Here is a 72,089-nt window from a genome sequence, read left to right on the forward strand (position 1 = left end):
AATCATGCCATCTCCTCCTTCTCTACACAATGGCTCCTTTTTATAGTAATACTTTGTAACCAACTGATTTCCTGTTCTTTCGAGCCCTTTTGCTTCCTGTAGTTATGTGGACAGGGCAGCAGAGAAAACGAAAAAGAAAAAAAAATGGATGTGCGTTTAAAAGTTCACTTTCAGAATAGGCCTAATTCTGCAGTGGAGACACATTTTTATTAGTGGATTATGTTAACTTCAGTTTCATTAGTCAGGTTAGTTATGAGTAATGTTAGTTATTAATTTTCAAATGTGTCTCTTGCACCATAGGCATTTTAGGTGAAAAATAGTGTGCATTTTTGAATGTGCACGTGTGCTTTTAACTGTAAAAATAGATTTGCATCTTATATGTTAAAATCGTTTTTGACTGAATAGCCTGTCTTTCCTTGTTAATCTGGTAACACATTTAGCAATGCACCATAGGCATTTGGTGCTGCATCAAAAAAAAACATTTGCTACCTGTGCAGTAGTGCTGTACTCTGTGCTGTAACACGCCAAATATCCTTACATACCCTCCTTTTGTTTTTAGAATTTGGCTACGATCCAAGCCAATTCCTAAAAACAATTTGTTCTTTTTCTTCTTTTCACAATATAGCAATCCAACAAAATGAATATTCATGTGCATCAATGAAAAAGTTGCAATCAATACAGTATTCATCTGAGTTCATTAGTTTACAAAATGTTCTACATTTGCCTTCTCAGTGGAAGTGGCATTACTCTAAGTTTAGATTTTACAAGTCAATTAAAAACAATGAAATAAAACAACTAACCAAAACAAATAATTAATATAACAAATTAAAATAAATAATTAAAATAATAAATACATGGAACTCCATATGTCAGGACTCTTGTCTGCCTCTGATATGTCCCGACCAGCGATGTTATTTGGTTCATTCGAGTACACTTTCATCTTGGCAATCTTAGATCCATAGGAGTCATCTTTTTTAGCATTCTGGTTATCTTGTCTTCACCTCCACCTGGAGGCAGGCATCCTTTGATCTTCATCCAGGGGACTCCAGGACTCCATCGTCTCCCGTGGCCTCTGATCCCGGAACCTCCGACCAAATAATGTTAATTTTCTAAATAATGAATTTTAAATATTCCTTTGGGCTGAGAGTCCAGGTGTTCTGGCAACTCGCCCTTGGCATCTACATATTTTTCAGGAATATTCCCAATCACCATGTTATTTAAATCTGCCGTATAATGTGATTTTTGTATGGCCATTCCTAATGGGGAGTTTTCCTCTAAATGAATATCCTGACAACCTTTATTATTTACCATGATTTTTACAGATCCTTCACCAATGTCTACCAATGGAATGTATTCATAATACAGGCCTTGCTGTTTTATGGATTCATTCAGGCATACAAATGCATCAGAGCCTTTCATCTGCTGTCCATTTTTGCATTTCAGTGTTATTGCAAACTGTTTTGTAAATGCAGGAATAATAGTATCTTTCCTCATTTGTAATTCGATTGCATAAGGAACCAGTTGTGCACAATGATAAGCCCTTCTTTTGTCTTCAAATTCAGGTGCCGGACCACCTAGGCGTGACCATATTTTTTGATTAAGGAAATCTAACACCATACACATTCTGTGCATGATGTCATTTCCCATGTAAAATTCATTTTGTGCTCCACTCACTATCCATACATTATGGTAAATTGTTTTCTGCCCAATGCTAATTTTAAGCATGCATCTGCCTGCAATTCGGTTTTCAAAGTCTGGACTGTCCAACCCAGAAACATATTGGTTTTTAATCCTAAATCTCGGGATTTCTTCCCTTTCCATTATTTTTTGCAACAATTTCTCATTAATGAAACTCCTTTCATGTTCAAGCGCTAAAGTGGCTTTTATTGTTTTAAAATAGTCATTTATACCAACATGAACCCATGGTTGCTTATCTTCCATGTGTATTTCTGCCAGAGTGGTAATGTGTTTTTCTGAGTCTGTTTTAGGAGTAATATTCTTTTTGCATGTTTTCTCTTTTAAATAAAAACGTAATGTGTGCTCATCTATGGCAGTCTGCCAATTTTTCCTTGGGTCCAAGTATATTTGTACAGGTAGTTTTTCATTGTCGCTCTGCATTTTGTCTTGACACATTAATATGACAGTGACACTAGGTATGCAGCTATTCTGGAGATATACCTCCACAGCATCATTTGTTTTGGCAACGGTGTGACATTCATTTATATTGCTGTTTTGTGATTTTAGTTTCTTAGGCCTCAATGGTTTTTTGGTTAAGGACCACAGCACTCCATTCACCCCATCTATGAGAGGAGACAATCTTTTCAGGCAATCTGTCCCCATCAGAAATGGAATTTCACAAATAGATGTGATCAATACCTCTTGTTTCATTCTGTGCTTTCCTATTTTTATGTAAACCTCAGTTACACCTATGATGGGCACCTCCTCCCCATTAAAGTTATGCACTGGGCCTTGATTTTCCTTCACTGTGATCTGACTCTGTGGAGGTCTCCCTTCATTGATACTCTTTACCAGCTCCTTGGACATAATTGTGGCCTGTGCGCCAGTGTCAATCATAGCAAAGGTGTGGCATTTTTCTTCTACAGTGATGGGTGCATAATATCTGTCCTCAACTTCCTCTAATACACATAAAAAGTGTGAATTCTTACTGAGTTCAGGGCTCACCTTTCTCAGATCTTTTTCACTTTTGGCTAAGCACATTGGTAAATGAAAAGACATTTTTCCCTCCTTTTTACCCATTTCTGTGCGAGAGATTTTATTCATTTCTCCATGATCAGAGGTTTTTTGGAGTGTGGCCACTGTTCGCCTATCCATCTGGGTAACATCAGAGACCACATTACAATCCTCCAACTGAACATGTGTAACAACATCATTCAGCAATTTGTCATTTTTTAATTCTGTGCATTTGTGATCATTTAGTGTGATACCAGCCCTTTCAGCCTCTTCAAAAATATGTGGCTCAAAGAATTCTTCAGGTGATTGACTTGTACCCTCCTTGTGAGTATTTCCTTTTTCTGTCTGTGTTTGGTCATTGTTTTGCTTGCCCAGGGAAGGAGCTATAGCATCCCCACTTACTCCCTGTTCACTGGTATTCCCCATGCAAGAGTCATTTTTCTTAAATCTGTCCCTTTGTTCTTTTGGAATTCCTAATGTTTCTTTTTCATTTGTGCGAATCTTTACTGTTTTATTTAGCTCTAAGTTAAACCGTACCTCTTTTTTAGAAGTATTTGCACTTTCTGTCACAATTTCATTTACTGGTACTTTCATTTTTAATCCATTAGGCATCTCAGAGTCGTTATGCAAAATTATATAAGAGCAATCTGTCATTTTGGCACTGCAGTTATCATGAGTACTTAGTCACTTTTCGGAAGCCCCCCGGTCATTGCTATGGCCATCAGCCCCCTCTTTGGAAGGTTGTTTTTGCGCTGTATAGAGCTTTCCTATTTGCTCAGCTAACATTTTCACTTGGGCCTCAAGGCACTGGAACCTTTCCATCTCTCTAGGATCCTATTTCTGTGGCCTAGGTCGATATTGGTTGTTTTCCCCCTGATTGGATCTATTCTGATACCTCTCAGGTGATTGATGTCGGTTGGGATGGTTTCTGAACTCTTGATTCATTTGTGGAGGAGAGCGGGTTGCACCCATCCTTTGATTATAGTCCCCTGGTGGGGAATCATTGTACTGGCGTGGATTGTAGTTCACGTTTTGCCTCATGTCCTGTCTCTCAGATTGTGGGTACTGGCCCCTATGTTGATTTCCATTATCAGTAAATCGATCCACATATCGGGGCCTATCCTGATTACCATATATCATGGTGTTGGGATCAAATCTACTCTGTGTCCCCAATGACTGGTAGGGACCATCATTTCTTTGATCTTGATTTTGTCTCTGGTTATTGTTCATACCTGCCATATCAGGCCGGTATCCTACCCGGGGTCTGTCCCCTAAATACCTAGGGCTGATGTAGCTCTCTCTATTACTAGGATCATTTGATTGGAACATTGGTACAGGAAATGGCGATCTTTGTTGATTACCCCTTTGTTCAGGTGTCACATTATTTTTACCTTGGCTTTGAGCAGACTCAAGGGACATTTTGGCTGACCTGATTTCCATTACTGTGGCTGAGGGTTCTTTAGATTTAGGTCTAGTATCTTTCATTTTATCACTTTCTCTACCCTGACAATAGAGTACCTCATATAGTTTTGTGCTTTGATGTACAATCCATTCAAGGGACTTGTCACGGTCAAATTCACGGACCAATTGGGATATGATGTCTTTCTGTAGCCCATAGAAGTATGCAGTTTTAAACTCATTGGAATTTGAGTCAAAAGATATATCAAAGCGAGAAAATGCTCTTTTTAAGTCTTGTAAAAATTGGCGAGGAGATGTATTAGGTCCAGCAGTAATTGTGTACGCGACTTTCTTTGCCTTCTGCAATGACTGAAAAGGAGAAAAATGACGCCTAATTTCTTTTTCAAACTCCAGCCATGTCATATTCTGCTGTTCATTTAATCCCCTTATGATGCTGGCCGTCGGGGCATCTAAAGTTAAATGAAAATATTGTCTGTACTGTTCCTTAGGTATCTGGAGTGCTTTAAAAATGTCATGCACCGCTTCTAAGTGATCCTCAATGCAGCATTCACCTCCCTTTTTAAATGGTTTGATCAGGGCTTTAATGGATTTCATTATTTTTATGGGGCTACTTGTTGCAATGCATGGAATTGCACTATTTTGTGATTCAATCCTGTTTTCAGGTGTATGAGATTGGTGGCTGCCCCCAATGGGAGTATCAAATCCCCCAAGGGCGCTGCAACCAAGTTCAGTCACCGGCCCAGTCACTGGAGCACTAGCTCTTTGGGCAGAGCTAGAATTCACCTCTCCTGGGACCTGGGAATGCACATTTGCTGTTCTAAGTCCTTACACTTTTTAAGGAGTCTGTTGGCTTCATCTTGCAAATAGTTGTTTTCACCATTCATCTTATTAATCACCTCCTGCATGTCGCACATTTGCATTTGGCATTCATTGAACTCTTTATTTCTCTTGTCTCTTTCTTGAATCATTTTAATCATTTCTTGTTCTGCACTCTGGAGATCACCTTCTTTTTCACAATGTTCTTTTTGTAAAATCTGCATCTCTGAAACAACCTCATCTTTATCCCGTCTAATGTGATCCACTAAGGCTTTTAAGTGTGCCAATTCTTGCTCACTATCTTCAAATTGTTTCTTGCTTTCGGATAACTGAGTATCAAAGTCTCTGCATTTTAATTGCATGTCTTTTTGGCATACATCCAATTCTGCTCTCAACATTTCCTGATGTTTACTTGCCCCATCTAATTCAGTCTTTAACCTGTTAATTAGCTGAGTATCATTCTCTTGCATTCGCAGGGACTTGTTTAAAATAAACCATATTTTGCCGCATAGCCGTATTAAACAGTCTTTCTCTGCACTTTTATCGGCTGCATTCAATAATCTTGTAAGGCAGACCTGAATTATGCTGCCTTCTGCAAAAATATTGTCTAGTTTTTCTTTCTGCACCTCACCCTGAATGCGGTTACTCCATTCTAACGTGCTATTCGACGACCAATTCCCATGTGCAAACAACTTTGCCTCTAAATATTGCACTATATCTGAGAATGTGGTTTCCCTTTGTGACATTCTGAAATTCGTTTTTAGTGGCACACTGCTATTATAAAATGGGTTCCTTTTAATGTGCAAATGGCAGTGTGAGACACGCTTGCCACGCCCAGTAGGTACTCTATGATCACTTTCCCGGCCTGCAACGCACCATAAATATGTAGGGTATTTTGTGGAGATTTGGGGCCTGAAGGTATTTTATTACCGCCGAAAAATAACTTAGCAATAATCACTCCTTGTATTCAGATTGGGTCATGTGCAACAATAATACAGTGGACATGCATTATTTCAGCACCCAGACATGCATATTTGGTATGCGTGGTTGGTATGCGTGGTTGGTGGTATTTTGGTGAGCATAATTCCCTTGTTTTATTTGTGGCCCCAATGTCCAGAATCCCTTATCTTTGCTTAGATTTTTCGTGTAATCACTAGAGAGACCTCAGACCTACATTTCAGGAATACCACATTTCCAGTGTTAGTGTTAGTGTGCCACCATGGGCGATCTCACTGACTTATTTACGACAGAGAGCTATATGTGGTAATTTTGTGGTAATTTCCACTACCTTATATACGGTAGGGAACTATGTTCAGAGAGTCCCTCTTCCCGTTGGATCATGTACCTCCAACGAGCTATGCTACAAACAATCACTCTCAACTGTCCATACTGAATATGATCATGCACACATCTGTCTGAAAATGACAATTGCATTGTTTAGAAATCTCCCCTCATCATCAGCACTGTATTGGTAAATATAAGACACACCACCCGTCTGCTTTCAAATATTTTTCTGTATTATAAAAGTTGCATTTAAACACGATCTCACTCTTTACAGAAATAAATAAAATAGCACAGTAACAGCATTGTCTGTGATACACTGAAAAAAGAGTGGCGGAGAACAGAACCCAATTTGCAACATTAACATGTGATTAAGGCACCGGAATCTCCTTTCCTACTCTGACTGAATATTCTCGTACACACTCAGCTCCCACACTTATGTAATTACCTTATCTGTTCAGCCGAGTTTTCTTCAGCTGTTCTCTTTCTGAATGTGGCTCCCTTGATGATTAACCCCAGTGAAAACGAGCGCCTTTCATTCTCAAACCGGGGTCATTGCCTGGAACTCTCAGCTTTTTCAGCAGAAATGCTCCAACCAGAAAAAAAGGTCCTTCTCCTAGCTCTCCAAATCTCCACCCCCTTTCTCTCACCTCAAACTCCCCCCAGCAAAACTCTGATCACTCCCTCTAGCATGATACTTGCTATGACGCTGCTCCAATCAGAATCAATCATGCCATCTCTTCCTTCTCTACACAATGGCTCATTTTTATAGTAATACTTTGTAACCAACTGATTTCCTGTTCTTTCGAGCCCTTTTGCTTCCTGTAGTTATGTGGACAGGGCAGCAGAGAAAACGAAAAAAAAAAAAAAAAAAAAAATGGATGTGCGTTTAAAAGTTCACTTTCAGAATAGGCCTAATTCTGCAGTGGAGACACATTTTTATTAGTGGATTATGTTAACTTCAGTTTCATTAGTCAGGTTAGTTATGAGTAATGTTAGTTATTAATTTTCAAATGTGTCTCTTGCACCATAGGCATTTCAGGTGAAAAATAGTGTGCATTTCTGAATGTGCACATGTGCTTTTAACTGTAAAAATAGATTTGCATCTTATATGTTAAAATCGTTTTTGACTGAATAGCCTGTCCTTGTTAATCTGGTAACACATATAGCAATGCACCATAGGCATTTGGTGCTGCATCAAAAAAAAACATTTTCTACCTGTGCAGTAGTGCTGTACTCTGTGCTGTAACACGCCAAATATCCTTACACTCCCTTGCTGAAAATTGTTACATCCGTCATGCTGGGCAGTGCAAATATTACAAACCTAAGTGGGTTTACTCTAAAGGTTAGTGCCAGGTCACACACAGCGTGGAATCACCAGACTCAGGTATCAGATCATAGCTCTATCCAGGATAACGGCTTGTGCAGCTTGTCCACCTGCAAGGCCACACATGTAGTTATCGTCACAATAGCCATTAGCCGTTGGAGGAAGAGTCTACTCGTCTTCACCAGGTCACCGCCATATCTCTAAGACTCCCACTGGCGATGATACACTGGCACTGCTCCGCCATGGAGATAGTGCCACAAGGCTCATGGTCCCACAGATATTCCAAAAGTCACTTGCCCACCAATCAAACATGAAAATTCCCTCTGATGCCCACCAGATCACCTGCCACTCTGACACATAATATTGAGTGCCAATCTCCAGTCCAGGGACAGTCCAGTCTTTTGCACTCCCAGTAATGTACCAGGCCTGTGCTGCACAGTCCTCACACTGCTTCCCCTTCCACCATAAAGAAGCACTCACTGGAGATCTGGGAAAGTCACACAATGCCAACACGTCAGTAGCACTACCTGCATATCTAGCAGGGCGCTCAAATCAATGTCTTTAAGTGTCTATGGAGCCTTTCCTCGGGGAGCCAGTGGGTTTACATCTCGTCTGTGGTTTTCAATTACTGCCTCTAGTTTTACAGTCATGAGATCTCTTAACCGCCAGAGCCTGTCTGCTGTAACTCTTCCTTGCTCTCTCCCGATGGGCCCCAAATTGAAGCTACGCCACCCCTATCCACGGGTTCCTTCACAGCGGTGCACCCGTTGCCATCTTCCACGCTGCAGGGCAGCAACACAAAAGCGGCTGCAGAGGTCAGGTTCTGTTTTGATCCTAGTGTGAGCCTGTGCTCCTCCATGCAGGCTAAACGTTATCCATGTGGCCCAACAGAGGTGGAACTATTCGCCGGTCAGTGGGGCCCAGTGTCCTAGACAGTGGAGGTGCAGCTTCCCAGTGAGCACATTCACCACAGCACCCTGAAGCCCAGTGCTCTGGGGTTATACACCCTGGTCTCACCCCCTGCCCAATTTGCTTCCTCGCTGCAGGTCGTGCATAGACGTCACCTTGGAGATCTCAGCCACAAAGTGAGCTGGAGTCCTCGGAGTCCTCACGCAGCAGATGCTGTTATAACCGACATGAAGGCAAGTCGTAAAGCATCAGGATTTATTCTGGATCTGTTTGGGTGCACAGGAGCTCACAAATTCGCAGTCATCTGATATGGGCTCACTAGCGCCCTCCCCCCCAAACTTTTAAAGATGCTAAAAATCACAAAATTCATTGAGAAGGAACATAATATCAATGAGAGTGGCAAGTGATTGTTTCCATGAGGTGACAAAATATCACTGAGAGTGTCAAATTATTGTTTCTGAAAAACTGATTTTTTCATGAGGAGGGAGAAAATGACAGAGTGCCATGAGATTTTTCTTTTTGTGAAAATGTAAACAATCTCTGAATGTGACGTGGTTATTTCTGTAAGTAGGCAGAACATCGCATAGTGTGACGAGTGATTCTTGGAGAAACTTCCTTAGAAGAACACTTGATTTTTTTTGTCAGGGTGCAGAAATCTTACCTGCATATTGCATTAGGGGGCATACAATCAGGGAGATTGCAAAGGACACTTTACATCATTTACATTAGCAGATAAACAATATTGCAGGGAACAATACATGATTATTTAGATATGTAGTGGAAGAACAACAATCAAGTCCATGTTGAAAGACATAAAGGGGGTCATTACGACCTAGGCGGTAAGTACGCCAACTTTACCACCATGGTGTAAACTACGTTTACACCATGGTGGATGGCGGATTTACTGCCCCATTCCAAGGTGAGTGGGGCGGTAAATCCCCATTTCCCATTTTACCCTTCCCCATTCCCATTTTTGCCCCATAGGGCATAATGGGAGTGGGGAAGGCGCTAATTACGCCACCTTAAATTACGGTGGCGTAATTAGCACCAAGGCGGTTTAGCGCCATGGATTTTAACGGCTGCTAAAAGCAGCCATTAAAATCGGAATCAGGCGTTAAGGGTTAACGACGGCGTTAACCCTTAACGCCTGAGTTGTAATGAGGCCCAAAATCACAGACAGCGACAGGATATTTATTGAGACGTAGAAATAACAGCACTGAGAGTCAGGATTCTTTTCTTGAGAGTAAAGAAAATGAAAGAAAGTGATGCCTCATTTTCACTGCGGAGGCAGAAAATTAGACAGTGAGAAGTGATTTTTTTTGTCACAAGGTATACATCACAGCAAGTGGCAAGTGATTTCTTTCTGCAGGGTGACGTAACATGACTGAGAGTGGGAAGTGATTTTTTAATCGGAGAGCAGAAAGTCACAGAGGCTGATTTGTCATTAATGAGGCAGAAAATAAGGGAACACGTAGGATATAGAGTAGTCAATATGGTAGCACTACGTCAGGTGGACTCCTTGATTTCGTACCCCCGAATTATACACTCCCTCCCCAAAATTCCTGGGTGAAGAAACAGATGCTTTTTTCAAAACTCTAATATATAGAAATACAGACATTAAAGATGAAATAAAAGCAAAGGTGGTTCACAGCGTTATGTAGGGGAAGCTACCACAATGTTACACAATCACAGACATTTGATCTACAAAAAGAAAATGACCTGCCTGCATGAATCTCACTATATCTCACACACATACATATACCTTTCACACACATACATATACCTTAAAGTCTGAATAACACTAGGTGTGGAAGGTGTGCAAAGGTGGTCTGCTGTTGCTGAGGAGAGTCTTTCCACTGTTTTTTTTTCTTCGGAGTGTATCTTTGGCTGGAGATGTTTCGCCACAGCCTTCAAAAGACACACACTCTACGGAACGTGTAGCGGAAGGTGTGTGAAGGTGGTCTGCTGTGGTCTGCTGGTGGAGGGGGTGAAGGGGGACCAAAGATCCACGCCCCTCATGCTACCAAAGTATCAGAAAAATTGACCTTGATGCCCCCCCTGCACAAGATGTAAACGCCACCTCTTAGCAGACCCTATGCTTTCAAAGACATTTGGAGGGAAAAATTTGAAAATTGAGAAAAAACTCCCAGAGGTAAGGGACGAGATCTTGCATAAGGCAACATTACCTCCATCTTCAATTCTGCCCTTAACACTTAAGTTCAGCGCCATGCCGCAGGGCCTTCAGACGGTAACTGAGGCGGGGCGTGAGAGAGAAATTTTAGGGGGGCATCCACCGGGACATTTCTGCCCTTCTATTCACCCCAGGAGAGATTATTTATTTATTTATCTGTATTTATTTATTTATTTAGATAGCGGTGCGGCCTGCAGGCATCAGGGCGCATCACAAAGAGACTAAGACAACAGAGTGAGGACAGGACATTCTGAATAGTACAGAGGTCACGGAAGGTCTAACCATTCCTAGCTCATTTGAACATCACCGTTTTCAGGATCGTTCTAAACTTTAGGTAGTTTGGTTCTAGTCTGAGGTGAGCTGCAAGTTCATTCCATTTGACAGTTGCTCTGGTGGGAAAAGCCCAATCAAGTCCATTGTCTTTTTTTGTGTACAAGGCTTTGACTAGCCCTTGATTTTTGGACCTTAACGCCTGGCCAGGTACATATGGGCAGATTTGTTTTTTTAGATAGTCAGGAGCTATTCCGTGTAAGCAGTGGTGGACAAGGGACATTGACTTGAAGGTGATTCAGTCTTCTATCCACAGCCAGTGAAGGGATTTTCTTTCCTTTGTGATATGCTCCTTTTTAGATTTGCCAGTGATTGTCCTTACAGCATTATTTTGTATGATTTGGCACTGCTTAATGCATTTGCTGCTGGCCCCCAGCATCAGTGAATTCCCATAATCCAACCTAGATAGGATTATGGCTCTAGCAATGATGGAGCTATTATGCTGATTTAGGTGTAGCCTAATTTGTCTAAGCAGTTTTTGATGGTATTGGCAGGTTTGCTTAAGGTGTGTAACATGGGCGTCTGCTCCCAGGGAAGCCTGTAAGTAGACGGCAAAGGTCTTCACCTTGTCTGATACCTTGACCATGGAGTTTTTAATGTTAAATGTCGAGTAAGCCGGATTGAGTTTGGCTCTGGTCTGTAGGGATCCAAAGACCATAAGCTTGGTCTTGTTTCCATTGAGGCACATCCGGTTGGTCTTTATCCATGCCTCAATGGAGCTGTAAATGTGAGCAAGCTTATCGTTGTCTGATTGATAATTGATCATGAAGTATGGTCCATTCATTTATGTGAGGAAGCACTTGGAACTCTACCCCATAAGCCTGCATCGAGTCCGGAGTTTTGTGTAGTCCCTGCACCCATTGTCTTGGAGGGGATGGTGGTGCCTCCAATCTTAAGTTTTGTCACCATGGTACAGCAGTCTATACCATTGAAACCTGGCCGAGCCAAGGTGACTTGGAAAGGTGGTCTACGGAGATAAGAGGGGGCAAGGTTGAACCTGACAAAGGCAACAGGCGTCAGAGTTTATGTTATGTGGAGAAGAGGGGGTCGCTTTGTCAGACCACTCAGTTGAAAAAAAAAATCCCAGCCCTCTCACAGGGGGACAGTGACTGGATGAAGAGGAAACATTTGTTTTTCAGTAAACCTTTGGGGAGCAGTTTGAAGTCCGTGGACAATGCGATAGCTGACCGGCTACTCTTGGAGGCAGCAGCAACAGTTGAGCAGGACTTGTATCAAGTACTGGAGAAGAGGATCTGAGAGACGGCTAGCACTAAGGAAACGTACAGGATTCAAACAAGGTTTACTAATTGCCACCTAACTGCGACTTAAGCCATATCTGTAGAATACGTGACGATCAATGACCAGGAGTCTCTAAATGGCCTGAGCACAGGAATAACCACAGACATGTGATGGTGGAGCAGGTGCATGCTAATTAGGATCCCTTCCCCTCTGACATCAGACGTGAGTGGCCTCAAGATGATGGAGATGCATTGAGGTACTGTTCTAAATTGACTTTGATGTGTAAAGTTCAAGAGAACCAATATCTCCTAGTGAGTAAGTCCTCAGGCCCTCTGTGTACTACCATCACTGTCAAGGATGCAGGGAAGCTGCCTCCCACAGGGAATGATCTCTGTGAGAAAATTAGTAGTTCTTTGGCAAGCATCACAGAAGTAGGCTGACTTGGTGGTGAGCCAGTAACTGCTCAATACCCAGACGAAAGAAGCCTTCTGGGGAATGAGTTGGCAGATCAGTTGATCGGCAGATGTTCTCCGGGAAGTCTGACAGATGTGACGACTCAAAGTCCAGCACCACTACAACAACTGTCCTCTTTGTCTACCTCCTCAGAAAGTTCTGGACCCGAAGAAGGTTACATCATCTCAGGTGTAGCTGACTGTAGAAGGAAAAAAAGGAGGTTTACTTTCAATCATGCCAAGTTCAATCAAAAAGACGAAACAGGGGGTCAGCTGGATCTGATAATGATGTCCACATTGAACATTTCATTGGCCCTGTTTTTAAAATATATGTAGCACTGAATGACAGTCTAAAGGATCATTCTACAATGTTGCCAATGATGCACAACAAGCTCATTTTTATGGAAGGTTTTGTGACGTCAGCCCAGTTAGTTTACGAAAAAAGCTTGGAGGCTAATGCCACCTCTAAAATTGACCTTGGAATTCCTGAATGAGGAATGTAACAGGTGGAAACCACCAAGAAAGAACCATGGAGAAACTGACACCTTCACCCAAGCGCGGGTGGTAAGTGGTGAGAGTACGGAGTCTGTCCGCACCAAACCCTTGGTGAAGGATGAAGTGTCCCACGCTACGTGATTGAGTGTAGGGGAAGGATTTGCCTCCAGTACCACTCCTGGAGATGAGGTGATGCCAATTGACATCGGGAGGGACGGGCTGGACCCTGCACTTAAAGAATATCCTATTTTTGGTAGGAAAAAGCTAAGGAAGCAACCCCTGAGACATCCTTTATCCCTCATGCAAAAGAAGTTTAAATATGAGCCCCTATGAAAGATCAAATGGAGCGAGAACATTTCTAAGGAACCTCTCTCTACAAAGCTCCCCAGAGCAAAGTCGAAAGAGCACACAATCTGAGAGGGTTTTGTGCACCAAAGAAGGCTTGTCAGAAAGATCTCTGAAGGACGTCCAACAGGGAGGCCAAATTTCGGATGCCGAGGTGTCTCCATCGGCCTCTGTCAAACTCCTCCTGAGTCAACAATCTCATACTTCATGGAATGATCAAGCACGGGAAGCTGAATCGCCGGAACAAATTGGACAAACACAACCTACGCAGAATGAACAAGCCCCACAAACCTCAAAGGTTACCTTGGAGAGGAGGTGTTGAGTGGCATGTGTGGACACCTCCACAGCACTAACTGAGAGGGGTAGAGCTGCCACACAAATGGAACCAATATCCTGGAATGGAATTACTGGGCTGAATGACCCTTCAAATACGTCGCTGAGTCTCATGGATCCCTTCCTGATGCTGGAACAAAAGCGTGATGCCTCATTGAGAGACAAAGATTCATGTAAATCACCAAAAAGGAGAGGGGGCATTAGTGGTATGGAATTTGTTTGGAACACCTGTTCACCCTGCCGGACAGCCTGATTCTGAATAGATACAATATACTTTGACTCTTTCATTGCATCCGGAAATGGAGGCCCATCAAAACAGGGGACATTGACTTGGTAGCCTTTCGATTTGAAAACTGTGTAGATAAAGCATATATATATGATATGATATGATGTGGCATTTATAACGTGCCTATACACAAGTGTTTCAAGGCGTGACAAGGCAAGGGAGGATGAACAGAGGGAAGACAGACAACGATCCTACTAGGCCAAGTGTCATTCAGATCGCACAAGTGCATGGGAAGGGGGAAGGGGGAAAGTGCAGTATATGGGATAACAGAATAAATAGCAATAGGTAAAAGTACAGCCAGCAGGTGGCAAGTGCAAGGATAAGTGTAGACATCAGGTGTCAAGTGCTGGTAGTGGCACTGTAGGGATACATAAAACAGTCTCCAAGTGTGGGGGTTGCCAGGAAGGCAGTGCAGGTGTGTGTGACTGGTGGGGGAGGGACCTGGGCCTGCAGTTATCATGAGTACTTAGTCACTTTTCGGAAGCCCCCCGGTCATTGCTATGGCCATCAGCCCCCTCTTTGGAAGGTTGTTTTTGCGCTGTATAGAGCTTTCCTATTTGCTCAGCTAACATTTTCACTTGGGCCTCAAGGCATTGGAACCTTTCCATCTCTCTAGGATCCTCTTTCTGTGGCCTAGGTCGATATTGGTTGTTTTCCCCCTGATTGGATCTATTCTGATACCTCTCAGGTGATTGATGTCGGTTGGGATGGTTTCTGAACTCTTGATTCATTTGTGGAGGAGAGCGGGTTGCACCCATCCTTTGATTATAGTCCCCTGGTGGGGAATCATTGTACTGGCGTGGATTGTAGTTCACGTTTTGCCTCATGTCCTGTCTCTCAGATTGTGGGTACTGGCCCCTATGTTGATTTCCATTATCAGTAAATCGATCCACATATCGGGGCCTATCCTGATTACCATATATCATGGTGTTGGGATCAAATCTACTCTGTGTCCCCAATGACTGGTAGGGACCATCATTTCTTTGATCTTGATTTTGTCTCTGGTTATTGTTCATACCTGCCATATCAGGCCGGTATCCTACCCGGGGTCTGTCCCCTAAATACCTAGGGCTGATGTAGCTCTCTCTATTACTAGGATCATTTGATTGGAACATTGGTACAGGAAATGGCGATCTTTGTTGATTACCCCTTTGTTCAGGTGTCACATTATTTTTACCTTGGCTTTGAGCAGACTCAAGGGACATTTTGGCTGACCTGATTTCCATTACTGTGGCTGAGGGTTCTTTAGATTTAGGTCTAGTATCTTTCATTTTATCACTTTCTCTACCCTGACAATAGAGTACCTCATATAGTTTTGTGCTTTGATGTACAATCCATTCAAGGGACTTGTCACGGTCAAATTCACGGACCAATTGGGATATGATGTCTTTCTGTAGCCCATAGAAGTATGCAGTTTTAAACTCATTGGAATTTGAGTCAAAAGATATATCAAAGCGAGAAAATGCTCTTTTTAAGTCTTGTAAAAATTGGCGAGGAGATGTATTGGGTCCAGCAGTAATTGTGTACGCGACTTTCTTTGCCTTCTGTAATGACTGAAAAGGAGAAAAATGACGCCTAATTTCTTTTTCAAACTCCAGCCATGTCATATTCTGCTGTTCATTTAATCCCCTTATGATGCTGGCCGTCGGGGCATCTAAAGTTAAATGAAAATATTGTCTGTACTGTTCCTTAGTTATCTGGAGTGCTTTAAAAATGTCATGCACCGCTTCTAAGTGATCCTCAATGCAGCATTCACCTCCCTTTTTAAATGGTTTGATCAGGGCTTTAATGGATTTCATTATTTTTATGGGGCTACTTGTTGCAATGCATGGAATTGCACTATTTTGTGATTCAATCCTGTTTTCAGGTGTATGAGATTGGTGGCTGCCCCCAATGGGAGTATCAAATCCCCCAAGGGCGCTGCAACCAAGTTCAGTCACCGGCCCAGTCACTGGAGCACTAGCTCTTTGGGCAGAGCTAGAATTCACCTCTCCTGGGACCTGGGAATGCACATTTGCTGTTCTAAGTCCTTACACTTTTTAAGGAGTCTGTTGGCTTCATCTTGCAAATAGTTGTTTTCACCATTCATCTTATTAATCACCTCCTGCATGTCGCACATTTGCATTTGGCATTCATTGAACTCTTTATTTCTCTTGTCTCTTTCTTGAATCATTTTAATCATTTCTTGTTCTGCACTCTGGAGATCACCTTCTTTTTCACAATGTTCTTTTTGTAAAATCTGCATCTCTGAAACAACCTCATCTTTATCCCGTCTAATGTGATCCACTAAGGCTTTTAAGTGTGCCAATTCTTGCTCACTATCTTCAAATTGTTTCTTGCTTTCGGATAACTGAGTATCAAAGTCTCTGCATTTTAATTGCATGTCTTTTTGGCATACATCCAATTCTGCTCTCAACATTTCCTGATGTTTACTTGCCCCATCTAATTCAGTCTTTAACCTGTTAATTAGCTGAGTATCATTCTCTTGCATTCGCAGGGGCTTGTTTAAAATAAACCATATTTTGCCGCATAGCCGTATTAAACAGTCTTTCTCTGCACTTTTATCGGCTGCATTCAATAATCTTGTAAGGCAGACCTGAATTATGCTGCCTTCTGCAAAAATATTGTCTAGTTTTTCTTTCTGCACCTCACCCTGAATGCGGTTACTCCATTCTAACGTGCTATTCGACGACCAATTCCCATGTGCAAACAACTTTGCCTCTAAATATTGCACTATATCTGAGAATGTGGTTTCCCTTTGTGACATTCTGAAATTCGTTTTTAGTGGCACACTGCTATTATAAAATGGGTTCCTTTTAATGTGCAAATGGCAGTGTGAGACACGCTTGCCACGCCCAGTAGGTACTCTATGATCACTTTCCCGGCCTGCAACGCACCATAAATATGTAGGGTATTTTGTGGAGATTTGGGGCCTGAAGGTATTTTATTACCGCCGAAAAATAACTTAGCAATAATCACTCCTTGTATTCAGATTGGGTCATGTGCAACAATAATACAGTGGACATGCATTATTTCAGCACCCAGACATGCATATTTGGTATGCGTGGTTGGTATGCGTGGTTGGTGGTATTTTGGTGAGCATAATTCCCTTGTTTTATTTGTGGCCCCAATGTCCAGAATCCCTTATCTTTGCTTAGATTTTTCGTGTAATCACTAGAGAGACCTCAGACCTACATTTCAGGAATACCACATTTCCAGTGTTAGTGTTAGTGTGCCACCATGGGCGATCTCACTGACTTATTTACGACAGAGAGCTATATGTGGTAATTTTGTGGTAATTTCCACTACCTTATATACGGTAGGGAACTATGTTCAGAGAGTCCCTCTTCCCGTTGGATCATGTACCTCCAACGAGCTATGCTACAAACAATCACTCTCAACTGTCCATACTGAATATGATCATGCACACATCTGTCTGAAAATGACAATTGCATTGTTTAGAAATCTCCCCTCATCATCAGCACTGTATTGGTAAATATAAGACACACCACCCGTCTGCTTTCAAATATTTTTCTGTATTATAAAAGTTGCATTTAAACACGATCTCACTCTTTACAGAAATAAATAAAATAGCACAGTAACAGCATTGTCTGTGATACACTGAAAAAAGAGTGGCGGAGAACAGAACCCAATTTGCAACATTAACATGTGATTAAGGCACCGGAATCTCCTTTCCTACTCTGACTGAATATTCTCGTACACACTCAGCTCCCACACTTATGTAATTACCTTATCTGTTCAGCCGAGTTTTCTTCAGCTGTTCTCTTTCTGAATGTGGCTCCCTTGATGATTAACCCCAGTGAAAAGGAGCGCCTTTCATTCTCAAACCGGGGTCATTGCCTGGAACTCTCAGCTTTTTCAGCAGAAATGCTCCAACCAGAAAAAAAAGGTCCTTCTCCTAGCTCTCCAAATCTCCACCCCCTTTCTCTCACCTCAAACTCCCCCCAGCAAAACTCTGATCACTCCCTCTAGCATGATACTTGCTATGACGCTGCTCCAATCAGAATCAATCATGCCATCTCTTCCTTCTCTACACAATGGCTCATTTTTATAGTAATACTTTGTAACCAACTGATTTCCTGTTCTTTCGAGCCCTTTTGCTTCCTGTAGTTATGTGGACAGGGCAGCAGAGAAAACGAAAAAAAAAAAAAAAAATGGATGTGCGTTTAAAAGTTCACTTTCAGAATAGGCCTAATTCTGCAGTGGAGACACATTTTTATTAGTGGATTATGTTAACTTCAGTTTCATTAGTCAGGTTAGTTATGAGTAATGTTAGTTATTAATTTTCAAATGTGTCTCTTGCACCATAGGCATTTCAGGTGAAAAATAGTGTGCATTTCTGAATGTGCACATGTGCTTTTAACTGTAAAAATAGATTTGCATCTTATATGTTAAAATCGTTTTTGACTGAATAGCCTGTCTTTCCTTGTTAATCTGGTAACACATATAGCAATGCACCATAGGCATTTGGTGCTGCATCAAAAAAAAACATTTTCTACCTGTGCAGTAGTGCTGTACTCTGTGCTGTAACACGCCAAATATCCTTACACTCCCTTGCTGAAAATTGTTACATCCGTCATGCTGGGCAGTGCAAATATTACAAACCTAAGTGGGTTTACTCTAAAGGTTAGTGCCAGGTCACACACAGCGTGGAATCACCAGACTCAGGTATCAGATCATAGCTCTATCCAGGATAACGGCTTGTGCAGCTTGTCCACCTGCAAGGCCACACATGTAGTTATCGTCACAATAGCCATTAGCCGTTGGAGGAAGAGTCTACTCGTCTTCACCAGGTCACCGCCATATCTCTAAGACTCCCACTGGCGATGATACACTGGCACTGCTCCGCCATGGAGATAGTGCCACAAGGCTCATGGTCCCACAGATATTCCAAAAGTCACTTGCCCACCAATCAAACATGAAAATTCCCTCTGATGCCCACCAGATCACCTGCCACTCTGACACATAATATTGAGTGCCAATCTCCAGTCCAGGGACAGTCCAGTCTTTTGCACTCCCAGTAATGTACCAGGCCTGTGCTGCACAGTCCTCACACTGCTTCCCCTTCCACCATAAAGAAGCACTCACTGGAGATCTGGGAAAGTCACACAATGCCAACACGTCAGTAGCACTACCTGCATATCTAGCAGGGCGCTCAAATCAATGTCTTTAAGTGTCTATGGAGCCTTTCCTCGGGGAGCCAGTGGGTTTACATCTCGTCTGTGGTTTTCAATTACTGCCTCTAGTTTTACAGTCATGAGATCTCTTAACCGCCAGAGCCTGTCTGCTGTAACTCTTCCTTGCTCTCTCCCGATGGGCCCCAAATTGAAGCTACGCCACCCCTATCCACGGGTTCCTTCACAGCGGTGCACCCGTTGCCATCTTCCACGCTGCAGGGCAGCAACACAAAAGCGGCTGCAGAGGTCAGGTTCTGTTTTGATCCTAGTGTGAGCCTGTGCTCCTCCATGCAGGCTAAACGTTATCCATGTGGCCCAACAGAGGTGGAACTATTCGCCGGTCAGTGGGGCCCAGTGTCCTAGACAGTGGAGGTGCAGCTTCCCAGTGAGCACATTCACCACAGCACCCTGAAGCCCAGTGCTCTGGGGTTATACACCCTGGTCTCACCCCCTGCCCAATTTGCTTCCTCGCTGCAGGTCGTGCATAGACGTCACCTTGGAGATCTCAGCCACAAAGTGAGCTGGAGTCCTCAGAGTCCTCACGCAGCAGATGCTGTAATAACCGACATGAAGGCAAGTCGTAAAGCATCAGGATTTATTCTGGATCTGTTTGGGTGCACAGGAGCTCACAAATTCGCAGTCATCTGATATGGGCTCACTAGCGCCCTCCCCCCCAAACTTTTAAAGATGCTAAAAATCACAAAATTCATTGAGAAGGAACATAATATCAATGAGAGTGGCAAGTGATTGTTTCCATGAGGTGACAAAATATCACTGAGAGTGTCAAATTATTGTTTCTGAAAAACTGATTTTTTCATGAGGAGGGAGAAAATGACAGAGTGCCATGAGATTTTTCTTTTTGTGAAAATGTAAACAATCTCTGAATGTGACGTGGTTATTTCTGTAAGTAGGCAGAACATCGCATAGTGTGACGAGTGATTCTTGGAGAAACTTCCTTAGAAGAACACTTGATTTTTTTTGTCAGGGTGCAGAAATCTTACCTGCATATTGCATTAGGGGGTATACAATCAGGGAGATTGCAAAGGACACTTTACATCATTTACATTAGCAGATAAACAATATTGCAGGGAACAATACATGATTATTTAGATATGTAGTGGAAGAACAACAATCAAGTCCATGTTGAAAGACATAAAGGGGGTCATTACGACCTAGGCGGTAAGTACGCCAACTTTACCACCATGGTGTAAACAACGTTTACACCATGGTGGATGGCGGATTTACTGCCCCATTCCAAGGTGAGTGGGGCGGTAAATCCCCATTTCCCATTTTACCCTTCCCCATTCCCATTTTTGCCCCATAGGGCATAATGGGAGTGGGGAAGGCGCTAATTACGCCACCTTAAATTACGGTGGCGTAATTAGCACCAAGGCGGTTTAGCGCCATGGATTTTAACGGCTGCTAAAAGCAGCCATTAAAATCGGAATCAGGCGTTAAGGGTTAACGACGGCGTTAACCCTTAACGCCTGAGTTGTAATGAGGCCCAAAATCACAGACAGCGACAGGATATTTATTGAGACGTAAAAATAACAGCACTGAGAGTCAGGATTCTTTTCTTGAGAGTAAAGAAAATGAAAGAAAGTGATGCCTCATTTTCACTGCGGAGGCAGAAAATTAGACAGTGAGAAGTGATTTTTTTTGTCACAAGGTATACATCACAGCAAGTGGCAAGTGATTTCTTTCTGCAGGGTGACGTAACATGACTGAGAGTGGGAAGTGATTTTTTAATCGGAGAGCAGAAAGTCACAGAGGCTGATTTGTCATTAATGAGGCAGAAAATAAGGGAACACGTAGGATATAGAGTAGTCAATATGGTAGCACTACGTCAGGTGGACTCCTTGATTTCGTACCCCCGAATTATACACTCCCTCCCCAAAATTCCTGGGTGAAGAAACAGATGCTTTTTTCAAAACTCTAATATATAGAAATACAGACATTAAAGATGAAATAAAAGCAAAGGTGGTTCACAGCGTTATGTAGGGGAAGCTACCACAATGTTACACAATCACAGACATTTGATCTACAAAAAGAAAATGACCTGCCTGCATGAATCTCACTATATCTCACACACATACATATACCTTTCACACACATACATATACCTTAAAGTCTGAATAACACTAGGTGTGGAAGGTGTGCAAAGGTGGTCTGCTGTTGCTGAGGAGAGTCTTTCCACTGTTTTTTTTTCTTCGGAGTGTATCTTTGGCTGGAGATGTTTCGCCACAGCCTTCAAAAGACACACACTCTACGGAACGTGTAGCGGAAGGTGTGTGAAGGTGGTCTGCTGTGGTCTGCTGGTGGAGGGGGTGAAGGGGGACCAAAGATCCACGCCCCTCATGCTACCAAAGTATCAGAAAAATTGACCTTGATGCCCCCCCTGCACAAGATGTAAACGCCACCTCTTAGCAGACCCTATGCTTTCAAAGACATTTGGAGGGAAAAATTTGAAAATTGAGAAAAAACTCCCAGAGGTAAGGGCCGAGATCTTGCATAAGGCAACATTACCTCCATCTTCAATTCTGCCCTTAACACTTAAGTTCAGCGCCATGCCGCAGGGCCTTCAGACGGTAACTGAGGCGGGGCGTGAGAGAGAAATTTTAGGGGGGCATCCACCGGGACATTTCTGCCCTTCTATTCACCCCAGGAGAGATTATTTATTTATTTATCTGTATTTATTTATTTATTTAGATAGCGGTGCGGCCTGCAGGCATCAGGGCGCATCACAAAGAGACTAAGACAACAGAGTGAGGACAGGACATTCTGAATAGTACAGAGGTCACGGAAGGTCTAACCATTCCTAGCTCATTTGAACATCACCGTTTTCAGGATCGTTCTAAACTTTAGGTAGTTTGGTTCTAGTCTGAGGTGAGCTGCAAGTTCATTCCATTTGACAGTTGCTCTGGTGGGAAAAGCCCAATCAAGTCCATTGTCTTTTTTTGTGTACGAGGCTTTGACTAGCCCTTGATTTTTGGACCTTAACGCCTGGCCAGGTACATATGGGCAGATTTGTTTTTTTAGATAGTCAGGAGCTATTCCGTGTAAGCAGTGGTGGACAAGGGACATTGACTTGAAGGTGATTCAGTCTTCTATCCACAGCCAGTGAAGGGATTTTCTTTCCTTTGTGATATGCTCCTTTTTAGATTTGCCAGTGATTGTCCTTACAGCATTATTTTGTATGATTTGGCACTGCTTAATGCATTTGCTGCTGGCCCCCAGCATCAGTGAATTCCCATAATCCAACCTAGATAGGATTATGGCTCTAGCAATGATGGAGCTATTATGCTGATTTAGGTGTAGCCTAATTTGTCTAAGCAGTTTTTGATGGTATTGGCAGGTTTGCTTAAGGTGTGTAACATGGGCGTCTGCTCCCAGGGAAGCCTGTAAGTAGACGGCAAAGGTCTTCACCTTGTCTGATACCTTGACCATGGAGTTTTTAATGTTAAATGTCGAGTAAGCCGGATTGAGTTTGGCTCTGGTCTGTAGGGATCCAAAGACCATAAGCTCGGTCTTGTTTCCATTGAGGCACATCCGGTTGGTCTTTATCCATGCCTCAATGGAGCTGTAAATGTGAGCAAGCTTATCGTTGTCTGATTGATAATTGATCATGAAGTATGGTCCATTCATTTATGTGAGGAAGCACTTGGAACTCTACCCCATAAGCCTGCATCGAGTCCGGAGTTTTGTGTAGTCCCTGCACCCATTGTCTTGGAGGGGATGGTGGTGCCTCCAATCTTAAGTTTTGTCACCATGGTACAGCAGTCTATACCATTGAAACCTGGCCGAGCCAAGGTGACTTGGAAAGGTGGTCTACGGAGATAAGAGGGGGCAAGGTTGAACCTGACAAAGGCAACAGGCGTCAGAGTTTATGTTATGTGGAGAAGAGGGGGTCGCTTTGTCAGACCACTCAGTTGAAAAAAAAAATCCCAGCCCTCTCACAGGGGGACAGTGACTGGATGAAGAGGAAACATTTGTTTTTCAGTAAACCTTTGGGGAGCAGTTTGAAGTCCGTGGACAATGCGATAGCTGACTGGCTACTCTTGGAGGCAGCAGCAACAGTTGAGCAGGACTTGTATCAAGTACTGGAGAAGAGGATCTGAGAGACGGCTAGCACTAAGGAAACGTACAGGATTCAAACAAGGTTTACTAATTGCCACCTAACTGCGACTTAAGCCATATCTGTAGAATACGTGACGATCAATGACCAGGAGTCTCTAAATGGCCTGAGCACAGGAATAACCACAGACATGTGATGGTGGAGCAGGTGCATGCTAATTAGGATCCCTTCCCCTCTGACATCAGACGTGAGTGGCCTCAAGATGATGGAGATGCATTGAGGTACTGTTCTAAATTGACTTTGATGTGTAAAGTTCAAGAGAACCAATATCTCCTAGTGAGTAAGTCCTCAGGCCCTCTGTGTACTACCATCACTGTCAAGGATGCAGGGAAGCTGCCTCCCACAGGGAATGATCTCTGTGAGAAAATTAGTAGTTCTTTGGCAAGCATCACAGAAGTAGGCTGACTTGGTGGTGAGCCAGTAACTGCTCAATACCCAGACGAAAGAAGCCTTCTGGGGAATGAGTTGGCAGATCAGTTGATCGGCAGATGTTCTCCGGGAAGTCTGACAGATGTGAAGACTCAAAGTCCAGCACCACTACAACAACTGTCCTCTTTGTCTACCTCCTCAGAAAGTTCTGGACCCGAAGAAGGTTACATCATCTCAGGTGTAGCTGACTGTAGAAGGAAAAAAAGGAGGTTTACTTTCAATCATGCCAAGTTCAATCAAAAAGACGAAACAGGGGGTCAGCTGGATCTGATAATGATGTCCACATTGAACATTTCATTGGCCCTGTTTTTAAAATATATGTAGCACTGAATGACAGTCTAAAGGATCATTCTACAATGTTGCCAATGATGCACAACAAGCTCATTTTTATGGAAGGTTTTGTGACGTCAGCCCAGTTAGTTTACGAAAAAAGCTTGGAGGCTAATGCCACCTCTAAAATTGACCTTGGAATTCCTGAATGAGGAATGTAACAGGTGGAAACCACCAAGAAAGAACCATGGAGAAACTGACACCTTCACCCAAGCGCAGGTGGTAAGTGGTGAGAGTACGGAGTCTGTCCGCACCAAACCCTTGGTGAAGGATGAAGTGTCCCACGCTACGTGATTGAGTGTAGGGGAAGGATTTGCCTCCAGTACCACTCCTGGAGATGAGGTGATGCCAATTGACATCGGGAGGGACGGGCTGGACCCTGCACTTAAAGAATATCCTATTTTTGGTAGGAAAAAGCTAAGGAAGCAACCCCTGAGACATCCTTTATCCCTCATGCAAAAGAAGTTTAAATATGAGCCCCTATGAAAGATCAAATGGAGCGAGAACATTTCTAAGGAACCTCTCTCTACAAAGCTCCCCAGAGCAAAGTCGAAAGAGCACACAATCTGAGAGGGTTTTGTGCACCAAAGAAGGCTTGGCAGAAAGATCTCTGAAGGACGTCCAACAGGGAGGCCAAATTTCGGATGCCGAGGTGTCTCCATCGGCCTCTGTCAAACTCCTCCTGAGTCAACAATCTCATACTTCATGGAATGATCAAGCACGGGAAGCTGAATCGCCGGAACAAATTGGACAAACACAACCTACGCAGAATGAACAAGCCCCACAAACCTCAAAGGTTACCTTGGAGAGGAGGTGTTGAGTGGCATGTGTGGACACCTCCACAGCACTAACTGAGAGGGGTAGAGCTGCCACACAAATGGAACCAATATCCTGGAATGGAATTACTGGGCTGAATGACCCTTCAAATACGTCGCTGAGTCTCATGGATCCCTTCCTGATGCTGGAACAAAAGCGTGATGCCTCATTGAGAGACAAAGATTCATGTAAATCACCAAAAAGGAGAGGGGGCATTAGTGGTATGGAATTTGTTTGGAACACCTGTTCACCCTGCCGGACAGCCTGATTCTGAATAGATACAATATACTTTGACTCTTTCATTGCATCCGGAAATGGAGGCCCATCAAAACAGGGGACATTGACTTGGTAGCCTTTCGATTTGAAAACTGTGTAGATAAAGCATATATATATGATATGATATGATGTGGCATTTATAACGTGCCTATACACAAGTGTTTCAAGGCGTGACAAGGCAAGGGAGGATGAACAGAGGGAAGACAGACAACGATCCTACTAGGCCAAGTGTCATTCAGATCGCACAAGTGCATGGGAAGGGGGAAGGGGGAAAGTGCAGTATATGGGATAACAGAATAAATAGCAATAGGTAAAAGTACAGCCAGCAGGTGGCAAGTGCAAGGATAAGTGTAGACATCAGGTGTCAAGTGCTGGTAGTGGCACTGTAGGGATACATAAAACAGTCTCCAAGTGTGGGGGTTGCCAGGAAGGCAGTGCAGGTGTGTGTGACTGGTGGGGGAGGGACCTGGGCCTGAGATCAGAGGGTGGACAGGTAACCAGTGCAGATTCAGTTTCAGCCAGGAGGTCATCAGGGGAGAGGAGGAGAAAAGGCAGAAGCAAAAAGAACCTTTTTAAGGTGCTTCTGGACCCGGAGATGGTTCTCCTCAAGTTTCAGGGAGGGAGTGAGGCTGTTCCAGAGGGAGGCCCCCGCCGAAGAAAGAGATCTACCGCCAAGTCTACTACCACTAACTATAGCCGTCATCTAGCAATTCAAAGGGGTTGTTATTAGACGAGGCAGTGGGTCTCCTCTCACTGGGCTTTTACCTTACAAATCTTACCATTCAGGGGAGGAAGGATGAATTAGAGGAGATGAAGAGAAAGGTGACCTTAGGAAGGGAAAAAGAGGGGTCCCACTAAGTGGAAGATGTGTAGCCCCCACTCAGAGGGAAAATGTTGGAAGTGAGGAGTTAGAGGATCCTCAGCAGTGTGGGGCCTCGATGGGAAATAACCACCACATAATTCTCCTGTAAAAGGAACCCCAGCTGGGAGATTTAGTTATAACTATTGAGAGCTCGCAGAAGCAACAGAGGAAGGTCACAGAGGTTGACAAGTTGATTAGAGGTCTCGAGGAACAGACCTCGTGGACATGGCTCTCTGAGGCATTGCTGCTTAAGAAAACAATGAAATAGCATGAAACGTCAATCAGGGGGGAAGATATTACCCTAATCTCATGGAACACTCAGGGTTTTAAGCACCCTTTTGGCCCAGGAGTCCCATATGCTAGTAAAGCCTCGATCATATATTTACAAGAAACCTGGTTATCATACCCTGCCCTAATGGAAGGCTATACTGTCACCTTGAATGCAGCCATAAAGAGGCCAAAATGGAGACCATAATCGGGTTTATTGATAGCGGTAGAGTTGGGTGGCAGCAAGAAACCCAAGAGAGAAATTTTCATAAACTGAATAGCCAGGTGGAGGGTGACATCCTCCGGGAAAACCACATGAAAAGGCAAGGGAAAGCACAGTACAGTTGACTTTGTGTTTGTGACCAAGAGGCTTCTGAAATTTGTTAGATGCTTAGAAGTCAAAGATACAGAAAGAAGTGATCATAATGTCTTATGTGTACGATGGGCGACCAACATGGCTCCACTTAAAGAGGTCAACCAGGGCTGTAACAGGCTACAAATGGCAACAAAAGAAATCAAGGCCCTCCCCATAAAACTATGGGGGAATGAGAGTGGGGTCTAAGGTTTGACCTCTGGTGTGGATATAAACTATCCTAGACTCTTGCTAGATTTCTTCTCTGTGGTAGGTGGGACTTCTAAGATGGAATTTGTACCCAAACACTCATACAGCGGGGAAGTCATGAAAGAAAAGAGGTCCCTTGGAGCTGATCTTTGACACATCTGTTCAGCTAAGGGTAACTTAATGGGAATGAAGTTGCAGAAACAGTGCCAGCGATATCGCAATTGACTAAGATCACATAAATGGAGGCTGACTCCGAAACCATGTTAGCCCAGATGAGAAACAAAAATGGTGCTGAAATGTGGAAGTTGATCAATGCGGGGGTGTCGGACCCTAGAGCAATCACGGTTAATGCGGTACCTGAGCAGTGATGGGTGGATCACTTCTCTGCCCCTTTTGGGATTATGTGTGAGGTGCTTGGGTTGCCCCTACTATCAGATACAAACTCATGGGCCTTGGGAGCTGGCACGGATGACATAATCAACCTAATATCTAAGTCGAGTAATTCCAGAGCTGCCGGATCCGATGGCTTGACTAATGTCATGTTTAAGGCGGAATAGGGACCTTGGGCTGACTTTCTTGAGATCCTTTTTTGTAAGATTGGGAATTTGGGAAGGGTTCCGGATTCCTGGAAAACTTTCATAATAGTATCAATGTTCAAAAAGGGCCCACGGGATAATCCTGCCAACTATCGGCCCATAGCTTTGCTAGATGACATTAGAAAAATCTATGCAGCACTGCTGCTGAAGAATTTAAGGCAGTGGATTTCGTAGTCAGCAAGTTTTGACCTCCATTAATCAGGCTTTGTCAAGCAGACGGGAACATCGTTAAACATGTTCCTGCTGAACATTCTGAAGGTGAGGGCACTGGCAAGTAAAAAAACAAAATATCTGGAATTTGAAGACCTTGAACAGGCCTCTGATTCAGTTGACCACCAAGTACTCTGGGACAAGTTAATAAAGGGTGGCTGCTGTCAGTCTGCTATGTGCCATTCAATCTCTTTACTCCAGGACAAGCATGAGAGAAAGACTAGATGCCAGGGGTCGCCTCTCAGAGTCAATAGCAACAAGTTGTGGTCTTAAGCATGGTTGCCCACTTGCGCCAGAATTGTTTAATTTCTATATATCAGATGTGGACTCTACACTGGACAGGCTAGATCGTTTCCACCTACGCTTAACGGACGTTGAGTGGGGCATTTGCTCTACGGTGACGATTTGGTCTTAATTGACCAAACACTGATTGGCCTCCAACGACAGCTGAGAGTGCTGCAGGAATATGTGAGATCTAATACATTTAGGATGAATGTCTCCAAAACAAAAATTATAATCCTGGAACCTGTGGTGGGGAGGGAAAAAATGTGGCCAGTATGGCGTCTAAACGGGGAGAAAATAGCAGTGACCGCCTCCTTTGTGTACCTGGGTATGCTATTTAATGCTAGCTTAAATGATAGTCCTAGAATAGGCCATTTTAAGCAGAAGGTCACACATTTAGCAGCAAAAGCAAAGATCCTATTAAAAAAATGTGGTTGATTTTCCTTGATCTCGGTGGTCATGTTCTACAAAGCCAAGGTGATGGCTTTTGCCACCTATGCAGCAGAGGTTTTTCTTTCTGTGGATCGTGCTTGGTGGACGTTCTTGGAGGGGAAATTTTGGCCTAGCGTGCTTGACTTGCCTAGATGCACGCCAATGCCTGTCATAAGATTTGATCTTGGATTTACCTCGCTACCTGCAATGATAGAATGGAAAAGTCTATCTCTGTACAGGAAGTGTAGAACAGACTCCCCAGTGAGAGGGTTTAAGCTCCTGAAAGAGGCTCTGGAGGCTGAAAGTGAACCCATCCTAAATGCATGGAACACAGCGTGTAACAAAATCCTAAAGGATTTGGGGGTTTCGAAATCTGATTAGTTGAATAATCCTAATCCAACCAAAATCAAACTGTGGAGAAGGGATTGGATAGACAGCATTGCTCCAAGAGAACAATATAAGACCTACTTGATTGCAGACCATGGAATTCAATTCCGAAAGATCTCAGATTGATTCTTGCAGCTCCATCTGTCTAAATTTATGAGGTTTAGATTAAACCTACTCCCCACAAAGGAAATCTTGAGAACTAAGAGGATCTGGCAAGACAAGGATGTAAACTGTAGGCTCCGTAAGAAACAAGGCACTGAAGAGACATTGGGGGTCATTACGAGTGTGGCGGTAAGGGGTTAACGGCACCGGTAAGGATGCCGGTGCCGTTAACCCCTTACCGCCGCATTCCGAGATCCCTTAGTGGGTCCCACTAAGGCCGGCTGGTAAAACTAAGTGACCAGGGAGCTAATAACGGGCCCGTTATTAGCTCCCTCCCCATTCCCATTGAAACCTATGGGGGCTCAAATGGAAATGGGGAATGGTTTTCTGAATGGGGAGTTACCGGGTCCTCCAAGGTTGGAATGACCTGGTAAGTCCCCATTCAGAGAACCCGGACACGAGTTTAGAAGCAGCCATGGCGCTAATAGCGCCATGGCTGCTTCCAAACTCATATTGACCCCCATTGTACGATCTAACTCTCGACTGTCAGGGGCTGACAGAGAAGAGAACGCTATTCCTTGATAACATGTTGAACAGTATGCCCTTGTTAATTGTGGTACAAGATTGTGCCTGGAGAAAGCATAAGCCCGACCATTGCATTGAATACATGTATGGATGACATTTTTCAAGGAATGGCAAATGAAACTGTTTGAATGTATATCTGATGTGCAATTAGTGCTGCTTACTAAACAATGACAAACGGCAGGATTTTGCTTCTTATTGTGGGATGGTTCCTTTTGATGTTTTAATTTGATGTTTCAATGGATTTTGGATGTTTTTAAAGAGTGAAAGGTTTCATGTAAGGCAAACACTACATTAAATAAAGATTGTTCTTCTAATGCTTATGGGGCACATTTAAAAATGAAACAAAAACGTAGCTTTCCCCAGTGACATATATGCATGCTAGAATAAAGAGCTGTTTCCAGTCTCTTGCTTCCCTTATTTATTCAGATGCTAGCGTGTGTAATTTACACAGTGCTTACAATATATATAATCTGCAGTATTTGGATTAAGGAGGTAACGTTTTCAATTTTAAATGGCCAGACTATTTTGACTCACCTGCCCAATTTCCAGATTGTATTGAACACATTTAAATACCCCTCCGCTTTCAAATCACATATGAATCTCATGGTGCAGTTTCTGAATGGAGGGCTGGTTGCATGGGAAGTACATTTTCACTATTTTAAAGTGAATTGAAATGACTTCTTTAAACCTGCTCTCATTTTCTAATTTAGTTTAAGTAACTACAGCCTTCACACAACACATATTATCAAACCGATTCCCATTAGGGCACAACATGGTTTTGAGTATTGCTGTGATGCTGCTTTGGGTATAATGTAATGATAACATGCCAAATGCACAGAAGTGCTATCTATATTATTGCACACACAACTCAGAAAGGTATTTTAAGTTAGATGGAATTGCCATCCCACTTACCTTAACATGCAGTGGGATTGTACTGTTTATTTCCCACTTGAATCAATATATTTTGATACCACCCTCCCAAACCATCCTCTTTTTGGGACTGAGAAGGAAAGTAGGGAGAGCATGTATCACTCGTCCTCATATTTGGTTAATCTTTGGAGGCATGACCAGGAGAAATCTTCAAGTGTTGCAAAGGGGAGTCTAAATCATCAGCAGGCCCCCTTCTGCAGATCCCCTCGTGGACAGGAGCCATTCACTGAAACAGGAACCTTTGGTTTCATCTAATGTGATTGTAGACCCTCCTGTGAGGGCATCACTCCATTAACCTGGTGATTTGGCATTGTTTGTATCAGAAGAGGGGTAGTTGTGAGACCTGCTAGAATGCCAGTGTGTCCCGTTCTATGTAAGTGAATTTATTTGTTGATCATGACCACCTAAATTGAATTGAAGATCAGAGTTAATGACAATAATCGGAAGTGTGGAATCCTGGCTATAAATACCTACAAACAAATTCAGGGTTGCTCTATAAAGCCTATGTCAAAAGAGGCGGGAATATGTGAGAGGTGTTGCTTTATGACTTGCCACCTTTGGGTTCATTAAAGGGAGCCCACCTTGCTTCCTCATTCATAGCACAAGCAAGCGAAGGGGAGAATTACTGATGCAGAATGAAGGGCTCAGCAGTGCATTTATGGAGGGAAGATTGTGAGAAATGCACTGGAGCACAGCTTCAATAGGATCACAGTTGCAGATCCACTTGCAAATGCATGAAGCCTGGGTCTGCTTTTCTTTCCCTAAGCTGTATTCCCTATTTCTGACCTCTATAGCCCTTCTCCGTGCCCTTACACTTGTGTCTTTAAATGGCGATCCCTGTGTGCACCTCTATCATACAGGCAGATGTGGACAGAATACCTGAATCTTCACAAAGCCACTCCTTGCACAGTCCAGTGGTCGACTGGACATGCCACAATACAGACATGTTATCCTTGGCATCATTCTATGTGTTCAAGGAGCTATAGATGCTCTCAAAGGAGAACCATCAAAACACATACATGTAAAGGGACTGATGTAGTTTTTGAGAATGTGTTTCAGTGCGTAATATTTCATTAGGTGGGATGCGATTTTCCAAAACTGGTGACCACTTAGGAAGAAGCTCTTTAAAATGGGGCCAATTTCTAGTCAGATTGACAGGCTTATTTTCAAGATGTAAAGCGCTTGCAGTGAACTAGCTACGGTAGCACTCATATGTTGTCACGACCCGTGGGGCCCATGCATATCATTTTAAATGTTCATGATGCAGAGGGTAGACGGAAAGAGTAAAATCAAGGCACACACTTCCTCTTTCCTCTCTGTCTCGTGACCAAGTAAAAGGCTCATGGAAATTACGCCTTGCAGACAGAATTTACTTATGTATTCCTATGGGATTTGCATGCATTGGATAAGTTGCAAAACCGAGATGGATTCCATAGAAATACATTTATTTTATAACTGCATGAACATTTTCTGGAGATGTAAAATGAAGTGTTCACACAAGATGGAGGAGAGCAGCAAGGCAGAGATATCATTGCCGCGCCATACCCACTTGCGCCTTGGGTCAACACGAAAATGGGCTATAATGTTAAATGGAGGTCTAAGTCTAAAATCATTACATAACACTTTTTACACATCACTCATTTTAAAATGAGGCTGTTAATCTTGACTAAAATGCAATAAGAATAACATTCTATGGGGAAAGATAGAAAACACTGTGGCTCATTTTGGAGTCCCCCGTAACGTTTCAACTTTTCAGTAGGCAGGTCCCCCACAATTTTCAACAAATGCACATCGGAGTGCAAAAGTAAAGAGCATGATGGTGGCGTGCACTCGTGTAAGGCAGCCTTTTGCACTCTGCCGGGCAAATTGAAAAAACGCTTCCTGCCATGTAAGCATGGTATGTACCGCTTAAAATGGATTCCAATGGAGTCTGTCTGCTTGTTGCTGGCGTATAATGCAGGTGGTCTATATTGGAATCCACAACATTTGCGCCCGCATGAAAATGAATGCTGGCACATACGCATGATGCATTTGTATGGTGGAGAGTAACTCACGATCTACCCCTCCTCTGTGCCATCCAAATATATGAAAATGAGCCGTGATGCAAATGAAATGCATACACGCCCTACACGCTACTTTTACACATTTTATTTACATTACGGCTAATTTAAAATGATCTCCGTTGCACACACAGACAGACACACAGACACACACCGTCGTCAATGCATATATTTTTGAGTAAGATCCATAAAACACACGTCACATCTTAGACAACTGAACACACACAGTAAAGTGCAGCGTCAAATCGTAGTGATACTGCAGACATCAGGTAGCCAACTCCTCAAGTTCATCATGTGCTGTAGAGGAATGAAACAACTCATGCTCTCTGACCATCCATGTTTTATTGTACTTACCTCAACAATCGGGACATCCCATTTTGTTGTTTCACAGCAGCATTACAAAATACCACCAAAAGTAAAAGGTGTCATTGTCCCAACCCCAGAGGGAGTTTCCAAAATAAATGTTTTGCTCAATTTGTTGACAGCCTGGAATACCAAATTCTCAAACTATATGCCTATTTTCCAGTTGTAGACGTCAACGGGAGGTAGGCTTTCATCATAGCCATGCACAATTGGTTTAAAACCCCTTAATTGCCAGGGGTGTGTATTTTCGTCCGGAATTACATCAAATTACATGGGAAATCATTCTGAGCAATGCCCGCGTGTGCGCACTCATTACTTACATTTGGCAAATTGATGCGTGTCCCTTGGAAAAGGATTTTGTCTCCTAAAGCGATGCATGTGGGTTTGTCCGCTAATCTACCAGATCAATGTCTAGTTAATTCCTCTCTAATTTATTCAAGGCAAGGGATCCATGAAGAGGAATCTCAGGAAATGTGTTTAGGAATGTCCCGTGCCAGAGAAGCCTTTACCTTTCACAAGATTGAAGTTTAGAGGACCAAAGACCAGGCATTAACACAGTCACTGTCTCTCATTAGGCCTAATCACTCAAATGTCATTTGTACCAGGGTTTTCCACCCCCTAGACCAGTAGGCACTATATGCTCCCATATCACTTGCATGAAGAGCACATGTTAGCTTTCAGCAGAGAATCAATTGAGCACAGGACATAGATTTAGCCAAGTGCTAATATTCCCAGATTTCAGTAGAAAGTAACAAAATGTGCTTTTTACATATGTGCCTTCCTGGTCAAGGCAGTAGAACTGCTGTCTATGGCCCGTGGAACACATTGGTAAAGGGTTTACATTTTGTATTTATTGGACCCTATACTATTTATTATGCTTGCTTATTCTGCCTCCAATGCAAGCACAAAAGTTCCCATAAAATCCCCATATTCAATTAGGGGATCTTGCAAGCTGCTAATTGGAGCAACCTTTCGCTGTCTCTTTTATCTGCTTTAATGTGTTGCTCCGATATAATTTCTCAGACAAAATGCAACCATTTTCTTATGCTTTTATATGAAGGATATACTTTTATCTAAAGAAAGGCTTGAGGTATCGGGTCCTACTTTTCTAAACAGGGACTAACTACGGCATTGTTTGGCCCACAGGTTTTTCATACTTGGAAAAGGTGAATTCTTAAAGAACAGCGTTATTTGTTTAGCAAAGGAACTCTGCATAGGAATTCATTGCAAGTTCACATTGAAATTAGCTTGGAGCCTTTCAGAATAACAGGAGTTGTGGGCACTCTGTTTTGATGAGCGGCTAAGTAGAAATATCAAAAGGAGCACCATATTGGCAGTGGCAGGTTCCCCAGAGAGAATTCCACCATTTCTCTAGAGCACAGACCTCAATACAAGTGCTGGAGGTGTTTACTTCTAATCAGCTTCCAACTCATAATTAGGCAGAGTGGTAACATAAAGCAGTCATTCCTTTATCAGTTCTTTTTCCAGGTAGCTCCCTGATGGTAATGAGGGCCATTGTCATGCCATCACATTGTACCTCATTCGAATTTGGACCTGTTTACCAAGGAAATAACACCAAACTCGAATATTGTTTCCTACCACCTCTTGCATAGGCAGTAAATCCACCAGATTATGAGTGTCAGTGTAGAGAGGTCCATTCTGGATCATGGATTCCCATAGGATTGCGTTGGGATTTGGAGCCTTTCCCGAAGGTACTAATTATGCCTGTGGTAAATCCTACCTTTTTTAAGGTAATGTGGAGGATAGAGCTCCAGAAAAGAGCAAGAGGCTTTTCCTTCATATCCAACCTCGTAATATGGCGGTGCTGTAAAAGTGGCGTAATTCCGTTAGTGGCACCATTTTCTGGCACCAGCATACTCATGAGGCACATTGCCTTTACCTTTGATGGATTTTGGAGCCTGAATTTGATCCTTGTCACTAAACACCCTCTTGTCACCAACACTAGTGTTTTTATGCCAGTTTCTTGCTCTTCTAAAGATGCATAAGTATTATCTACATTATTACATTATTATCAACAGACACCATGTGTAGCAGGTGTTGGTTATAGATCTTTATGAGCCCAGAAAGTAGGGCCTCATTACAAGTTGAAAGGTATCAACACCTAATATTAAAACCTTCAGCAGCCATGAAACACGGGTGCAGTGAAACCACTGTAGCAGTGTGTTTGCATTTTTCCTCTATTTATTTGCTAGATTGGTAACACACCAAAAACAAAAAGCCAATCATAGAGCTAAAACACAAAGTAGAGGGAGTGTGTTTTCAGGGTGCATGTACATAGGTTCAGTGTGTATTATGGTGGTGGCCAGTGTGTAGTGTGGGGATAATGTACTGGAGCATGTAAAAGGGACATATTGTGACAGAGTGACATGAATGAATACATAGTAATAAACGTAACATATAAACATCATAATTGAAGCTTGATCCTTCTCTTTAATAATTCTATGTTTGACTTGCTTTCGTGGAGATGCGGCCTTTCAGTGCTGCAGGAAGAAAGACTGAAAGTGGGGTGCCCGGGGACCAGTAGGCAGTGATGTTAGTGAGTGATGTGGAGCGTAGAGACAGGAGTGTATAGGGAGATTCAGGTCACCTAAGCAGTGAGAGAGATGCCATGGATACATCGGAAATCGCGGAGTAGAAACATGAGTGAGGACTGATTTTCTCTTTAAGCCACTCAGTGTGGTGGTGATATGCTGAGCTGGGAGAGGATTTGAGTAGGCTGTTTCAAGGAACAAGAGACTAGGGGGCATTTGAGGAGCAGGTGGACCAGGGTGGAGATTAGTTTTGACCGAGTGATGGATCCATGCTGATTTTTAAGTTGTTGATCCTGGAGCAGTGGCAGCGATGAAGTGGTCTAACTTAAGTTTGCTGTCAAAGACAGTTCTAAGGTAGCAACCTTTGGGTGATGGAGTGAGGAGGACTGGGGGAAAGGAGATGGGGACAGGAGAGTGGGATTGGCATCGGAGGCTGGGAGAAAGAAGGCCTCAATTGTAAAGGGAATTTAGCATCATGCAGCATAATGTATTCTCCCTCCTTTTGCCACCTCTCCTCCCTCCTTCTCTGCCTTTCCCCTGTTTTCTAGACAATTCCAATCTATGAACGTCTCATCAAAACAGGTTCCCGCCTGTTCCTCTAAAACCATCAAGGACCACATTGGCCCCTGCTCTGGCTGACTTCTACAACCACTCCTTTGCCACTGGGGTTTTCCCTTCCCCCCTGAATCACTCCCTTGTGCACCCTCTTCTTAAGAAACCCTCTGCTGACCCATCCTGCCCGGCTAACTATTGTCCACTCTCTATCACTCCTTTCCTGGGCAAACTGCTGGCAAATCTGGCCATCTCCATGCTTAATCTTCACACTGAATCTGTTGGTTGTCTCCATGACCATCAGTTTGGCTTCAGAGGTGCCAAAAGCATGGAAACTGCCCTACTGAACATCTATGAATACCTGCTCGCCAACATCGATTCCAACACCCCCTTTGTCATCATCTTACTTGATCTCTCTTCTGCCTTTGATACAGTCAACCATGCCATCCTGCTCAACCGTTTCCATTATAACTTGGGTATCATCGATCAGGTTCTGGCTTGGCTGACTTCATTCCTCCAACCATCCCAGGTCCAACTTGGGTCCTTCCTCTCCTCTACCACTATCTCTACCTGTGGTGTTCCCCAGGGGTCTAACCTCTCTCCCTGGCTGTTCAAACAATACCTAGGACTTCTTGCCCACTGCATTGCCACTCTCTGCCCCAACTTTATGTGCTATGCGGATGACACTCAACTCATTTTCAGGCTCCCTTCTTCCACTTCTTCTCCTTCTCTCATCTCTGACTGTCTGTGTCCTATCCAGGAGTGGTGTGCCGCCAATGATCTCTGCCTTAATGCCAGTAAGACTAGGGTTCTCCTCATTGGCACACCTGATCCCTCCTTTCCTTTCACTCTTTGGCCAGCCTCTCTTGGCCCTCTTCCTGCTCCCACATGGGAGGCTAAAAACCTTGGGGTCATCTTCCACTCCACACTCTCCTTCTCTCCTCACATCTCTGATGTCTCTAAGAAGTCACACTACCAGCTGAACCTCCTCAGAGGTATTCTACCTTTCCTCTCCTTCCCACAGAAGCTCACTGTCTTCAGAGATCTGGTTCTCTCTAGGCTGGACTACTGCAACAGCTTCTTTCTAAATCTGCTTGCTTCTACTCCCTGCCCTCTGCAACTCACCCAGAACAGGAATGCAAGATTTGTCCTTGGCCTCAAGCTCAGGAATCACATCTCTCAAGGACTGAAATCTCTGCACTGGCTCCCAGTGGCTGCGAGGATTAAGTTCAGAACCCTCTGCATTGCCCACAAGGCCTTTAGGGCCTGGCGCCTCAATACCTTCAACTCTCTCTTCCTAAATCTCTTCCTTCTCAAGCTCTTCACTCATCTGCCTTCAACTCCCTTAGGGTCAGTCACTTCACCAAGCAAAGTGTTGGTGGTAGATCTCTTTCTTCAGCTGGCGCCTCTCTCTGGAACAGCCTCCCTGCCTCCCTGAAACTTTAGGAGAACCATCTCTGGTTCCGGAAGGACCTCAATACCTTCCTCTTTGCTTCTGCTTTCCCCTCCTCTCCCCTGCTGAACTCCTGGCTGAAACTGGACTGGTTCCTGGCCACCCTCTGATCTCAGGCCCAGGTCCCCTCCCCAACCGGTTGCACAACTGCACTGCCTCCCTGGCAACCCCCATACTTGGGGACTGTTTTCTATATCCCTACAGTCCCCTACCAGCACTTGACACCTGATGTCTGCACTTACCATTGCACTTGCCACCAGCTGGCCGCACTTTTACTTATTGCTTTTATTTATTCTATTTATTTTTTACTGTCAATCCCATGTACTGCACTGCCCCCGCCACCTTCCCCACTGCACTTTACCCCTTCTCCCTTCCCCTGCACTTGCGCAATTTCAATGTCACCTGGCCTAGTACGATCGTTGTCTCTGTCTTCCCTCTGTTCCCCCTCCCTTGCCTCGTCGCACCTTGAAACACTTGTGTATAGGTGCGGTATAAATGCCATATCATATAATATCATATCATATCTAGTGATACATGGTGTAGAGGTAGCTTGTGGTGTCATAAGTAAAGAGCTACAAAGAGAAGCAAAAGGATTCAATGCGTTTACCAAGGGCAGGGGTGTAAAGAATTCATAGTAGTGGGTGCAGCACTGATATTTGTTGGATGCCCACTGGAAATGAGCTGGGGAGGATGTGAGCTTTTGGAGCCGCAAAAAGCCTGAGTGTAGTGTTTGTGAATCCTAGGGTGGGGAGACATAGGAGAATGGAGGGATGATCCAATGTGTCAAAAATTCAGAAAATTGAGTAGGATGTGAATGGAGGAAAGGTGAGAGTGTTGGGCAGTGGTAAAGAAGTTATAGATGTGTGGAAGAGTGGGTTATTTGGAGCATCTCCTCAAAAACCCAGATTGGAGGGGGTTGCATAGCCCATTTTCCTTGAGATTGTGGGCTAAAGAAAACTACTTTGAGGATTTTCGAGTGCTCGAAAAGAAGGGAGTTAGTCTAGTAGAAAAATAGTTTGTGAGGTTCAGCTGTGGGTTTTCAATATTTGTTGGGTATGACAGTGTTCACCTCATAGAAGGCTTAGAATATACTAGAGATTGAAAAGGGAGGGCAGTTGGAGGAGTGAAAAGCGCAGGTAACAGGTGCCAAGATTCAAGAACTTCTGTCATTCGGGTATACTCAGCAGAGGTGAATGTTCAATGCTTCATGGTTTTTGCCAAGCAGGCATCAGGTTGTTATTTATCAGCTACTTAGTGCACTATTCACTTTCGCCTCATATCTCGCCCTTATGAAATGGCCATCTTTTGTATGTTTTTGTGGTCCTCTTATTGTAAGCTGTGAACTAGAAGAGATTGGTTGGAGTATTACCACTGTTATAATCGCAGGAGACTTCAATGCTACACTTCCTATTGATATGGGATGCTGCAAACTGATCTGCTGGATGCTATCTGGAGGATTTCTTCTGGGTCACCTAAACATGCTGCAGATAACAACAGGGATAGAACATGCTATACAACACTAGTGCCCTTAGGTCTATGCATGACTAATGGACACGTAACTGTGGATCTTCCAGGCAAATATATTAGGGTCTGAGCAGTTCTGCCAGTATTCAGATTACATATTCATCATTGTCCTGACTTTGGTTACATTTGCAATATGAGAATTGATTCCTGGGACGAGAGTGACCACTATCCCATTACCATTAGTTGGGTCAGTGAACAAACACCAGAACTATTGTATGATAATAACGGAGCAGGTAGAGAGTAACCAATCAGCTAATCAACTGAAATGGAGTCTGGATATTCTTGATAACATTAACAGCATGGTGTATTAGTTAGTACAAAAACTGCTCAGCGGTGAGTGGCATAACTATAATTATGAGTCCTTATATTGAACACTCATTGAGTTCACTGAAACTTTCAAAAACAGAGGTGTCGAGTAATAATAATTGTAAGTTTCATAATAAACAAACTAGACATTGGAGTTTGACATAAATGCAGATCTCAGATATATTACAAATAGCTACACTGCTAAAGAACAACTAATAACAGTGTGTAAACATTGAAGAAGATATATAGAAATGTCTGAAAGCATATAAAAGCCAACTGTGACTCAAAGACTGGAAGAGAAACAGTTGGTATTTTAATAACAAACAACTCCATGCTATTTTGGATAAGGCTCTAATGTGATAGAAAGAAATGCAAAGAAACAATACTATAATAATCAAACCAGCAAAATAAGGTGGCAAAATAGTAATTATGAACAGAAGTGACTATATTAAGGAAGCGATGAGACAACTCAATGACAAACCTTGCTACAAACAACTTCCAAACAATCTAATTCAAGACATTTCCAAAATTTGGAAAGTTAAATTATAAAATTGGAACAATCTTAGTTTTTTAGATGATGAATGTGAGTACATATCAGTAAAACAGCCCGTAACATCAACTATTTACTTCATCATAAAATTGCACAAGAAATAGTTGCCATTTCTGGAATGCCATCCAACAATCAATGGGATTCGGTACCTTACTGAACCTACATCCGAATACATTGATGTATATCTTAATCCAATGGTACAATCTTTATCGTCTTACATCAAGGACACCAAAGATGTCATAAATCAGTTGGAAGAAATAACCTGCCATCAAGACTGGATTGGTGACACTAGACGTTACATCATATATACACTAGTATTGAACACATAAAAGGAATTGCTATTGGGCCACTATGAAACAGAATATGCCTGGCAAAATCAATGTTTTACCACCCAAAATAATATTAACTAACTGAGGATACTGTGAAAACACTATGACAAGCTTTGCCTTTAGAACAGTTTCTGTCAGATAAACCAAACATAGTATATCACAAGGAACCTACAATCAGAAACCAGATCAGTTCCAGGTTCATGAAACCAGACTCAGAAGTGGAAAAAAACACACGTATCAAGGTGGCTGCAACCCACATTTTTAAATTCAAAATGTGGGTCCTCTGTCGTCTGCAAAGATATGATGGAAAAAAAAAATCATTATCAAATCGAAAGACCCATATTATTAAGAGCTTTATAAATTGCAATGTCAAATTTGTTGTATATGCAATAAGGTGAATTTGCAACAAGTAGTATATTTTGGAAGCACAATCAGGTAACTAAAACTAAAAATACAGGAACACATAAGAGCAATCAAAAACAGACACAACCAATGCCCTTTATCTGTTCATTGGATGGAAAACCATACAACACCCCAAATAGAAGAAATTAAATGTACTGGAATAACTGAAATCAAAATGTCTCAAAGGGGTGGCAATGAGAAAATCAAACTGTGACAAGAAGAATCAATATGGATTAACAAAATGGATACTTGCTACACCGGTTTAAACAAGGATTCTGAACTCTATGTATTTCTTTGAAATTTGAAACCCGAGAATATATTGCAAAACTATTTGCTAACAAACATGTATAACTTTGGAGTTGTCAAGACAGGAGGCTAATAAGAAAAGGATACAAAAGATATACATATGAAAAGAATGAGACAACAATCATTTTGCAATTACATGCTTGCCCAGCTTCTAATAATAGATTTTACTGTTACGCTCACCTGGACCCCACAGGGGTGTCGATCGGACCCGGACAGCTGCGGTCTCCTTCAACGTGATGCGTAGTGCAGAGATGACTGTCTGGACTGGCCCGCCTAGTCTTGTCTGCTGGACCCAAAGAAGTATTTTCGTGCAAGTGGAGACAGGGATTAACCACCTGTGGGTTTTAGTGATGGCCTCCGAACTGTTCTCGCTCTCCCCCACTAATCACCTCCGATATCCCCTTAGTAACCTCACCTTATGTTCGTAAAAGATGAGCTCTCCATTCTGCGTGTCTTGCAGGGGCGCGTAGATACCAGTTACTTCACTGGTTTGAAGGCGTTGGGAGAGTTCCGGTAAGTATTGACTCTGAAGTCCCTGGCGGGATTGGTAAGTATCAAGTTCAAAGAGTTCAATGTGCCCGATGTTCACTCTTGTCCCCTTCCTTCCTTAAGTTGCAACTGATTTTGTGAGAAGAAGGTCTCGTAGCTGGTGCTGGCGTTCAGGTAAGAGTCTGTGTTACCCAACGCTGTCCGGTAACTATTGCATGTGTTAACGTGTTGTTTTTCTCCCTCTTTACAGATGCAGCATATGAAAATGTGGAGAGTTATGGAATAATACCGCCGGTGGTAAATCAGGTAAGTCTATGGTGGTAAGACGTTGTATTTGTTGATTCCCTTGGCTCACCTTGTTTTTTCTTGTGTCCCCTAGGTGCCGGATTACGGCGAAGAAATGATGGAGACAGTGCCGGATCGAAAGATGCTTTGAGAACTGGTGAGTATGGCGCCGTGCTGGAGCTGGCGAAGCGACGCGTGCAGGACTGATGTACTTTCCAGGTCCGGAGATGAAATGGTTCCGGAATTAGGTGAGGAATTTGAAATAAGTTTGTTTTCTAACCTTGTCCTTTTCTTCTTCTTTATTCTAGGAGCTCCGGATTCGAGGCGAGCGTGGCAGAAGACTCGATGCTGGCTGCAGGCACGCGGGCATGGCAGAAGACTGGATGCTTGTTGCAGGCGCGGTGAGCGTCACGCTGTTGGATGCAGAATAACGCGAAGCATGTGTTGCTGTTCGGGTGTGGTTTAAATAGCCTCCAAAGTAGTTCCAGGTAAGAAGTTCCCTAGAGCCACGCCTGAGTAAAAAATAGTCCCTGTAACAAAATAGTCCCATCCAGGCCTCATGTAGGCTTGGACTCTTTTGCAGCATGGTCTGCATCAGGTAAGTAAAGTCTATAAGCCTGGCGCCTATGGCGCCAGGACTGATTTCTATGATGAGCCTGGCGCCTAAGGCTCCAGGACTGAACCCAGACAGCCCCTAGCTGGGGCTGCTGAGGTTCAAACAAAGGTCTGGATGCCTGCCCCTGGAGCTGAGGGCCTTGGTCCTGATGCCCGGGGGTAGGCATCATGACATTTACACAAACAATTCAATTATGAAGTATAATTTGAGCAACGATAAAATCCACTAAAAGAATAATAAACCAAATGTATAGCACAATATGTTAAAACACAAAAATAAAATATAGTGTATTTTTATGTTTTAAAAATTAGACTTTCAAGCCATTAATCTTATCTAACCCATTTAGGCACACACTCACTGAACTAGAAATACTGTACGGCCTGTTTTGTAGTATGTAAGACCTTAATATAATTAAGTTAATCTAAGTTAAAAACATAAGTCACCAATGTTTGTATTATAACATAGGTGCATCCAATATACATTCAAACTAATAGAAATGGCCACAGAAAATATAATATAATTGCAGCAAAATGTCACAGGATAATGTCACTGAGACATCATATAAATAGAGGTGGCTTTCTGAATTTATAGATTTTAGTGCCTTGTGTGCACGAAAGAAGCGTGGTCACCATAAACAGAGAGACAGACACTCTGTTTTATCACTACAAATCTCTAAGGTAAAATGCTTATAACTTATCCATTATATTTACCATTGTATTATATATGTGAATTACAACCATATAAATGTAGCTATGTCTGTTTTTATCTTACCATCTGTTTGAAGCTAATGTGCGTAGGAAGCATAATTATTTCAAATGATGACAATTCATGAATATGAAACATAAAAGAAGCAATTCTCAAGGTCAGTAATTAGACCAATAACTGACAAAAAATGATCATACTCCATTATTTTATGAATATCAGGTTTCCTTTGAGATGCTTACATGCTTCTACAGTATTAATCTTCCTAATGAACGATAGAAATGGTGAAACCCATGTTGAGGATTGGGGATTGAAGGATATATAATGAGAATTGAGGTTTCAACGGTTGTGTAAAGAATTGAGGATTTAAGATCACTAAGAATTGAAGGATCTATAATGAGGATTGACAATGCAAGACTTTGTAGAGAATTGAAGATTTAAAGATGAGGATTTAAAATTGAGGGATCATAGTGAGGATTGACCATTCAAAGGTTTTGTAAAGAATTGTGGATTTAAGAGTACTTAGGATTCAATGATCTATAATGAGCACTGAGAATACAAAACTATGCAGAGATTTTAGGGTTTAAAGAATTGATGACTCAAAAATTTGTACCAATAATTTGACTGTCTATAGGAGTATACCTTAGTACTTGATGATTACTGTACTATACTGCACTTACTGTAACAGGGGCCTAGCTGTCTGAGGGGTTTAGTATGCTGTTATAAATGTTAAAATGTATAAAATAAAGAAATAAATACAAACATTTTGACTGGACATAGGTGTAGCTGAGGATTTTACTGAATATCAGAATATAATTCAATAAATCAATTCATTTGTCCTTCCTCACAAATATGTTATCTATGAATTTTGACAAAACACAAAACACAAAACAGACACCTCACATTTCAACCAAATGTGAACAACCTTCCAGACAACTAAATATTTTCAAGTAATAGAAAGGAACCTAAATTAGATGTTGATGCTTCAAAGCTCAGCAAAATATCACTGCAACTCTCAGAAAAAGACAAGACACACTTCAATGCTAAACTGTTTGAAATGTAGCAATGGACTGGTACTGTAGCAGACATAGAAGCATGGCAGAAAGAATCAAAAACACTTGAGAGTTTTCAGTTTGTTGCTGCATTCGTGTCAGCTTTTAGGGGGCAGAGGAGCAGCAATGGGGACCAGAGATCAAAGCTAATAGCAGTTGGAAAGCTCTGAATGTTGCCCGAGTCCATCTCAGACTGATGACGTATGTATGCAGGACTGGAGTGCTGGCAGTTGCTGGGATGCAGCTGGAGCTCTCTCCATAAAGATGCTAGATTCTCTCCTGTGAATCTGAGCCGTACAGCAGGCATGTGTGAAGACATTTGCCCAATGCATTTTCGTGTTCGGAGATGTCAAAAGAACGCTTTCCTTACATGAGTATTTATCCTGCGTTGCAGTTCCTGGTTACAGTACACAGATGCTTTCTTCTTTTTGGATTGGAGTTTCATTACATGGCGGAAGGAAGTCTGAAATTGTAACTTTTTGATGTTAGCAAATGTATGCGTATATTTAAAATAATACACACTGTTGAATGGAATTACAGTTATTAACTTATACGGAACACACTTGATCCTATTTGTGGATGACATAAATCATTTTGAGTGAAGTACTTTGAACTCAGGTGTGCAGTGAAGTACTAAAGCTGTGTTTTTATTTTTCTGTTCAGAGTGAAAAACCTGAAATGAGGTGCAGCGTTTAAAAGAAATGGTTAAGCCAACATCTGTAATGCATGTTAGGAAATGATAAGATGACATGTCAGCCCGTTGGAAATTGAAATTGATGACAGCAGTTTGGCGATTAAGGTAAAGGGTTCGTTAACACGGAGGCGTATTAGGTAAGTACATATATTTATTGTACATTATATATGTGTAATATAGAGATCGGTAGATACATAGTATCAGGCTCCACCAGCTGACGACCTCTACCGTTAGCAATTCAAATCTCCTCCGCTCGCTCTTCCTCGAAGCGTCCTCCGCACTGTGACGCGCCTCAATGGATCGCCTCTCGTGCTTGCCTGATGACGAGCTCTGCTGTCATTAGCAGAAATGCTAATACTACACATCTCCCCTTCTTAATATACGAAAACATAACAAGACTGTCTCTTTACAAATTGCATTTGGGCTCATTGTCCACACACAAAGTCTTTCAATCTGTAGGGATGATGAATGACTCTCCCTCTTCTTGATGTACGTGAGATATCTGTTCTTGGTTTTGGCAAGGAAATCATTGATGGATCTTTCTCCTGTGTTACATCTCTCTGACATCTCTCAACATTACTAGTACTATTAGCATTCATACCTTCTCTTAACTTCCCTCGACTACTATGCATTGGTGCATTCTCTACAGGAGTATCCCACACATACACTCTCTTCATATTCCAGACTCTGCCATCTTCAACCCTCACTGCATGTTTAAAAACTTCAATGACTCCAACTGGCTTGGACCATTTACATGGACCATTTCTCAATACAGGCGGAGGTTTGATTCTCACTCGTCCTCCAACCACCAACGTTGGACTCCCTTTTTTTTTAGTGCTAACAGACACATCATGATTTCTTTTGTTTCTTAACTGCATAGCTCTGATGTTCTGACATGCATCTCCGAAATCCTTCCTTATCACAGTCATTCTTTTTAACCAGGATGGTGTTAACTTAGTGTTAGCTTTCCTACCTCTACTCGTTTCAAATGGCGACAGACCAGTCGTACAGTGTGTTGTGAAACGATGTGCATTAATCTTTTGTTTGACAGCCTCTTCCCATTTCACACCGTTTGCCCAAGCCCATCTCACAGCATCTTTAAGCACTCTGTTAAAACGCTCAACTACCCCATTAGTCTGTGGGTGATATATGGCACTTCTTTTATGTACAATGGAATTTTCCACACAAAATTTCTCCATTTCTTTTGAACGGAATTGAACTCCATTGTCTGTTAGTATGCTTTTGGGTAACCCTTCCCTTCCACATACTTCTTTTAAGAAATCAACCACCATTTTTGCAGTCATGCATGGTTTAATCATGACTTCAACCCATCTAGTCAAAAGATCAATAATCACTATACAATATTGTTGTTTTCCCTCACTGTGAATCAGACCTATTATGTCCATACCCAAATCTTCCCATATGTTACCTGGAAGATCAGTAATTACCATGGGGTATTTCTCACTCACACATCCTCTATCACTCTCTTTGCAAAGGATACAGTCACGTATGACTCTCTCAGCCTGTAGATCATATCCTGGCCACTAGAATTCATCTCTTATTCTTCTTTTCGTCTTTACAATTCCTTGGTGACCTTCATGACCTAACTCAATGATCTTCTGACGTAGGCTTACAGGTGGGACAATTCTGTCACTCCTCATAATTCTGTTATTTTCCACCTTTAGTTCATTCGCAACTTTCCAGAATCCCAATAGTCCATTTTCTTCATATTTGGTCTTGGTCAATGCATCACCACTTATAATAATGTGTTTCAACTTGTTGAATGTATCATCCAACTCTTCTGCTTCGTTCCATTCTTTTTCCGATATGGACAGTTCTTCAACATTTAACACAACTTCAGACTCCATATCTTCAACGTCATCTACTTCCAAGACATTAGTGAGTCTCGATAAACAATCAGCAGCACGATTTTTTTTTCCTGGTACATATTTCACTGTGCTATTGTACTCTTGCAGAAGTATGACCCATCTTTTCATACGATTTGAGACATTATCCAAACCCTTACTCATTATGACATGAATTAATGGCTTGTGATCTGTGCGAAACTCTACTTCTGTTCCCCATATGAAATTTCGAAATTTCCCTGCCGCCCACTTAATGGCCAACATCTCCTTTTCAATGGCTGCATATGTCTTTTCAGCTCCCTTCAGAAATCTGGATGCGAAGGCTATCAATCTCTCTTTACCATGACTTCCTTGAGTGATAACCGCACCAAGACCTACATTGCTGGCATCTGTCGTGATAACGGTTTTCTCACCACTCTTGAAATTTCGCAATGACGGTGCTTTATTTAGTTCATGTTTTATCCACTTAAATTCTTCTTCACATTCTGTATCCCATGCAAATGTCTTCTTTTTCAATAATTCACGCAGGGGAACAGTATGTGTAGCAAAATCACGCATGAATTTTGAATAGTATTCAGCCATGCCGACGAATGTACGTACTTCCTCTTTAGATTTGGGCCTTGGCATATTTTCTATTGCTTCTACTAGCTGTCTCTTGGGTCTTACTCCCTCCGCCGAAATAGTATGTCCTAAATATTCAATTTCACCACACTTTATCCTGCATTTTTCCTTACTAAGGGTCATTCCAGCTTCGTACAATTTCTTGAATACTTGTCGTATTTTCTCATCATGCGTTTCCTGGTCAGTGGCATGTATCAAAATATCATCCTGGAAGCATATAACACCGCGATCTCCTGCAAACAATTTATGCATGACCTTCTGGAAAACAGATGCAGCTGATATCAGCCCAAACGGTAGTCTCTTGTACTGATATAGACCATCTGGCGTAATAAATGCTGTCATGCATCTGGATTCTTTGTGTAGATTTACCTGATGGTATGCCGAAGTCAAATCAAGGGTGGAGAAATGCTTCGATGGACCAATGGTGGAAACTATTTCATGAATATTTGGAAGTGGGTGTCTGTCAGGAATTACACATTTGTTCAGCTCACGCATGTCAACACATATTCTCAATTTTCCAGATTTCTTCCTTAAGACAACCAACGGGGATACCCATTCGCTGGCGTCAATACTTTCTATGACTCCTTGGTCAACCAATTCATTCAGTTCCTTCTTGACTTCTTCTCTCATAGAAAGGGGAATAATCCGTAATTTCTGCGCCACTGGAATACATCCTGGTTTCATTCTGATTTTATGAGAATACCCACGTAAACACCCAATTTCGTTCTTGAATACATTTTTCATTATTTCTTCCATTTTCTCACGTGTTAAACGTTTTCTTGTTTCATCATTTTCAATATTCATCACTGACTCATCAGCATTGGCATCCAATCTCACTCTGAGTTTGCTCTGATGGGTCCAGCTTAATAAAGGAATTCTCCCAGATTTCGTAATGTAAACTTTCCCATTCGCCTTTCTGTTTTTAAATTTGAGTGAAGCCCAAAACCATCCAATGATATCTATTTTAATGCCACCATAGGCTCTGGGTCGAATGTCAGGTTCATGCAAATATTCATGTTTCTTTCTGTCCCACATCTCTTGTGGTATTAATGTATATTTGGCACCAGAGTCAACCATCATGTGCATATTCACTCCATCAACACACACCATGGCTTTAGGGCTTTCTATTTCTTCTTCTTGTTCTTCATCAGATATGGCAAAAACACATTCATCATCATCGATATTACTGTCATTGTCACTACCAATCCAATTCATGGACGTAGTTGATGCTTTGCAACATCTGGCATAGTGGCCCTTTCCCTTGCATTTGCCACATATAATTTTCAAAGCAGGGCATTCAGGACAATCGGCCCAATGGTCAGTACTGTCACACCTAAAGCATCTTCCTTCATTTCTTCTTCTTGGGTTGCCTCCTTGTCTGCGTGGACTTCTTCTTTTCTCATTTGCTCTGGTTGCACCTCTGCCCCTTCTATTTCCATTCCACAGTGAATTACGAGGTCTTCCTGATTTGTCTCTGTTGCTAGTTGCATCCATCACTTGGGTTATTGATTCAGTGCTTTTATTTGTGTTTGTAGGGTTATTACTCTTTGGAGCTTCCTGTCTAATTTCCATAGACTGCATCCTGTTCTCTAGTTCCTGAACACATTTTTCCGTATGTTCAACTTCTTTGGCTATCCTCAGAACCGTGTCGAGGGGTGGGTCATCTTCAGCCCACAATTTTTCCCTCACCTTGCCGCTTCTGCACTCTAACATGAACTGGTCACGTAGCCTCTCATCCAACTGTGCATTGAATTTACAGGTTCTGGCTAATTTCCTTAAATTAGTTATGTATTGTTCAACACTTTCGCCTTCTTCTTGAATTTTCTTTCCGAATTTGTACCGTTCTAGTATAGTGCTTAATTTTTTTTCATAATGTTTACTCATCTTCTTCACAGAACATTCATAGTCGTTTAAATCTGCACTTTCTTCTGGCAATAGTTCTGGCAGATCTTCAAATTTTTCTTGTCCAGCCGGTCCTAAGCAGTGTAACAGAAGAGATTTTCTTTTCTCTATACTACAATTTGGACCACACACTACTCCTGCATAGTGTTCAAAAGCCTTGATCCATCTCTTCCACGGTATTGAAGGTTCCCCTACATCCGTCAAAAAGAACATGGGAGGTGGAACACCACTGAATGCCATTTTGAATGTCCTACTAAAAATTTGGCCTGATTATTAGTAGTGCGCACAATATTGGCAGTGTACTTCTGTGGTAACACAAAATCCAGTTCTCATTCACTTTTCAACATTGGCGTTTCTCATTACAATGCATTTCACACCGTTAAAAATGTCACACTTTGTCCTGCAATTGAGTTCACTTCCTCATCTATAACGTGGTGTGCAGTATAAATTCTTCTTTTACCTTTCCCTGCTATTAAAGGTAGTATGTCAGTTAGAGTTTACATGTGCATCTATAACGTGGTGTACGGTAACAATTTCCGTGTATAGACTGTGATCAGGTCGAGCGGGCGTGGTATTCACCTGGACTGTTTCCAGTGAGAAAACAAAGGCACTTACTTGATGATGTGTTCTTCACAAACAGAAAAGTTCAAAGGTGGCCGCTGCAACGTTCACATGAACGGAGCGGCCATACACATCGTTGGGCCACTGCCACGCTCGGGGAAACAGAGCGGAGCGGCCCGGTTCCCTTGGGAATGTTCTCCGGCGATTGAACACAACGGCGAAAGGAGGCGGTGGAGCCCGAATCCTCGTCGCCACTTGAAGTATCGTTAACACGGAGGCGTATTAGGTAAGTACATATATTTATTGTACATTATATATGTGTAATATAGAGATCGGTAGATACATAGTATCAGGCTCCACCAGCTGACGACCTCTACCGTTAGCAATTCAAATCTCCTCCGCTCGCTCTTCCTCGAAGCGTCCTCCGCACTGTGACGCGCCTCAATGGATCGCCTCTCGTGCTTGCCTGATGACGAGCTCTGCTGTCATTAGCAGAAATGCTAATACTACAGTAAAGGGTTTTTTTTTTTGCAGTTACCAATGCGATGAAAAGATAAACAAAGCTCACAGGGGTCAAGGGTGTGGGTGTTTGCAGTCCAGTTTGCCTTCACTTGCTGCTGCTACCCGTGGTCCCACCCCCTACAGGATACTTTAAAATTGGTATTTTATTTTGTAAAAACAATTATTGGTTGAACAAATAAATTGGTTGATTGATGGTGAGTGATTAAGAGCTGTATCTGGACCCTTGCAATGGAACCTCCAGACATTTAGCCAAATTTGCAAGCCCATTGCTGGGGTTTAATATGTTTTCCACTGGTAACTATGACCTAGAGATGTATTCTAGCCATCTACTACTGATACATGTTTTATTGTAGCCTCTAATATCCCACACTGCCTGCCAACTATTAACCGGGTTATTGATGGCAGCTCTGACCGGTCCACAATGCTCTGCTTTAATTTCAGAGAATACTTATCAAACCATCCATACTTGGACCCTAATGAGTCTGGAAAATTCCTACATAACCTTCAATGACCAGCAGCCCCCTATTATTTACCCTGATGGTAATCCCAGATTTATCATCTATTACTCCCATAATAGTGTCAATAGGTTTGGGGTATCCCAGTGTATCACACACCCATTATTGGAGACCTTCCAGTGAATTTATGAGTCAATCAGAGTGACAACAGAGTTGCAGTCACACACAAAATTTACCTTCACCATGACATCCTGGATTAATGCCCAATCAACAGTCAACAAGAGGCAATAGTCAAGTAACCTCTGCCACTTAAAGCAGAGGAGGTGTGGGTCATTGATCTAATTGATTAATCTGAATCAAAGCATTGTTTTGATGTTGTGAGATCATGTTCCACTACTAATTCTCCAATCAAAGCATCTACCCTATTTGTCAACTTAAAATGTGTAACCATGTTCGTTATTTCTAATGCCAAAAGTGTATTAGAAGGCCTGCGTTTCAGAGCGACATTGGGTTCGCCCTCTGTAACAGAAGGGGATTCTAAATGGTGCACGCCTTTTTTTCTGGCCTTTCAGAATGGCCTTGTGGACTAGGCCCTGTGATAAGATTGTCATATACCTTTCTGGCATGGGGACCTGAATTGGGTTATCCCATAGTCTTTCTCATCCAGAATCCATAGTTAGCCTCCTCGATCCATTTTCTGATTTTCCATCTGATAAAGATGGGGATTTTGGGCTAGATGACTTTGCCTGGGGATATGGTTTTTAGTATTTCAGCTGGCTTCAAGGATCTGGGGATGTGGATGTCCTTCCCAGGTCCTTGATATGATTAACGTAAGGTCACTTCATCACAGTTTCTTATTCTCTAAAGACATATTCTTAGACTAACTGTATAGTGATTGTGACTATGTGAGGCTGCTGAAAAAGCATGCTCTTAGTGTATCTCTGCGCATCTACATCATGACTATATGGAGAAACAAAGTAACATGGCTGCACGGTCCAGGGTACAGTATTAGCCCAAAAACCAACTACCCCCACCATGGTTTTGGGACCAGTGGTTGGTATAAACACAGCTCTGCAGCCCTGTTGAGGAAAGAGGGTTATGGTTTAATTGGTTGGACAGGTAGGGGTAGTGGAGTACGCAGAATAAGGATTAGGGAGAGGTTGTGGATGGGAATGGGGGTTTAGGGTAATAGCTCCTGGCTCTTGCGCAGGCTCCTGCCGCACGGTTGTTAATTGTTTTCTCAGACAGCACACCGTACACACTCTCTCTCTCTCTCTCTCTCTCTCACACACACACACACACACACACACACACACACACACACACACACTCTGTTGGCATTGAGGACTTGACTCATCCAGTCCTAGAACATTCTGCCTTGACCCAAACAGAGAAGAAAAAGCTTAACGTTGTGGAGTGTCCCTTGTCTCTCAAGCAGGCTTTAGTCCACCTCTGTCAATGTGTGCAATGCTGCACACTCGCAGATCATGTGGCTGCAAAAGAAGCAAGGATTAGAGAGTGTTTTATGATCATACTGATGCCGCAAGAGGCTGGTAAAACGGCTTAGTGCATTAGTTTTGTTTATGCACTACGTGGTTTGTGACCGCCACAATAGTCCCCTGATTAGGGGGCATGGTCTGTTAAGGGCCTGGTTAGATGTGTTCACTATGGACACTTGATCCGCTATGCGTGGTATGCCCTCAGTACTTAGCTTAGTTGTAGGCAGGGGCCAATGACTTCCAGTGGGGCCTGGGGCCCTACATTTTCCCCCTGCTTCCCATGGTGCTGTGAGCACTGCAGCACTTACCTGAAGTATGGCGAGCGGCCGGCATGTTTCTCCAGTGGGACGTGGCCCCTCTTGTTTGTTCAGTGCAGAAGAGCTCCTGAGAACATGTCAGCTCAGCTATGACTCTCAATTGCAAGCCCCGTGCTTGCTTCACATTGCATGCATGATGACGTGCCATGTACAACACGGCCACCGGCCTGTAATCTTTGGTCCGGGTGTGCCTGGGTAAAATGATCCCATAATGGTCCTCCCTGTAGAATGGGCAGAGGAGGATTCTGTAGGGCTGCAACTGCTTTGGCTTTGTATGAAAGTGGAATACACTTGTTCTGGGCGTAATCATGGTACTTTGTTGGCTTTGCTCAATTACACTGTTACTGTTCTCATGGTCATTGTTCTGTTTGCCATGTGTAGGTATTGTAACGTCCTCATGGCAGATCACCTCATGGCAGGTGCTCTGTATCACCTGTGTTCTGCACCTCTGACCACCAGTAGCTCTAGCCCTGCCACAAAGCTTTCACCAAGCCCTACAGATAAGGAGAGTATTAGCCACTCTTACTCCCTAAATATCGAGGCAAATATTCCCAACAGAGGAAAACAGGCATAGGAACTTGTCCCCCTGCTTTCACACACACGGCTCGATGGAAGTGTTTCAGATCAGTACTGACATAGTTGAGGTACCATTATTTCTGCCTGATCGAATGAGGTACAAAATGTATATTTTAATGTGCATGAATAACTAGGTGCAAAGAAATATTTATTACAAAAGGCATATCTGTTTTAGAGTTTGAATCGTTTTTACCCGCTTATAAAATACTGCTGTTAGGAATGGGACATATTCATTTTACTCCCTAAAAATGAATTTGACTTCCAACGTTAAGTAGTTGGGAATAAAATTCTCCCACTTCAAAATCTTATCCGGAGCATTGCTTGGAATTTGTAGTGGTATGTGATGACTACCTATGAGTCAGCCTGGACCTTTATGGTGCAGTATCCACTATCCTCAAGTAACTCGAATTGTTCATAAAAATGCAGAGCTTTGCCTTAAGTGAATTGAATTATTTTTGCACATATATAACTCCAGGTAGTGATACCATTATGTTTAGGTTAATGCAGTAGTGGATGTAGCTTAGCAGAATCTAGTTTTAATGTAAACACAGTTTGAGAACATGTTGACTGTTATTGGCATCTGTTCCGTGTAGTAGTAGGGGTACAAGTCTCCTCACATGCAGAAATTGGTGCTTGGTGGTAGATGCCATTCTTTTGAAATTATCTGGAAGCTCGGTGTGGCCATGTTGTTTAAAACCATTTCTTGGCTTATTGGTATGTAGGAATTAATCATTTAGCAGTTCAGTTTCTGTTTAAGTCCAAATATATGTGTTGTCTGCTTAAATATCCACATGTGTTCTTTTTATGTTAAAAGTCTTTCTTTATTGATGCTGGCATAATTGATTTTAATGGCTTATTGTATGTTTGTTTCAATTTCATTTTCTGGATGCTATTCTTTTAGAAAATATAGAACATTAGGCATGTTCAGTGCTGTGGACATACTCTTGTATATGTCCTCTAATATTCCAATGCTCATTTATTTATTTTATTTATTTATTAAATTTATATAGCGCGCAGGCAGCCCAGGGGCATTGTGGCACTGTTACTTGCAAGGAAGACTTAGTTACAATGTGAGCAGGTTGTGCCTTGGGTTACAGTAAGGCAGTGACCTGTGATCAGATATATCACATAATACATCATACAATACAATTATGAGGGCTAGGCCATGTAATTGTTAGATGAACAGGGTCGTTTTCAGAGTTTTCCGAAAGGCGGTCAGTGAGGGTTCAGAGCGCAGGGAGCTAGGGAGGGTGTTCCAGTGTACGGCAGCGAGGTACGGGAAACTGGAGCCCCCTGCTCTGGTCCTTTTTACCCTGGGTACTGAGAGCATGCTAGCATAGGGTGATCTAGTGGGTCTTGTGGAGGAGACCAGGTGGATCCTCTGCGAAAGGTACATTGGGGCGGCAAGATGGACACATTTGTGGGTGATGCTTAGGGCCTTGAATAGGATCCTCTCCTTTATGGGGAGCCAGTGGGAAGCTTTTCTGGCAGCGGTGATGTGCTCTCTCTTGGCAATGCCTTGTGCAGCGCGTAGGGCACTGTTCTGTATTACTTGGAGCTTCTCAAGATTTTTGTTGGAGGTCCCAAGGAAAAGAATATTGCAGTAATCAAGTCGCGAGCCGGTTATGGCCCTGGCTATGTTAGTGCAGGTGTCTTTTGACAGATAAGGTCTGATTGCGTTAAGGAGTTTTGCATGGTAAGCGTTCGAGGAGGCAATGGCGTTTACTTGTCTGGTCATGGATAGATTGGAGTCTAAGTAGACGCCTAGTGTTTTTACCGTGTCAAGTACTGGGATCGTGATTGAGTCAATGGTGAAATGGCTGAACTGAGCGTCAAGTTTCTTGATGGTGTCAGGGGAGCCTACGAGTAGGAGCTCAGTTTTGTCGGAGTTAAGGCAGAGGCCGTTGATAGCCATCCACATTTGAATTGTGTTGTAGATGTTGTTGAGGGTAGCAGAGTCCGTGTCATAGTCGCCTGTCAGAGTGAGAAGGATCTGTGTGTCGTCGGCGTAGTTGGTGTAAGAGATGCCCATGGCATCAAGGATGAGGAAGAGGGGGCGGGTGAAGATGTTGTAGAGGGTGGGGGAGAGGCAGGAGCCTTGGGGCACCCCACATAGCATGATAGAGGGTGATGCAGTGGCTAGGTCAGAGAAGACCTGCATGGTCCTGCCTTGGAGGAAGGAGGTGATCCATGTAATGGCTTCTTGAGAGAAGTTGGCTGTGGAGGAGAGGTGGTGGCAGAGGATGTCGTGGTCTACAAGATCAAAAGCTGCCGACAGATCCAGGAGAAGGAGCAAGACAGGTTTGCCTTGGTCCCTTGCGTCGTCCATTTGGTTTTTTAGGTCGAGTAGGGCGGTCTCTGTCCCATGCCTAGGGCGAAAGCCGGATTGTCTCAGTCCAAGGAGGTTCTGTTCTTCGAGGAAGTGCTGGACCTGCAGGTAGGCTGCTTTGTCTAGAATCTTGAGGAGGAAAGGGACAGTGGTGATGGGGCGGTAGTTATTAGGGGATGTGGGTCAAGTGTGGGTTTCTTTATGAGGGGTCGGACCCATGCTTCCTTTAGGCAGGCGGGGACTCTCCCAGTGGTGAAGGAGGCGTTGACGAAGGCTGTTAGAAAAGGGGCCAAGGTGTCTGCGCAGTCTTTGATGATTGAGGCAGGACAGGGGTCGCCTTTGCAATTGGAGGGTTTTATGTTTTTCATAATGTTGATCATGTCGTTTTCTTGGACGGTTTTAAACAAGAAGGTGGGTGGGGCCTCAGTGGGTGATGGGGGCAGTGGTGGTGGGGAGGGTGTAGTGTGGGTGGAGAGTGTTAGTTTGGTGTTCAAGATTTTGGCTTGGAGAGAGCTGATCTTATTGCGCATGGCTGTTTGGATGTTGTCACACCATTCTTTGTCCTTAGTGAAGTTTTGGGGGGTGGGTGTGGGGTTCTCAAGTTCCCTGAAAATGGCGAACATTTCCTTGGTGTTCGACTTGGCCTCAGCAATTCTCTCTTCGAAGGATTTAGCTTTGGCTTTAATGATGGCTTTCTTGTAATTAATTGCAAGGGATTTGAAGTTGAGTTTGTCTTTCTCATCCCGTGATGTTTGCCAAAGAGCTAATGCTGCCCGTTTGTCGGAGCGTAGTTTTAGAAGGTCTTGGGTGAACCACGCATTAGCGTGTCTAGTGGGTTTGGTTTTCCGAAGTTTAAGTGGGGCGATGGTATTGATTGCTGCTGTGATGGCCGTATCATAATTTTTTGCCAGAGTTTCCGGGTCGTTGGAGAATGGGGCTGTGAAGGCAGGTCCCTGTAAGAAGGGTAGGAGTCTTTCTTTGGTCAGTTGACGGGCACTCCTTGTAAGGGCAGGAGGCAAGGGAGGAGGGGGGTGGGATGTGGTTGTAGTGGTGGGGATGTTAAAGGTGATGGTGTGGTGGTCGGACCATGGGGTGGGGGTGTTGCCCGTGACTGTGATGGGGCAATTGTGGTGGGCGATCCAGTCTAGTGATCTGCCTAGGGCGTGTGTGGGGTTGTTGATGGTGTTGACGAATCCTAGGGTGGCTAGAGCTGTGTCAAGTGCTTTGGCTGTAGGGTCTTTGGCGTCATTCAGGCCAAGGTTGATGTCTCCAAGGAGAATGGCTTTGGATGACTTTTTGAGGTTGTCCGCCAGGAGGTGGGTGATGGAGGCCTGGAAGTCTCCTAGGGGGCCTGGTGGTCGATAGATGAGGTGTAGGGTGATGGTGCATTGGTGCGAGATGGTGAGTTTTAATTGAAGGTAGTCGCTGTTATTGTTGATAGTTTTGTCAGCCCTTCTGATGGTGATTGAGTCTTTGGCTATGAGTGCGACACCGCCTCCAGTGGTCATGCGATCTTGTCTCGTGATGGCATAGCCAGGTGGGAGAGCGAAGGATAGGGCGGGGCCTGAGGCTTCATGTAGCCAAGTTTCGGTGACCATTAGAAGATCTAGATCTAGGGTGGTAATAAGGTCGTGGATGTCTAGTGCATGCGCATTGATGGAGCGGGCGTTGATGAGGGCACATTTGAGGTGCGGTTCAGGGGTGATATTGATGGTCGGGGGTGGCCTATCCGAACCGGTGGGAGGCATGTTTCCTGGGGTCATAGACACAGATAAAGTGGCATTTGCATCATTAGGTAGCAAGGCAGTGGTAGAAGAATTGCAAATAGCGGTAATTTCATTCAAACCAGTGGGGGGCATGTTTTCTGGGGTCATAGACACAGATAAAGTTGCATTTGCATCATTAGGTAGCAAGGCAGTGGTAGAAGAATTGCAAATAGCGGTAATTTCATTCAAACCAGTGGGGGGCATGTTTTCTGGGGTCATAGACACAGATAAAGTGGCATTTGCATCATTAGGTAGCAAGGCAGTGGTAGAAGAATTGCAAATAGCGGTAATTTCATTCAAACCAGTGGGGGGCATGTTTTCTGGGGTCATAGACACAGATAAAGTGGCATTTGCATCATTAGGTAGCAAGGCAGTGGTAGAAGAATTGCAAATAGCGGTAATTTCATTCAAACCAGTGGGGGGCATGTTTTCTGGGGTCATAGACACAGATAAAGTGGCATTTGCATCATTAGGTAGCAAGGCAGTGGTAGAAGAATTGCAAATAGCGGTAATTTCATTCAAACCAGTGGGGGGCATGTGTTCTGGGGTCATAGACACAGATAAAGTGGCATTTGCATCATTGGGTAGCAAGGCAGTGGTAGAAGAATTGCAAATAGCGGTGATTTCATTCAAACCAGTGGGGGGCATGTTTTCTGGGGTCATAGACACAGATAAAGTGGCATTTGCATCATTAGGTAGCAAGGCAGTGGTAGAAGAATTGCAAATAGCGGTAATTTCATTCAAACGTGTGAGTGACACATTAACCAGAGTCTTAGACATTGTATCCGATGCAAATGGCTCACGGTGGTGCTTGATAAGTGGGGTCAGCTTCGTTGTGTGGATTAGTTTGTGGTATAGATGCAGTACTGGGGAGGTGGCCTTTCGGTTAGTTGTAGGTAAGGTTCTCGACTGTAGTCGTGCATTGCGTGCACTTGTGGGGATGGGCAGAGTGACCAATACGCTAGGTAGAGTACGTGTGCGTAGACGGTCTCGCCTTTTTGCGAGTGTGTGGGGTAGTTCCGGAGTGCGGGACTCCTTACCTTGTGATTGCAGCAAGAGTCCGTGGTAAACGGCAGACTTCGAGCAGCGAAGAGCTGCAAAGAGGAGTGCAGGCCTTGTCCTCTGGCCTTCTCCTTGCGGCTTCGCCTGGCGGTGAGCCCCGTCTCTCTTTATGGTGGGGGGGGTGGAGCCGGCAGGGCGGGAAGCCGTATGAGGCTGCGGGCGGCGGGCGGGAAGCGGCGTCGTTTCGGCACCAAATTCAAAAGATGCTTTGTCGGTGCCCATGCCTTCCAAGGCGGGGGCCTTCGCGATGTGCGCGAGATCAGCTGGCGCTCCGAAAAGAAGATGGAATTCTGCTGCCAGCTGATCGAGCACAGCTGATGGAGGCACTCGCAGCGGAGCTGCAAAGAGGAGTGCAGGCCTTGTCCTCTGGCCTTCTCCTTGCGGCTTCGCCTGGCGGTGAGCCCCGTCTCTCTTTATGGTGGGGGGGGTGGAGCCGGCAGGGCGGGAAGCCGTATGAGGCTGCGGGCGGCGGGCGGGAAGCGGCGTCGTTTCGGCGCCAAATTCAAAAGATGCTTTGTCGGTGCCCATGCCTTCCAAGGCGGGGGCCTTCGCGATGTGCGCGAGATCAGCTGGCGCTCCGAAAAGAAGATGGAATTCTGCTGCCAGCTGATCGAGCACAGCTGATGGAGGCACTCGCAGCGGAGCTGCAAAGAGGAGTGCAGGCCTTGTCCTCTGGCCTTCTCCTTGCATGTTGAGGTCATCCCTACATATAGTCGGTTACATTGGCCCTCAATACGACCCTGGCGGAGTGGGTTTACGCCAGCGGTATTCGCGGCGGACCCGTCCGCCCTACTACGAGTTCCCGTAGCACCATGGAGCCGTTTTCCGCCTGGTTTTTCCGGGCGGAGAAATCCATGGCGCTACGGGACCTTGATGTTAATTACGCCACCGTATTTTACGGTGGCGTAATTAACGCCTTCCCCACTCCCATTATACCCTATGGGGCAAAAATAGGAATGGGGAAGGGTAAAATGGGGAATGGGGATTTACCGCCCCGCCAAGGTCGGCATGGGGCGGTAAATCCGCCAACCCCCATGGCGCTATTGGCAGCTTTCCGCCGTGCTCCATGGTGCATATTGCACCACGATTTGCGCCAGGGTCGTAATGAGGGCCATTGACTTTTAATGAAAGTGTCAGGAATAAGGGCAAGCGTGTGTATACTGAGCTCAGAGGGCTAAAACACTGACAAATCCAGCAAAACTACAATTCCCAGCAGTACTTGGGAGGCTGGGTAGTTTACTGCCGTGCGCGCGTGGAGGCCAGCTGATCTTGATTGCTAACGGTTTATGAGCGGCCCACGGCGCACGGCAGGTGTGGCTTATTTTGTTTGGAGGTCGAAGCTGCGTCGGTCGAAGCTGCATCGGAGAAGTCAGGAGCCGCCCGCTATGGAATTGGTATGAACGCGGAGGCGGCGGGCGTGAGCACTTTGCAGCTGGATTAGGAGTGATCCCGACGGCTGCTACGGGCAACAGCATTCAACGTCCGGGAAGGCTCAGGAGCTTCCCGGACACAAGATAAGTGCGGAAAGGGCTAATTTTTTCATTGACGAAATGCACACGTGATTACGAGCATGCTAAGTACCCAGTGTTTGTTAGGCGTATGCTTTGCAAAACGCAAAACTTGTTTGTCAAAACTATGGGCAGTACGCCGAGGTGCCTTTAGAATTGCATTGTCCCACATTGTTCCAACCCAGCAGGGGTTACTAAGGGGTATTTATGGAGACAACTACATACTGAGAGACTGTGCATATCTTTTTGTTATGCTGCAAGGAAGCACTTGACAAATCTTTATGTTCTACACGTTTATGTGCTTGTTAGTAACTATAAGTGTTGCATATACCAGCCCAGGGGGCCATGTGTCATGTCTTCATCTTGGGAGTATTCCCATTGTATGTTTCATCTGCTAACCATGCTTTGTTTTGTTTCATGTCAATGACACACAGTGTGTGAGATACATGTATTAAGGTGTTCTCAAGATATAGGTTATCAGGTAACAGGCAGTACTACCACATATGATATCAAGTAATCAGAGTATTGCAGGTTATGGTGTTACAAGTATTACTAAGTGTAGGATTTTTCCCTGTACTTCCCCCAGTCCTATCCAAACTAGGTTTTCCTCTACCCTCTATCCGGTGTTCCTAAAACTCCTCACCCTGTCCACAACCTCTCCCTAACCCTCTTCCCCCCACTGGCTGCCACGTGGTGTCCTGTCTATATATATATATCAGGTACCTGTGCCAACCACGGTGGGAGGGTCGACTTCATTCGGTTTCTGTGGTTCGGGGGAGAGTGTCGACCTCTCCTCCTATTATTGTGTATCTTGACAGTAAGAGACTACATTTGAAGTTTTACAATTTATAAAACGTTTTTTACCTATTTGTTGTAGACATGTTTGATAATGTTCCTTCCATTGGTGGTGTTCTTTAAGTTCTGGAAGGAAGACCCAAAGATATGATGATCGATGTTAAGGGCACGTCCTTTCTATGTGCAGCATTAATGTAGAAGTCTTTGAGATTTTTGGCTGTTTCAAAAGTGAACATTGGCTTCCCTTTTGGATTCATGAAAATAGTAAGGGAAATGGATTGGGTTCTTAGTAAAGAATTGGGCACATTTAGAGATAGACCATTAGACAAAGGTATAGCATCTTCATTATCAGTCTTGGAATATCTTGTTTTAAATATTACAAGAAAGGAAACAGAATTTAAATTGTCTGAAGATGACACCAAGAGTCGAGTCATGTTGAATGAACAAAGTGGATCCAGCATGATTTAAAATAGGAGAGTTACGAAGGGATGTCAAATGGAGAACCTAAGAGGAACAACAAAGTTGAGTTATCCCTTGTCAAAAGGCATAAGCTGGAGGGGGGGAACAATTCAGGTGAATTGCAGTTAAAGGATCAAGGTTTTGTGAAAAAGGCAGATGCTGAAATTATATCCCAGATGCAAGCGATAAAGTGAAAAGTAGAAAGAAAGAGAAGAGCCAACAAAAACAGGAAATCAATGACTAACTTCAATCTGACTTCTAAGGCGTGCATATCAATTATTAGAATTACAGATTATCTGTAATCCCAACACAGGTAATCTTTGTCAACAAGCCTGATGGATAAAAATGGATGCTGATTTGGTTGTAACTCTGTAAAAATACTGAGAGACTGTGCATATCTTTTTGTTATGCTGCAAGGAAGCACTTGACAAATCTTTATGTTCTACACGTTTATGTGCTTGTTAGTAACTATAAGTGTTGCATATACCAGCCCAGGGGGCCATGTGTCATGTCTTCATCTTGGGAGTATTCCCATTGTATGTTTCATCTGCTAACCATGCTTTGTTTTGTTTCATGTCAATGACACACAGTGCGTGAGATACATGTATTAAGGTGTTCTCAAGATATAGGTTATCAGGTAACAGGCAGTACTACCACATATGATATCAAGTAATCAAAGTATTGCAGGTTATGGTGTTACAAGTATTACTAAGTGTAGGATTTTTCCCTGTACTTCCCCCAGTCCTATCCAAACTAGGTTTTCCTCTACCCTCTATCCGGTGTTCCTAAAACTCCTCACCCTGTCCACAACCTCTCCCTAACCCTCTTCCCCCCACTGGCTGCCACGTGGTGTCCTGTCTATATATATATATCAGGTACCTGTGCCAACTACGGTGGGAGGGTTGACTTCATTCGGCTTCTGTGGTTCGGGGGAGAGTGTCGACCTCTCCTCCTATTATTGTGTATCTTGACATAATAAGCCACCCCCATATTGGGATACTGAAACCACCCAAGCCAAATGGAAGCGACTCCTCCGCCTATGGCCGATGTGCTAAAGGCCCTCGAAGATATGCAGTTAGAATTAGCTCAGACAAGACAAGAAGCTGATAATTTGAAGACTCAAGTTCAAAGTTTGGTTGCTCAGAGAACTCCATTGGAGGGAGCAAGTGCAATGGGAGTTGCCTCTTGTTAGGGAGAATTCTCTGTTTAGGCTGAATTTCCTAACCTAATGAGTCCCCCAGCAGCTTTGCTGGATTTCTGGAGTTTGTTTTTTCCATCCTGCCAAGAGTGTGACCCTTTTCCTCTCACTCTTGGACATGTATGTGTGTGATTCCTTTGAGTTGTCAATGTGTTCGATGGGCTATGGGGTCTTTTACTCCATAGGGTCTCATAAGTTTTTCTATGTGTGTCACTCCGCACCCTACGTGTCGTGACACGGGGGCACCCTAGCTGGTCCCCCCACCATAGACTCCATACCCGGGGACTGACTACCGTCTCCCCGGGCATGTAAAGTCACCATTGGCTTTACTAGACCTAAATTTGCTAACAGAACTAGTACCAACCATCTTATTGTGGACGTGCTAGTAGGGGTAATTCGATTACTCCTGGATCTGTTACTCGAGGGGGCACTGTCCCGTCCCTCCTCGTCGAGTTTTGGCTGGTGGCAGTGGAAACTACTTGTTATGTTCGACCCCGAGCATAACCCTATGGGATTCGTCCCATTGTTGAAGATTGATACTGTTTTTCGTTAATCTCCAACGTACCACCGATCTACTTATCTTAAATAGGTTTATCGAGTGGTATTTTCTGCCAGAACTCGGGTTGTAAAATGGCGTCTGTGTTTTTCTCTGTGACTCCTAAACCAAAGGTTGAGCCCTTTGTTCCACTTTTGGCGGGCCTCTGGACAGAGACCCTCCAAGGTGGCGCCATTCTGTCTGGGTTACCTCAGGGGTGTGGGAGGGGGTTTAGGCACCCTGGACCGAGTTGCCTTGCCAACTCAGGTCGCACTCTGGAGTGATTGGCCCAGGTGGTGAGCCTTCCCGTTCACCACTTAGCATGTATTGATTGACAAGCTAGGCTGAATGAATGGGGGACGTCTGCATAAAAGCAGGGCTTTTGGGACTGGATCTTTAGGAACGTCGCCACTGGACCTAAAAAATCCGACGAGGGTAACGTTGAGCCGACCTGCACGACAACACCTCCGGTGGAGCCCTGCGGAACCGTCTCACAATCTCACGACGACAGAAGAGATCTCCCTGCCGGAGAGGCTCTTTCCCTGGCTGGTGGGAACAACCAGTCTTCTTCTTCTTTGTGCTTTTTGATCGCCCTGGACGCAGTGGTCGAATTGCCCGTGCAGAGCACCCGGCAACCGGATAGCCACTACTCCGGCATCGTGATCGAAAAATGGTGCCTTGTGACGAAGCCCTCCGCGGCTGGTTTCTTCCCTGGTGGTGCACCGGACATCTTCTCTCTTCGACGACGAGAGCATCTCTTCTCTTGGCCAAGACCCGTCGTGCATCCACCACCAGGAACAACTGCCCCCGCTGGAGTGGTCTTCCACAACAAGGTACCGTAACCGCCTGGCTTCCCTTATCGATCGGTCCGTGTGAGGTATTTGATTCCTCTCCGTTCCGTTGGGTTGTCTCCAAGCTTTATTCACTCTTTGTTCTGAACTGGTTCAACCTGTCGCTAACCAAACTGCTAACTAAGACTTGAATGCATCACCCATAGAGACTTTCCAGGACATCGTGCCATACCTCTCCCCGAGTGGGCCTGGCCGCCGAACTGTATGATCTAGTGTGATTAATGCCTTCTTGCCTTGCATTTTTACCTGCTTCAGTACGAACCGTGTTGACTTCATTACCTGCCTATCTCTTCTCTCCCTTCCTCACTAAATATTCGAGTGTCATCTGGGTTGAGGTATACACCTCTGTCTGAAAATAAGTGGTACCGTAGGACCTAGAGTTGTCGATATTGTGTTGTCGGGGATTGAGCTTTATTCCATTCTGCAGAGTAATTGCATTTTTGATTTGTTTGCCGTGGTTCGCTTTAGTATTTTCCGTAGATGTTCTGTTATTAATAAATAACTTGCTATCTTTATACTAAAGCCTAGTTGCGTGTTTACTCGTTTTGCTGCGAAGAATTACCCTATCTTGTATGCTCCCTATACTGACCAACTTTTCTTGAGAGAAGTCTGACTGCTCAGCCACAGCTACCAATTGAATCTGTGTGGTACAGACTGCTACCAAGTGGGTTCATCGCAACACCTGTAGTCCTAAATCTTTTGCAGTGGTCCCAGAGGGAGCTGCACAGGTTTCCGCCTAACACCTCTTCCAGTCAGAATTCCACGGTAATTGTCCACCCTCCCAGTAGTGTCCCTTTGGCAGCCCCCGAACGTTTTTCGGGGGATCCCCGAAAGTACATGATGTTCCTTACACAATGTAGACTACATTTCCTGTGTAAACCTACGGCCTTCGAGACTATCCAGGCTAGAACGGCTTTTGTCATTTCTTATTTGACCGGGGATGCTGCAGCATGGGCGATGCCCTTGGTACAAAAAGATGATCCTCTATTATATAACTGGGATGAGTTTTTGACGGAATTTGGCCGGCTATTTGATCGCAGAGAGGTGTCTCTAGCTCAGGATAAGGAATTGTTGGGATTAAAACAAGGAGTGCGGGATCTAGTAACGTATGTAACTCAGTTTAACAGGCTAGTCATAGAGACGGAGTGGCCAGCAGCCAAACAAACAGTATTATTTTATCAAGGATTACGGGAGGAACTAAAAGATGCCATTGCACAAGTGGAGCCTCAACCGCGCACATGTACTGCTATGATAGATTTAGCGCTGAGGTTGGATCATCGCATGAACGAAAGGAAAGGTGATAAAAAGAGACCGGAAGTAGCACCTTTTGTACGACTAGACAGAAGTAGGGGAGGAAGGGCAAGTGAAGTAGAACCAATGCAGATTGGAAGTGTCAGAGGGCCATTATCGGCGGCAGAAAAGGAACAACGTAGGTCCAATAAGTTGTGTTTGTATTGTGGGCAAGCAGGGCATTTTATAAGGACATGTCCCAATACCCCTCAGAAGAGTGGTGAAAAGAGTTCGAAGGAGGCGGGAAAAGAATTGGGCCGGCCTTGAGGGTAACACAGGTGTCAGGCCCATTAGAAGTAAGATTCCCCAGGTGGATTGCAAGCACAGTGGGTGGTAAAACTTCCCATTTCTACATTCTTGTTACATTATGTTTTGCTTTGACGAAACAGGAGGTTAGGGCTATGGTGGACTCAGGGGCCACAGGTAACTTTGTAGACATCTCACTGGCTACTCAGTTAGGGTTACCCGTAGTTGACAAGCAGCAGGTAGAAGGAGTCCAGTCGGTAGATGGTTCAACATTAACATCAGGTCCCATACGACAACAGACTGAGAAATTGGAAATGATTTGTGAAGGAGGTCATCAAGAGATAATTACCTTTGACCTTATAGCAGCCCTGCAATTTGGGTTGATTCTGGGGATGCCATGGTTAAAATTACATAACCCGCAAATTGATTGGGTACTACGGACAGTAAGGTTTGATGAACAACAGTGTCAAGAACACATTCTACTCGAAACAGGCCCCACAGCATTGTTAATTGAGAAGGTAGTAGGGCCCCAAGTGGTGGGAGCAGTGAAAAAGAGAATTCCCTCACAGTACATGGAATTTGCAAAAGTGTTTGACGAAAGAGTGGCGGAGCAGTTGCCTCCTCATAGGACCTATGATTGTGTTATTGAACTAGAAGAAGGGGCGAAATTACCTTGTAGTAGAATATATGCCCTTACGGAGAAGGAAAATGAACACTTACGAGAGTATCTTGATGAAATGTTGTCTAAAGGATTTATTAGGCACTCTACTTCTCCAGTTTCTTCTCCATTATTTTTTGTCCCTAAAAAGGAAGGGACGTTACGCACTTGCATAGACTATCGTGCATTAAACAAGGTGACCATCAAGAATCGATTCCCTTTACCTTTGATTTCGGTTCTATTGGACCAAGTAAAGAATGCAAAGATCTATACCAAATTGGATCTACGGGGAGCCTATCATTTGATACGGGTAAAAGAGGGTGATGAGTGGAAGACGGCATTCAGAACAAAGTTTGGATTATTTGAGTATCTTGTCATGCCGTTTGGTTTATGTAAAGCCCCTGCCGCTTTTCAGTTTTTTATGCAAGAAGTATTGCATGAATTTATTGATCTTTTTGTAATTGTGTACATTGATGATATTTTGATTTATTCAGATTCCCCAGAACAACATGTAAAACATGTAACAGCAGTGTTGAAAAGGTTACAAGAATATCAATTATGTGTGAAATCAGAGAAATGCGCATTTCATGTAAGCCAGGTGGAATTTCTGGGGTTTATATTGACAAACACCGGGATTGTGATGGACCCAAGGAAGGTGCAAGCAGTGTTGAATTGGCCTTCTCCACAATGTATAAAAGACATACAATCCTTCTTGGGGTTTGCTAACTTCTACAGACGTTTCATTGGCAATTTCTCCAAGATCGTTAGTCCAATTACACAACTACTAAAAAAGGCAGTGAGATTTACATGGAGTGTGGAGGCAGAGCAAGCATTTCAACAACTAAAAAGAGCATTCACTACCGCTCCGGTGTTAAGACATCCTAAACTAGAGAGAGCCTTTCAGGTGGAGACAGATGCTAGTAATGTGGCAGTAGGAGCTATTTTATCACAGAAGGATGAAGAGGGAATTTTGCATCCTGTGGCCTTTTTCTATAAGAAATTGTCAGGGTGTGAACAAAACTATTCTATTACGGATAAAGAATTATTGGCCATTCGATTAGCATTTGTGGAATGGAGACATTATTTGATGGGTGCAAGACATCAGGTGGTGGTGGTAACAGACCACAAAAATTTGCAATACTTCACAACGGCACAATCACTAAGCCCTAGGCAGCTACGTTGGTCTCAATATTTTAATGAATTCGACTTTGTGGTTACATTCAGACCAGGTAGTAAGAATGGAAAAGCGGATGCTTTATCTAGACAACAAAATGTGGATAATTCAGTAGGGGAAATTAAAACTGTTATTTCACCTGAAAGAATTGTCGGGGCTATTACACAGAAAGTCATTGAACAGGTCAAGAAGGCATTACCAGTTAGACAACTGCAGGAATGGAGTAAAACTCATCCCGCACGTAGCATACGGGAAGGTTTGCCCTATCATCAGGGTAGACTGTATTTTCCCACCAAGGAATTACAAAAGCAAGCATTATACTGGTGCCATAATTCTCCATTGGCAGGGCATGCAGGTTTGAGAAAGATGCAAGAGATGCTAGGGAAATATTTCTGGTGGCCCACAGTAAGACAAGACTCTGAGAAGTACTTAAGGTTGTGTGAGAATTGTGCACGTAACAAGGCAGAGCATGGGAAGAAGAGAGGGTTGTTTCAACCCTTACCAACCCCAGGTCAGCTATGGACTTCCATTTCGATGGATTTCATTACGGATTTACCTCCTGATAATGGTTATGATACCATTTGGGTAGTAGTGGATTTCATGTCTAAGCAGGCTCACTTTGTTCCATGTGTAGGAATACCAGGAGCAGGAAAGTTGGCAGAGTTATTCTTGCAACATGTGGTCAGATTGCATGGGCTACCAAAGTGTATAATTTCGGATAGAGGTTCACAATTCACCTCCAGGTTTTGGCGTGCCTTTTGTCAGATGCTGGGAATCAACTGTGCGCTCTCTACTAGCTATCATCCTCAAACTGATGGGCAGACAGAGCGCGTGAATCAGACCCTAGAGCAATATTTAAGAGGGTACTTGGGAGATGGCAGAGATTCTTGGGTACAAGCTTTATGGTTGGCAGAATTCACATACAATAATACCTATCACACTTCCCTGGGGATGGCACCAAATGAATGTTTATATGGACAAGTGCAGAATATGATACCCGAACATTTGCCAGAAGTGGGACAAATCCCCGCGTTACAAGAGCGAAAGCAGTTGCTTCTGGAGATCAGGCAAAAGGCACGGGCAAATCTAGAACAATCAAAAAGGCAATATAAAAGTCAAGCTGACAGACATAGACAAGCAGGTCCTAAATATGCAGTGGGAGATAAGATGTGGTTATCCACACGAAATCTAGCCTTGATAGGCTCGTGGAAATTTCTGCCTCGTTTTATTGGGCCCTACGTGATAATTAAATGTGTGTCAGCCACTGCTATGAAATTGCGTTTGCCAAAAAATGTACCTATCCATCCGGTATTCCATGTCTCTTTACTTAAACCCGCAGCTCCGGGGATGACTGCTAAGAGACCACCAGCCATCATGAAAGAAGGTCAGATGGAGTATGAAGTGAAAAGTATTCTGGATGCAAAAAAAAGGAATCAACGGTTATGGTACCTGATTAACTGGAAAGGTTATGGGCCGGAGGACTGTTCTTGGGAGCCGGCGGAATCAGTACATGCTCCAGGGTTGGTTAAACAATTTCATCGACAACATCCGGGTAAGCCAGGTCCTGGGAAGGGCCCTCGGAGAGGAGGTAATGTCAGGAATAAGGGCAAGCGTGTGTATACTGGGCTCAGAGGGCTAAAACACTGAAGAATCCAGCAAAACTACAATTCCCAGCAGTACTTGGGAGGCTGGGAGGCTGGGTAGTTTACTGCCGTGCGCGCGTGGAGGCCAGCTGATCTTGATTGCTAACGGTTTATGAGCGGCCCATGGCGCACGGCAGGTGTGGCTTATTTTGTTTGGAGGTCGAAGCTGCTTCGGTCGAAGCTGCATCGGAGAAGTCAGGAGCCGCCCGCTATGGAATTGGTATGAACGCGGAGGCGGCGGGCGTGAGCACTTTGCAGCGGGAAGAGGAGTGATCCCAACGGCTGCTACGGGCAACAGCATTCAACGTCCGGGAAGGCTCAGGAGCTTCCCGGACACAAGATAAGTGCGGAAAGGGCTAATTTTTTCATTGACGAAATGCACACGTGATTACGAGCATGCTAAGTACCCAGTGTTTGTTAGGCGTATGCTTTGCAAAACGCAAAACTTGTTTGTCAAAACTATGGGCAGTACGCCGAGGTGCCTTTAGAATTGCATTGTCCCACATTGTTCCAACCCAGCAGTGGTTACTACGGGATATTTATGGAGACAACTACATACTGAGAGACTGTGCATATCTTTTTGTTATGCTGCAAGGAAGCACTTGACAAATCTTTATGTTCTACACGTTTATGTGCTTGTTAGTAACTATAAGTGTTGCATATACCAGCCCAGGGGGCCATGTGTCATGTCTTCATCTTGGGAGTATTCCCATTGTATGTTTCATCTGCTAACCATGCTTTGTTTTGTTTCATGTCAATGACACACAGTGTGTGAGATACATGTATTAAGGTGTTCTCAAGATATAGGTTATCAGGTAACAGGCAGTACTACCACATATGATATCAAGTAATCAGAGTATTGCAGGTTATGGCGTTACAAGTATTACTAAGTGTAGGATTTTTCCCTGTACTTCCCCCAGTCCTATCCAAACTAGGTTTTCCTCTACCCTCTATCCGGTGTTCCTAAAACTCCTCACCCTGTCCACAACCTCTCCCTAACCCTCTTCCCCCCACTGGCTGCCACGTGGTGTCCTGTCTATATATATATATCAGGTACCTGTGCCAACCACGGTGGGAGGGTCGACTTCATTCGGTTTCTGTGGTTCGGGGGAGAGTGTCGACCTCTCCTCCTATTATTGTGTATCTTGACAGTAAGAGACTACATTTGAAGTTTTACAATTTATAAAACGTTTTTTACCTATTTGTTGTAGACATGTTTGATAATGTTCCTTCCATTGGTGGTGTTCTTTAAGTTCTGGAAGGAAGACCCAAAGATATGATGATCGATGTTAAGGGCACGTCCTTTCTATGTGCAGCATTAATGTAGAAGTCTTTGAGATTTTTGGCTGTTTCAAAAGTGAACATTGGCTTCCCTTTTGGATTCATGAAAATAGTAAGGGAAATGGATTGGGTTCTTAGTAAAGAATTGGGCACATTTAGAGATAGACCATTAGACAAAGGTATAGCATCTTCATTATCAGTCTTGGAATATATTGTTTTAAATATTACAAGAAAGGAAACAGAATTTAAATTGTCTGAAGATGACACCAAGAGTCGAGTCATGTTGAATGAACAAAGTGGATCCAGCATGACTTAAAATAGGAGAGTTACGAAGGGATGTCAAATGGAGAACCTAAGAGGAACAACAAAGTTGAGTTATCCCTTGTCAAAAGGCATAAGCTGGAGGGGGGGAACAATTCAGGTGAATTGCAGTTAAAGGATCAAGGTTTTGTGAAAAAGGCAGATGCTGAAATTATATCCCAGATGCAAGCGATAAAGTGAAAAGTAGAAAGAAAGAGAAGAGCCAACAAAAACAGGAAATCAATGACTAACTTCAATCTGACTTCTAAGGCGTGCATATCAATTATTAGAATTACAGATTATCTGTAATCCCAACACAGGTAATCTTTGTCAACAAGCCTGATGGATAAAAATGGATGCTGATTTGGTTGTAACTCTGTAAAAATCCCCCAATATAAAGGACATTGCTGCATTCAGATTATCTGTAAGGCATTCATTCAATTAATGGGGTTTGATGGATCTTAGCCTTTAAGAAACATAACCCAGGCATATGAGGACGAAATATTGCAACTATTCATCCTCATTATCGCTTATTTTTCACTTTGCACTGGATGCGCTGTTCCATCTCTTCATGTTATGTGCCAGGGGAAGAATATCCGCTCTTGCTAGGGTAAAGTAGTGTCTGACTTGAGGGTTTGTCATATTTGAAAGGTAGGGTTGTTGACCACCACCCCTTGCAAATATTTCCTAAATGGGCCAAGCACACCATCTCATCCTCTTCAATCCTTCTTGTTCTTGCCAAATGGCTATTTTTTAGTATAATCAGAAAATACCTCATTGTATCATTAGGATGATAAAGCAGATCCAAAATGAATTATAAGCCCAGTCTAGTGAGATCTTTTAACAACTGGTTCTTTTATGCAGATACAAATGCTTGAGCAAAGTGTTGGCACCAAGCCATATCCACCAGCTCACTGATCTGGGATGTCACTCTTCTTACAGCATACCTGTCTGAGGAAACCACAACGCTCCTTTGTGGGCTGTCAAAGCCCACATCAGCATACAGGGCAGCATTCAGACGTTTTTTAGGGAGATATAGGAGCTGTTTCAAGAGTAAACGTTCACATATTCTGACTATGGTAACATTATTATCTATGGCCCATATCTCAGCACCATAAGCTTTCAAGCCACCAAACATTGCTCGATAAACTGTTTATACCAAACATTATTGTCCATATGTTTATCACAAAGCTGATGATCACTCTACTTGCCGCCACTGCCAATTATGTAGTTGTGATCTCCACCTGTTCTTTCCAAGAGAGGCTTGATGTTAAACTACACCTAAATATGTGAAAAAATCCACTACCTCAATGTGTGTATCCTCACTCTTAAATCAACATTGTTGCTTTCTACTTTTCTGGTTACTAATAACCATTACTTTGGATTTATTTAAGATTAGGTGGTTGGTTTTGCGATTGGATGCTACATCCTGAAGTTGACTTCTAAGAGCCATCAGTGTCCTTGTAAGAAGAACTGAGCTGGCAGCGTATAATAACATCAGAACAGGCTTTCCATTATTTGCAGGGATGTCTTTGGATACTTCTTTGATGTATTTGGGCATGTCATTTATGTACAAAGAGAACAGAACAGGAGCAACAGGCAACTCTGCTTACTACTCTTTCTGTTGATCCTTTTTTTTGGTATTGTCCATATGTGCCAAACGTAATCTGTACTGAAATATTAAAGTATAGTTACCTGATAATGTCAAGCAGTGAACCTTTAATGCCCATGTCTGCCAATTTGGCCCATAACCTCTGTCAGACCGCTAGATCAAAGGCTGATGAGAAATCAAGCAAAGCTACATATAGTGGCATCTTTTTGGGTAGAGAATATTTGGTAGACAGGTGCCAAAACACACATACCTGAACCATGGAGGAAAGCCCTGGCCTAAAGCCACTCTGTGCACAACCCTGAATGTTGTTTGCCCT

Source organism: Ambystoma mexicanum, chromosome 1q (genome assembly GCF_040938575.1).
Source record: "Ambystoma mexicanum isolate Mex_15411 chromosome 1q, UKY_AmexF1_1, whole genome shotgun sequence".
Classification (NCBI taxonomy): Eukaryota; Metazoa; Chordata; class Amphibia; order Caudata; family Ambystomatidae; genus Ambystoma; species Ambystoma mexicanum.